This window comes from Oncorhynchus tshawytscha, linkage group LG03 (genome assembly GCF_018296145.1).
Source record: "Oncorhynchus tshawytscha isolate Ot180627B linkage group LG03, Otsh_v2.0, whole genome shotgun sequence".
Classification (NCBI taxonomy): domain Eukaryota; kingdom Metazoa; phylum Chordata; class Actinopteri; order Salmoniformes; family Salmonidae; genus Oncorhynchus; species Oncorhynchus tshawytscha.
Genome location: NC_056431.1, coordinates 62600775 through 62672863, shown reverse-complemented (window position 1 = coordinate 62672863; position 72089 = coordinate 62600775). Strand labels below are relative to the sequence as shown.

Genomic DNA, 72089 nt, shown 5'->3' with positions numbered 1-72089 from the left:
CTGTCAGGTTTGATGGGGAGCATCGCTGCACAGGTATTTTCAGGTCTTTCCAGAGCCACTCCTGCGTTGCCTTGGCTGTGTGCTTAGGGTTGTTGTCTTGTTGGAAGGTGAACCATCGCCCCAGTCTGCGGTCCTGAGTGCTTTGGAGCATGTTTTCATCAAGGATCTCTCTGTACTTTGCTTCATTCATATTCCCCTTGATGCTGGGGTCCCTGCCACTGAAAAACATCCCCACAGCATGACGCTGCTACCACCATGCTTCAACGTAGGGATGGTGCCAGATTTACTCCGAACGTGACACTTGGCATTCAGGTCAAAGTGTTCGATCCTGGTTTCATCAGACCAGAGAATCTTGTTTCTCATTGTCTGAGAGTCCTTTAGGTGCCTTTTGGCAAAGTCCAAGCGGGCTGACAGGTGCCTTTAGTGAGGAGTGGCTTCCGTCTGGCCACTCTACCATAAAGGCCTTATTGTTGGAGTGCCACATAAATGGATGTCCTTCTGGAAGGTTCTCCAATCTCCACAGAGAAACTCTGAAGCTCTGTCAGAGTGACCATCGGGTTCTTGGTCACCTCCCTGACCAAGGTCCTTCTCCCCCGATTGCTCAGTTTGGCCGGGCGGCCAGCTCTAGGACAAGTATTGGTGGTTCCAAACTTCTTCCATTTAATAATGATGGAGGCCACTGTGTTCTTGGGGACCTTCAATGCTGCAAAAATGTTTTGGTACCCTTCCCCAGATCTGTGCCTCGACACAATCCTGTCTCGGAGCTCTATGGACAATTCCTTCGACATCATGGCTTGGTTTTTGCTCTTGCAGGCACTGTCAACTGTGGGACCATATAGACAGGCGTGTGCCTTTCCAAATCATGTCCAATCAATTGAATTTACCACAGATGGAATCCAATCAAGTTGTAGAAACATCTCAAAAATGATCAAAGGGAACAGGATGCACCTGAGCTAAATTTTGAGTCTCATAGCAAAGGGTCTGAATACTCATGTAAATAAGGTATTTTATTTTATTTTTAAAACATTTGCAAAAATGTCTGAAAACCTGTTTTCACTTTGTCATTATGAGGTACTGTGTTGGATTGAGCATGCATAGATGGACACAGAGACTGGAAGGTTCTAGTGAGAAAACACGACTTTACAAGGCAACAAAATAAACATAACAACAAAATAACTTAGGGTTGGCTCTGTCCTTCTTATATTCTGCTCTGTTTATATTCTGCTCTGAGCCTCCGGGAGCTTCGTTCCCATCTCTAGGCTCACTCCTTGCCTCTCTCTTTGTCTCCCTCGCTGTGTGCCACGGTGCTCCCTTTATGTAGCCTGCAAGGCTGGTTGGCACTCTCCCCTAATTATTTCTACTTGGGGCAGTGTCGGGCTGCCCAGCCCGTGTACTCCTAGCAGAGGGAGCCAACATCGCAGCACGTCCCTCCCCTCTATCACCAACCCCCGGGGTAGAGCTCCCGGCATACCTGTCCCTCAAAGTGATGAAGACAAAGGAGATGATTGGGGACTACAGAAAAAAGAGGGCCAAGCATGCCCCCGTTCTCATCGACAGGGCTGTAGTGGAGCAGGTTGAGAGCTTCAAGTTCCTTGGTATCCACATCACCAACAAACTAACATGGTCCAAGCACACCAAGAAAGTCGTGAAGAGAGCACAACAAAACCTATTCGCCCTCAGGAGACTGAAAAGATTTGGCATGGGTCCTCAGATCCTCAAAAGGTTCTACAGTTGCATTCTGACTGGTTGCATCACTGCCTGGGGTGGCAACTGCTCGGCCTCCGACCGCAAGGCACTACAGAGGGTAGTGCGTACGTACGGCCCAGTACATCACTGGGGCCAAGTTTCCTGCCATCCAGGACCTCCATACCAGGTGGTGTCAGAGGAAGGCCCTAAAAATTGTCAAAGACTCCAACCACCATAGTCATAGACTGTTCTCTCTGCTACCGCACAGAAAGTGGTACCAGAGCACCAAGTCTAGGTCCAAGAAGCTTCTAAGCAGCTTCTACCCCCAAGCCATAAGACTCCTGAACATCAAATCAAATGGCTACCCAGACTGTTTGCATTGCCGCCCCCCTTTACACCGCTGCCACTCTCTGTTGTTACAATCTATGCACTGACAAAGAAATTATCAGTCTATAATTTTAATGCTAGGTTTTTTTAAACAGTGAGAGACAGAATAACAACAACAAAATCCAGAAAAATGCATGTCAAAAAATTTTATAAATTGATTTGCATTTTAATGAGGGAAATAAGTATTTGACCCCCTCTCAATCAGAAAGATTTCTGGCTCCCAGGTGTCTTTTATACAGGTAATGAGCTGAGATTAGGAGCACACTCTTAAAGGGAGTATAAAAGACACCTGTCCACAGAAGCAATCAATCAATCAGATTCCAAACTCTCCACCATGGCCAAGACCAAAGAGCTCTCCAAGGATGTCAGGGACAAGATTGTAGACCTACACAAGGCTGGAATGGGCTACAAGACCATCGCCAAGCAGCTTGGTGAGAAGGTGATAACAGTTGTTGCGATTATTCGCAAATGGAAGAAACACGAAAGGACTGTCAATCTCCCTCGACCTGTGGCTCCATGCAAGATCTCACCTCGTGGACATGCAATGATCATGAGAACGGTGAGGAATCAGCCCAGAACTACACGGGAGGATGTTGTCAAAAATTTCAAGGCAGCTGGGACCATAGTCACCAAGAAAACAAATGGTAACACACTATGCCGTGAAGGACTGAAATCCTGCAGCGCCCGCAAGGTCCCCCTGCTCAAGAAAGCAGATACACATTCCCGTCTGAAGTTTGCCAATGAACATCTGAATGATTCAGAGGACAACTGGGTGAAAGTGTTGTAGTTAGATGAGACCAAAATGGAGCTCTTTGGCATCAACTCAACTCGCAGTGTTTGGAGGAGGAGGAATGCTGCCTTTGACCCCAAGAACACCATCCCCACCGTCAAACATGGAGGTGGAAACATTATGCTTTGGGGGTGTTTTTCTGCTAAGGGGACAGGACAATTTCACCGCATCAAAGGGACGATGGACGGGGCCATGTACCGTCAAATCTTGTGTGAGAACCTCCTTCCCTCAACCAGGGCATTGAAAATGGGTCGTGGATGGGTATTCCAGCATGACAATGACCCAAAACACACAGCCAAGGCAACAAAGGAGTGGCTCAAGAAGAAGCACATTAAGGTCCTGGAGTGGCCTAGCCAGTCTCCAGACCTTAATCACATAGAAAATTTGTGGAGGGAGCTGAAGGTTTGAGTTGCCAAATGTCAGCCTCAAAACCTTAATGACTTGGAGAAGATCTGCAAAGAGGAGTGGGGACAAAATCCCTCCTGAGATGTGTGCAAACCTGGTGGCCAACTACAAGATATGTCTGACCTCCGCGATTGCCAACAAGGGTTTTTCCACCAAGTACTAAGTCATGTTTTGCAGAGGGGTCAAATACTTATTTCCCTCATTAAAATGTAAATCAATTTATAACATTTTTGACATGTGTTTTTCTGGATTTTTTTGTTGTTATTCTGTCTCTCACTGTTCAAATTAACCTACCATTAAAACTATAGACTGATCATTTCTTTGTCAGCAGGGGGAAAAAGTATTATTATTTTTTTCCTCACTGTACATATTACCTAAATTACCTTGACTAACCGGTGCCCCCGCACATTGACTCTGTACCGGTACCCCCTGTGTATAGTCTCGCTATTTAATTACTTGTTACTTCTATTTCTTATTCATTTTTTAAAACTGCATTGTTGGTTAGGGGCTTGTAAAGTAAGCATTTCACCTGTTGTATTCGGTGCATGTGACTAAAAAAATTGGATTTGATGTTGTCATGTTTTTATTTTAGCCTGCCTTTCCCTTATCTACACTGAAAGAATATCATTTCAGAGGTCCTTTTTTATGATTCTTTTTTTCTATCTCACATAGCTCATATATGTATCTATTGTAGGTCCTAGGATACAACAATGAATAATGTGGAACAAATAAATGCCATCAAAGGATACCTTACAACTTACAATAATGAACACCTTGTGAAACAGCTGTGAAAACCAACCTGCCAATTTTAAAGATTGGAATATATAAACGTTGATCGTTTTTGGTACAGTTGTGTCATTCATTTATTTTCACAGATGTTTTGTGCACTCACATGGCAATCATAGACAAAAATACTGAATTAAGGTGTGTGGAATTCTGCCTGTCACTTGTTCTCAACAGGCAGCCAGTCTCAGAAGGGGAACTTGAAGAAGAGGGAGACTGCAAAGTCTAGGCACTGCTGCTCTCTCTGTTCTGAATGTTTGCAGTGCTAGTGTTTTTAGTTAATCTGTGCATCTCACATATTATGTGCCCAATATGATAGAGCAAGAAACTTTTCTCAGCAGATAATGACAACATGACAACAACAGTAGCTGTAGATGATGTAATGAAAAGTTGGAGGGTGGTTGGTAATGGAGGACATCTGGTGAATCCACGTCTGGGTGTTGGGCAGAACCCCTAGCTCCTGGAGAACAGGAGCAGAGTTTAAAAAACGTCTTCTCGACAACATTCCGCTGAAAAGGCAGAGCTCGAAATTCAATTTTATTTTTTGAAATATGTAACTTTCATACATTCACAAGTGCAATACAACAAATGAAAGATACACGTATTTTTAATCTACCCATCATGTCCAATTTCAAAAAGGTTTCACAGCGAAAGCACACCATATGATTATGTTAGGTCAGAGCCTAGTCACAAAAACACACACAGCCATTTTCCAGACAAAGAGAGGAGTCACAAAAAGCAGAAATAGAGATAACATTAATCACTAACCTTTGATGATCTTCATCAGATGGCACTCATAGGACTTCATGTTACACAATAGATGTATGTTTTGTTCAATAAAGTTCATATTTCTATCCAAGAATCTCAGTATACATTGGCGCTATATGGTCAGTAATGTTGTGCCTCGAAAACATCCATCAAATTTTCAGAGAGCCACATCAATTTAGAGAAATACTCATAATAAACTTTGATTAAAGATACAACTATTATGCGCAGAATTATAGATATACTTCTCCTTAATGCAACCGCTGTGTCAGATTTCAAACAAGCTTTACGGAAAAAGCAAACCATGCAATAATCTGAGTACGGCACTCAGACACAAAAAGAAGCCTTGCAGATACCCACCATGTTGTGGAGTCAGTAAAAGTCAGAAATAGCATTATAAACATTCACTTACCTTTGATGATCTTCATCAGAATGCACTCCCAGGAATCCCAGTTCCACAATAAATGTTTGTTTTGTTCGATAAAATCCATAATTTATGTCCAAATACCTCCTTTTGTTAGCGCGTTTGGTAAACAAATCCAAACTCACGAGGCGCGGGCAAGTCCAGGCGAAAGTTAAGACGAAAAGTTCAAAAATATATTTTACAGTTAGTATAAACATGTCAAACGATGTATAGAATCAATCTTTAGGATGTTTTTAACATAAATCTTCAATAATGTTCCAACCGGAGAATTCCTTTGTCTTTAAAATTGCAATGGAATGCAGGTCGCTTTCACGTGTGCGCACGTGATCAGCTCATGGCACTCTGGCAGGTCTCTGATTGAATCAGCTCTCATTCGCCCCCACTTCACAGTAGAAGCCTCAAACAATGTTCTAAAGACTGTTGACATCTAGTGCAAGCCGTAGGAAGTGCAATTTGACCCCATAGACACTGTATATTCGATAGGCAATAAGTTGAAAAACTACAAACCTCAGATTTCCCACTACCTGGTTGGATTTTTCTCAGGTTTTCGCCTACCATAAGAGTTCTGTGATACTCACAGACATCATTCAAACAGTTTCAGAAACTTCAGAGTGTTTTCTATCCAATACACTAATAATATGCATATATTAGCTTCTGGGCCTGAGTAGCAGGAAGTTTACTCTGGGCACGCTTTTCATCCGAACGTGAAAATGCTGCCCACTATCCCAAACAGGGAAGGAGACAGAGACCTAAACAAGCAAACACACAGGTTACACTTAACTGTGAGAAAATTTGATGGATTAGTGCAGTGTTATAAAATAAATTAACAGCGGGCAATCATTTTTACCTGGTCAAAAACCTCCACATCCTTCTCAGTCTGTGCCTGAAGGTAGTACTCTAAGCCGTTCTGATCTGGATCGACAACTTCCACCACATCAGGTGGGTTTCAGTGATCTAAAACTTCTGGTAGGCTACACAGGGTTCAGACCTTTAATCAAAAAGTGACAAAATGTTATTCATTTCACTTGCCCAGCTGTCCACCTCCTTGACAATTCCCCCGTCAGAAAAATCATAGGTTGATTTTGGCGTTCATGCGCTTCACTCCGAAATGGCCAGCATGCATCTCGGTCAGTACAGCCTCCTTCTCCTTAATACAAATCACCCTCCTGTGTGGCTGGCCATCCTTCCCCGTAGGTAGATATGATTGCCTAACAAGTTGGAAGAGAAGAGTTGTTGAAATACTCAAGTCTAAGTATATTTGCACTGCTGTCTTTCTCTTTCTCTCTCTCTGTCTGTCTTCCACCCTCTTCCCACCTCTCTCACTTTCATCCTTTCTTTCTCACCCCCACACTCTCTCTGTGTCTGTCTACCGAAGACACTTAGTTTACACCTATCCATTTGATTGATCAGGTTTAACTTATAGCTAGGCACCTCAATATGACAGACATAACTATATCAGTGGAGGCTGCTGAGGGAAGGACGGCTCATAATAATATCTGGAATGGAGTCAATTGAATGGTATCAACCACATGGAAACCACGTGTTTGATACCATTATATTCACTCCATTCCAGACATTATTATGAGCCATCCTCCCCTCAGCATTCTCCACTGAATTATATGTATAGCTAGCAACTAGCTAACGTTAGATGGAAAATGGTGTTTGAAAAATGTTTGTACATAGCTAAATCCATCCAGTTATCTAATTGAAGTTAACTGCTTAACGTTACCCTGAATTGTGAATTTCTCTGAATGTTGCGCCTCTTGTCAAGATCAGGGGTGTCTTCATAGTACTTCGCCTGGAAAGAGAAAAGAAAATCTCCTCGAGGGATGCCATTGGAGTGCTAACTACATAAAAACTGAAAGCTGTAATAACAATTACAGTAGCTTGCTTGCTAGCTAACTAGGCAGGCTGAGGTAAAAAAAAAAACAGTAGCTAGCAACGTCAATCTATAAAAACAGCTTAAAGATGTATTCCTATTTAACAATATGTACGTACTTAAGACAAACACATGGTAAAGAAAGTGTTCTCTTTCCAGTCTTTTCGGTGCTCTGAAGCAGCAGGTTGTCACTGTCAAAAACACCGTCCTTGGAGAGCAATTCTGAGGTAATAATTTTGCGCCGACTGAGCAAGCGTTTATGTGGTGAAATAGAACCCGAACTGCCCGCATCCTCCTACGAGGTAAATTAGAGCCCAAGCAACCAGCTTAGCAACGGACGCTTTGGTTCATTACATGATCCGGTCAGAATGTTGCAACAGAAGCTAGAACTCACCGGAACCCATTGTGACGTAGAGGGGGACACTATTTGGCAGAAGGACACTATTTGGCATGACAAGCCCCCAACCTGTGACTGAAAGAGAAAAACAATCACAGGAACCAGACGGTGACGCAGTCATTTGTGTCCATACCTCTTGCCATGCACACAAGGGGGGCATGGTCAGTAATTAGGGTGAACTTACTCCCGAGGAGGTAATACTTGAGGGTGTCCAGCGCCCATTTCATGGCGAGGCACTCCTTCTTGACAATCAAGTACTTATTTTCCCTCAGGAGGAGCTTCCTGCTGACATACATGATGGGGTGCTCTTCACCTTCCTGCTCCTGGGACAAGAGGGCCCTTACCCCTGTGTCAGACGCGTCTGTCTAGACCAGGAAGTTTTTTGAATAGTCCGGGGTGACGAGTATCGGGTGCGAACATAAAGCTTCCTTCAGGGCTTGGAACGCTGCCTCTGTGTCCTCCGTCCATTGCGTCTGTGAGGGGAGAAGCTATTGCGGCCAGTACCCCTTCGTCAGGTCCAGGGTGCTGATGTATCTTGCCTTCCTCAAGCAGTCGATCAGTTCGTCCACCCTGGGCATGAGGTAGGTATCGAATTTACTGACCTCATTCAGGCCCCGGCAGTCGTTGCAGAAGCGGACGGTTCAGTCCGGTTTCGGTACCAGCACTATAGGGCTAGACCACTCACTGTGGAACTCCTCCAGTACCCCCATCTCTAGCATTGGCGTCACTTCCCGCTGGACCACCGCCCTCCGGGCTTCTGCATTTTGTTGATCCCTGCCTACAGACAGAAACTTAAAACATTCCCTCCAACCAGAAACCGTGGATTGATGGCAGCATTCGTGTGAAACTGAAGGCATGCTTTTAATCAGGGCAAGGTGTCTGGTAACATGACTGAATACAAACAGTGCAGCTCCCTCCGCAAGGCTATCAAACAAGCTAAGCCGGTATGGCCATTTACTGACTTTTTCTTCCGGGCGTTAGTGGGTATGATGTTCCATGATATCCGTAAGCTCTGGCACCTCTGAGAACACTGCTGTACTCCACTGGACCAACTCTAGGAGCGATTGTCATTGGCTCGGACTGAGGTCTTCCCCCATGGAAACGTTGACAGAGGGTAGATTCTGCTGTGGCCAGGTCCACGTTGCGCACAGTTGCTCTCGTGCGTGCCACTTCTTCAATAGATTCACATGGTAAAGCTGGAGGTTGTTTTCTTTGCCCCGGTTGGCAGACGATGTCGAGCGGTTGTGGGGATCATCCCCACTCTGTTGTGGGGATAAGAACAAAGACCTTCTCACCCAGTAGGAACTCTCATGGTAGGGCCCCCCAGTTGTATACATGCTCCTGGGTGTGTTGTGCCTGCACCTTGTGCTCCCTCACCACTGCCCAAATCGCCTTCATCCTCTCCCTCATCTCCTCCACATGTTCCACCACATTGCGAAGGGGTGTCGGTTGGTCCTCCCAGACCTCCTTAGCTAGATCCAGCAATCCGCAGGCTGACGGCCATACAGGAGCTCAAAGGGGGAGAACCCAGTAGACGCTTAGGGTACCTCATGCACCAAGAACATAAAGTGGAGCAGCAGCTGGTCCCAGTTCCTCCCATCTCTCTCGATTACCTTCTTCAACATCTGCTTTAGGGTCTAATTGAAGAGTTGGACTAGCCCGTCCGTTTGTGGATGGTACACACGGGTCCTGACCTGTTTGATTCATAAAAGATTGCAGACATCTTTGAATACACGAGACATGAAAGAGTTGTACTCTTAATTAACAAAAATCCAAAAAATAAAAACTTCAGAAGATTCCATGTGTGTGCATCTTTAAAATAAGCATCTCCAACCCGTGAAAAACCTACTAAAACTAAATGAAATAGAACACTCACAATAAATCAGACATAGCATTTTAAAAACACCAACAAATACTAATTACAAATGTGTTGTTTGTGGGTGCCTGCAAACCATGTGGCAAAGCAAACAAAAATGGCCGTATTTAATTTGGTAGTTGACGGCCTAATCCGGATACCTTTATGCAACTACACTGCAGAATTTCACTCACTGCTCTCCCAAGACTATAATACTTTTCTTGCCTCACACCCAAGCTAACTGGCTAAAGTTGGTTTAGCTTGCTAGCTAATGCTACTTCCAGACACAAACAAGAAACACCTCTTCACTCTCCATTCTACTCACCTAACAGAGCTGGTTAGGCTTTTTACATATTTATTCAAAACATTGGTGACTAACTGTGCTGCTGGCAATAAATCAAATGACGTTACCTCCCTAACATTTACTGACACCGGCCATTTTCAACCGCCATTGAGCATCATGAATTCATCAGCTATTCTACGCTCTGGAACATTCAAACCAGTGCTCTAAAATCCGAACAAAATAGCCTGAGCGAATTTATCAAGTACCCCATTTAACAATGTCCATACTCAAATTACTTCACAAATAGTACCATTAGTGCGATTATGCTGATAGAACGCTATCATCAATACTCTGGTGTATTGAGGTAATGATTCTTTATATCACTGGCCCGGGTATCCTGGACGGATATTGACCTCATCCTGTCAGCCGAGGATGCCTGGTCGTTCTTTAAATGTAACTTCCTCACCATCTTAGATAAGCATGCCCCTTTCAAAAATGTAGAACTAAGAACAGATATAGCCCTTGGTTCACTCCAGACCTGACTGTCCTCGACCAGCACAAAAACATCCTGTGGCAGACTGCACTAGCATCTAATAGTCCCCACGATATGCAACTTTTCAGGGAAATCAGGAACCAATACAGAACGTCAGTCAGGAAAGCAAAGGTTAGCTTTTTCAAACAGATATTTGCATCCTGTAGCTCGAACTCCAAAAAGTTTTGGGACACTGTAAAATCAATCAATAATAAGAGCACCTCCTCCCAGCTGCCCACTGCTAGGTAACACTGTCACCACCGACTTCGGCGATGTCATTTACAAAAAAGCTTCCAATACTCTACTCAGCAAACTGGATGCAGTCTATCACAGTGCCATCCATTTTGTCACCAAAGCCCCTTATACCACCACCACTGTGACCTATATGCTCTAGTCGGCAGGCCCTCACTACATTTTTGTTGCCAGACCCACTGGCTCCAGCTCTCTAGTCCATGCTAGGTAAAGCTCTGACTTATCTCAGCTCACTGGTCACGATAACAACACCCATCCGTAGCACACGCTCCAGCAGGTATATCTCACTGGTCATACACAAAGCCAACACCTCCTTTGGCCGCCTTTCCTTCCAGTTCTCTGCCGCTAATGACTGGAACGAATTGCAAAAATTGCTGAAGCTGGAGACTTATATTTCCCTCCCTAACTTTAAACATCAGCTATCTGTGCAGCTAACCGATCGCTGCAGCTGTACATAGCCCATCTGTAAATAGCCCACACAATCTACCTACCTCATCCCCATATTGTTTTTATTTACTTTTCTGCTCTTTTGCACACCAGTATTTCTAGTTGCACATCATCATCTGAACATCTATCACTCCAGTGTTAATTTGCTAAACTGTAATTACTTGCTACTACGGCCTATTTATTGCCTTACCACCTCACGCCATTTGCACACACTGTATATTGACTTTCCTTTTTTTCTATTGTGTTATTGACTGTACGTTTGTTTTTTCCATGTGTAACTCTGTTGTTGTTAGTGTCGCACTGCTTTGCTTTGCTTTATCTTGGGCCACGTCGCAGTTGTAATTGAGAACTTGTTCTCGACTAGCTTACCTGGTTAAATAAAGGTGAAATTTAAACATTTTAAAAATAAAAAATTGTGCAAAGTCACAATTACATCCCTGAATTCTTTTAGATTGGAATTTTCCTTTCAGCAGGTTTTTTTTTTTTTTTTTATCACCGAGACATCACTTAATCAGTTGCCAGCCCAAGCTCCATAAACACTCCTCTCAGTTATCAAATCAAATCAAACTTTACTTGCCACATGCGCCGAATACAACAAATGTAGACTTTACTGTGAAATGCTTACTTACAAGCCTTTAACCAACAGTGCAGTTCAAGAAGAAGAAAATATTTACCAAGTAGACTAAAATAAAAAGTAATAATAAAAAGTAACACAATAAAATAACGAGGCTGTATACAGGGGGCACCGGTACTGAGTCAGTGTGCAGGGGTACAGGCTATTTGAAGTAATATGTACATGTAGGTGGGAGCAAAGTGACTATGCATAAGTAACAAACAAACAGCGAGTAGCAGCAGTGTACGAGAGGGGAGAGGGGGATGTAAATTTACATTGATGTAAATCAATGGCGATCCGGTGGCGATTTTTATGAATTGTTCAGCAGTATAATGGCTTGGAGGTAGAAGCTGTTGAGGAGTCTTTTGGTCCAATACTTGGCGCTCTGGTACTGCTTGCCATGCTTTAGCAGAGAAAACAGTCTGACTGGAGTCTCTGACAATTTTATGGGCTTTCCTCTGACACCGCCTATTATATGGGTCCTGGATGGCAGGAAGCTTGGCCCGTTCGCACTACCCTCTGTAGCGTCCTCCAGTCAGATGCTGAGTAGTTGCCATACCAGGCGGTGATGCAACTGGTCAGGATGCTCTCGATGGTGCATCTGTAGAAACTTTTGAGGATCTGGGGACCCACGCCAAATCTTTTCAGTCTCCTGAGGGGGAAAATATTTTGTCGTGCCCTCTTGACGACTGTCTTGGTGTGTTTGGACCATGATAGTTCGTTGGTGATGCAGACACCAAGGAACTTGAAACTCTCGACCCGCTCCACTACAGCCCGTCAATGTTAATAGGGGCCTGTTCGGCCCGCCTTTTCCTGTAGTCCACGATCAGCTCCTTTGTCTTGCTCACATTGAGTAAGCTCACTCTGACCTCCATTGAGGAAGCTCACTCTGATGTGATCAGGCCTATCACTGTTGTGTCGTCAGCAAACTTAATGATGGTGGTGGAGTCGTGTTTGGCCACACAGTCGTGGGTGAACAGGGGATACAGGAGGGGACTAAGTACACACCCCTGAGGGGCCCCAGTGTTAAGGATCAGCGTGGCAGACGTATTGTTGCCTACTTTTACCACTTGGGGGAGTTCCATCAGGAAGTCCAGGATCCAGTTGCAGGGAGGTGTTTAGTCCCAGAGTTAACTCGGAAAGGAGAGAGAGAGTGTCCTAAGAACCTTAGTCTGTTAAATAAAACAACAATTTGGTGCATAAATATACAGTGCCTTGCGAAAGTATTCGGCCCCCTTGAACTTTGCGACCTTTTGCCATATTTCAGGCTTCAAACATAAAGATATAAAACTGTATTTTTTTGTGAAGAATCAACAACAAGTGGGACACAATCATGAAGTGGAACGACATTTATTGGATATTTCAAAAAAAATTAACAAATCAAAAACTGAAAAATTGGGCGTGCAAAATTATTCAGCCCCTTTACTTTCAGTGCAGCAAACTCTCTCCAGAAGTTCAGTGAGGATCTCTGAATGATCCAATGTTGACCTAAATGACTAATGATGATAAATACAATCCACCTGTGTGTAATCAAGTCTCCGTATAAATGCACCTGCACTGTGATAGTCTCAGAGGTCCGTTAAAAGCGCAGAGAGCATCATGAAGAACAAGGAACACACCAGGCAGGTCCGAGATACTGTTGTGAAGAAGTTTAAAGCCGGATTTGGATACAAAAAGATTTCCCAAGCTTTAAACATCCCAAGGAGCACTGTGCAAGCGATAATATTGAAATGGAAGGAGTATCAGACCACTGCAAATCTACCAAGACCTGGCCGTCCCTCTAAACTTTCAGCTCATACAAGGAGAAGATTGATCAGAGATGCAGCCAAGAGGCCCAGGATCACTCTGGATGAACTGCAGAGATCTACAGCTGAGGTGGGAGACTCTGTCCATAGGACAACAATCAGTCGTATATTGCACAAATCTGGCCTTTATGGAAGAGTGGCAAGAAGAAAGCCATTTCTTAAAGATATCCATAAAAAGTGTTGTTTAAAGTTTGCCACAAGCCACCTGGGAGACACACCAAACATGTGGATGAAGGTGCTCTGGTCAGATGAAACCAAAATTGAAATTTTGGCAACAATGCAAAACGTTAAGTTTGGCGTAAAAGCAACACAGCTCATCACCCTGAACACCCCATCCCCACTGTCAAACATGGTGGTGGCAGCATCATGGTTTGGGCCTGCTTTTCTTCAGCAGGGACAGGGAAGATGGTTAAAATTGATGGGAAGATGGATGGAGCCAAATACACGACCATTCTGGAAGAAAACCTGATGGAGTCTGCAAAAGACCTGAGACTGGGATGGAGATTTGTCTTCCAACAAGACAATGATCCAAAACATAAAGCAAAATCTACAATGGAATGGTTCAAAAATAAACATATCCAGGTGTTAGAATGGCCAAGTCAAAGTCCAGACCTGAATCCAATCGAGAAGCTGTGGAATGAACTGAAAACTGCTGTTCACAAATGCTCTCCATCCAACCTCACTGAGCTCGAGCTGTTTTGCAAGGAGGAATGGGAAAAATGTTCAGTCTCTCGATGTGCAAAACTGATAGAGACATACCCCAAGTGACTTACAGCTGTAATCGTAGCAAAAGGTGACGCTACAAAGTATTAACTTAAGTGGGCTGAATAATTTTGCACGCCCAATTTTTCAGTTTTTGATTTGTTAAAAAAGTATGAAATATCCAATAAATGTCGTTCCACTTCATGATTGTGTCCCACTTGTTGTTGATTCTTCACAAAAAAATACAGTTTTATATCTTTATGTTTGAAGCCTGAAATGTGGCAAAAGGTCGCAAAGTTCAAGGGGGCCGAATACTTTCGCAAGGCACTGTAACAATCTTGTAATCTTGCTTACCAAAAGGTTTACTAGATAGTTTCTTCCATCTTAGCCAAATTTCCTCATCTGTTTTGGTGCTTCCCTTTTGCACTACACTTTTCCGTGTGCTAACTTTTACTATACCACAGGTCAATATAGTCTTCCAGTCTAACTGTCTATCTATGACAATAGCGGTAGGTGGATTGTGTCCATGAAAGATTGCATGAAAGAACAGTGAAGACATGAGACACACAGCTCAAAAATCTCCCCTATTAATAACGTAGACTAGCCTACAACTCCACAATGCAATGAATATATGCGTTTATTGTTTTCAAGTGAGTACAAAATTCAACTCTAGGCTGCAGTGAAAATGTAATTTCAATAACGGTGCAAAATCCCTGTGATTTGAATGTTTCTTTACATTTGGATAAGTTGTGAGTCTACTCTGGACAGTATATAGCGTCTAGAAAGGCACAGTAGCAGGCCAGTCTGGCTGTATTTATGCTTCTGGTACTGAGATGTGCTGTCTATTGCAGATCATCAAGTCAGCCTGAAATAACGTGGCCACATATGCCCCCTGCAGGCAGAGTTATTCAGCAAAGCTTAAAGACGCAATATTTAACTTTTTGGGCGCCTTAACCAAATTCGCATAGAAATGTGAGTTATAGATCTGTCATTCTCATTGAAAGCGAGTCTATGAAGCAGTAGATCTGTTCTATGTGTTCTAAATTTTGTTTTTGCATCTTTTACTTCCGGATTTGTTCACCAGCTTGAACCAGCTGAAAACACAATATTTTTGGTTATGGAAAATATATTTCACAGCGGTTTAGATTGTACAATGATTATCTACACTATACTTGCTTGTTTTGTCACAAAAACTGAAATTTGAAATAGAATTTTTGCAACCAGGCAATGGCAGAGCGATTTCAACAGCTTTAACGGCCGCTCTGCCTCCTCTCCAATCCGAGCAGCTATTCATCGCGCACCTAGAACCTAGAACCTAAATATTTATCGTGTAACTTTTAAAATGTATTACATTTTATATGTGGCCAAACAGTCACAATGTTTTAATCTGATTAGGCTACTTCAAAAGTCTCCTGTAGGTATGTGCAAGTTTGTCCAAAATCTAATTCCAGCATCCTCAAAACACTTGACACTAACCAGGTTCCCATTCAACCTTTTTATGAACGTTTATGTCAGATGAAAAATGACAGGCCTGATGGAAACAGCATTTGTGTCTGTAAACTTTCCAAATGTTGACGAAACAAAATACTCAAGACAAAGTGAAATCTTTTTGTGATGGTAAAATTCATTATGCGAGAATTGGCAGTAGAAATGCCTTTATGCACACATTTTGTTATAATTACCATCATATCAAAGTAAAATTGTAGTCACGCGATGACATGTTGTGTAGTCCTGCCACTACGACCTGGGAAAGCATGTGGTTTATTAGGCTACAGATGAAATAAATTATGATGAACTTCGCAGGGTGGTGAAAATGCAGGGTGATGAGCTTGATGCTCTTTTTCAATAAATATTGAGGGTCTTGATGTTTTGATCGATGCTTGGCTGCAGTTTGACAAATACAAATAATATTGCTCTTTTGTCCATAATAATCTCATGTAGTCTATACTCGCACTCTATCTGTGAGCCGTTGGCTAGAGCACAAGTGCCATGACCAGAGTGGGTACATTCGCTATACAGTGCATTCAGAAAGTATTCAGACCCCTTGGCTTTTTCCACATTTTGTTACGCTAGAGCCTTAATCTAAAGCTGATTAAATAGTTGTTTTCCCTCATCAATCTACACACAATACCCATAATGACAAAACAAAAACAGGTTCTTAGAAATGTTTGCACATTTATGAAAAGGAAAAAAGGAAAATATCACATTTAAATAAGTATTCAGACCCTTTACTCAGTACTTTGTTGAGTCACCTTTGGCAGCAATTACAGACTCAAGTCTTCTTGGATATGAAGCTACAAGCTTGGCACACCTGTATTTGGGGAGTTTATCCCATTCTTCTCTGCAGATCCTCTCAAGCTCTGTCAGGTTGGATGGGGAGCATTGCTGCACAACTATTTTCAGGTCTCTCCAGAGATGTTAGATCGGGTTCAAGTCTGGGCCCTGGCTGGGCCACTCAAAGACATTTAAAGACTTGTTTCGAAGCCACTCCTGCGTTTTCTTGGCTATATGCTTAGGGTCGTTGTCCTCTTTGCCTCAATCCTGACTAGTCTCCCAGTCCATGCCGCCGAAAATCTTCCCCACAGCATGATGCTGCCACCACCATGTCCTTCAGACGTGACGCTTGGCATTCAGGCCAAAGTGCTCAATCTTGGTTTCATCAGAACAGAGAATCTTGTTTCTCATGGTCAGAGTACTTTAGGTTGCCTTTGGCAAACTCCAAGCGGGCTGTCATGTGCCTTTTACTGAGGAGTGGCTTCCGTCTGGCCACTCTACCATAAAGGCCTAATTAGTGGAGTGCTGCAGAGATGGTTGTCCTTCTGGAAGGTTCTCCCATCTCCTCAGAGGAACTCTGGAGCTCTGTCAGAGTGACCATCGGGTTCTTGATCACCTCCCTGACCAAGGCTCTCCTCCCCCGATTGCTCAGTTTGGCTTGGCGGCCAGCTCTAGGAAGAGTTTTGGTGGTTCCAAACTTCTTCCATTTAAGAATGATGGAGACCACTGTGTTCTTGGGGACCTTCAATGCTGCAGAAATGTTTTTGGGCACCCTTCTCCAGATCTGTGCCTCGACACAATCCCATTTCGGAGTTCTACAGACAATTCCTTCAACCTCATGGCTTGGTTTTTGCTCTGACATTCACTGTCAACTGTGGGACCTTACATAGACAGGTGTGTCGTGTGCCTTTTCAAATCATGTCCAATTAATTGAATTTACCCCAGACTCCATCAAGTTGTAGAAACCTCTCAAGGATGATGAATGGAAATAGGATGCACCTGAGCTCAATTTTGAGTCTCATAGCAAAGGGTCTGAATATTTATGTAAATATGGTATTTATTTTTTTATTTTTTTAAATACATGCAAACATATCAAACTAATGCTTCTACATCTGCATTGCTTGCTGTTTGGGGTTTTAGGCTGGGTTTCTGCATAGCACTTTGTGACATCAGCTGATGTAAAAAGGGCTTTATAAATACATTTGATTGATTGATTGATATCTAAAAACCTGTTTTTACTTCGTCATCATGGGGTATTGTAGAATGATGAGTACATTTCTTTATGTACTCCATTTTAGAAAACGTCTGTAGCGTAACAAAATGTGTTAAAAGTCAATGGGTCTGAATACTTTCCAAATGCACAGTATACTGTAACACCATTTTTAGGGGGGGACAAAACAATCAGTAGAGTTGAAAAGGCAATGGAAACCCATTTAAATCGGTGCATGGGAATGTAACAGGTGCATGGGAATGTAACAGGTACATGGGAATGTAACCAGTGCATGGGAATGTAACCGGTGCATCGGAATGTAACCGGTGCATGGGAATGTAACCGGTGCATGGGAATGTAACCGGTGCATGGGAATGTAACCGGTGCATGGGAATGTAACAGGTGCATGGGAATGTAACCGGTGCATGGGAATGTAACAGGTGCATGGGAATGTAACAGGTGCATGGGAATGTAACCGGTGCATGGGAATGTAACCGGTGCATGGGAATGTAACCGGTGCATGGGAATGTAACAGGTGCATGGGAATGTAACAGGTGCATGGGAATGTAACAGGACAAGTATTTTATGTGTAATACGTCATCACGCACAGCTTTTTATCCAAAACAAGTCAATTTGATGGAAATAGATCTCTGGAGGGAAAATACACATTGTTTTTATGCGGATATTAGAATATTTGCATGAAAATCTGTCTGGAAATTGGTGGAAGCCTAGCTAATAACGAGGTTTACATCCAACCTTATATGTAAGTAAAGTACATGTCATTACATTTTTTTATCTGACATCATTGGAAAACACACAGTTTACTAGGCTACAGATGAAATACAATGCATTCGGACTTTTTCCACATTGTATTTTGTTACAGCCTTATTCTAAAATGGATTAAATAAATGTTTTGTCATCATCAATCTACACACAGTAACCCATAATGACAAAGTGAAAACAGGTTTTTAGAACATAAGAATTCAGACCCATGCACTGTCAACAAAAAAGAAAAAAGAAATACCTTATTTACATAAGTATTCAGTCCCTTTGCTATGAGACTCGAAATACAGCTCAGGTGCATCCTGTTTCCATTGATCATCCTTGAGATGTTTCTACATGTTAATTGGAGTCCACATGTGGCAAATTCAATTCATTGGACATATTGGAAAGGCACACACCTGTCTATATAAGGTCCCACAGTTGACAGTGCATGTCAGAGAAAGAACCAAGCCATGAGGTTGAAGGAATTGTCCGTAGAGCTCCGATACAGGACTGTGTCGAGGCACAGATCTGGGGAAGGGTGCCCCAAAATTTCTGCTGCATTGAAGGTCCCTAAGAACACAGTAGCCAGAGACATGAAGACTCTGGCAGTGTGCTAGGCCAGTGTCACTTTGATTATGTCTGCTCGTCATGGTTCACCAGCAGCCACAAACATCTAAAGAATAAGCTACAGACCAGCGAAAACAAGCTTGGAACAATTGGACTCCCCTCTCATGCTCATCTGGAAGTTAAGCCTTTTTTTGTTTGTCTATATCTCTGGAATCTGTCTGTATGTATCTATGTAATTGTATATCTATTTATGTCAGAAAATAGGGACCACAATGGAAGTCCCCAACTTCATTGTGCAATCCAGGACATTTAAAAAAAAAATGTTCTGATGGATTTTATTTTCTTCTGACAAATAAAACCAATAAATCAATCCAAACTGTACATCTGTCTTTTGATGAATGGAAAGCGACATATGTTACAAAACACCAAAAAGTTTAATTTAATTCTGAGATTGTCAAGCCAAGCCCTCGATACTGGGTAGGGCTACAAGGTAGAGAGGAATGCATTTTCTGTCCCCTACCTTTCTCTTTTCTCTCTCTCCCTCTTGTACACACAAACACACACACACACTCACTCACGCTCTCTCTGTTTCTACATTTCTCAAGGGCATAAAAACAAACAGGCATGTTTGTTTAACATTTCTGGGTGCCCTTTTATTTTTATTGTCTGGATAGTCCATCTGTACATGGTCATACTATCAACAAACTATCTGTTGATAAGCAACTGCTTGCTAAGGTTACTGTTAGGCTTAGGGTTCAGTTTAGGGCTAGGATAAGGGTTAAGGTTAGGGCTAAGGTCAGGGCTAGGAGATACAGCAGTTAGTTGAAATGTTACTGATGTAGATAGTCTGTTGCAGTCTGTAGATAGTCTGTAGCACATACACAGACGGACCACCCAAATAAAGTTTTACCAATTTCTGTCCATGGCTGATAAGTGTTTGGTTCAGGTACTGTGTAAACAATGATGAAGGGGAATGAGATGACTTCTGCCCATTTGTCCTGCTCCTCTACCTCTGGTCCCTCACCCCTTACGGGGTAGGGAGAGGACCACCTTCCCTATGGTGAATATGAATGTAGGATCCTTTTTGTGTGTGTAAGGGACTGTGCATGCATGCGTGTGTGTGTGTGTGTGTGTGCATCATTACTGCTCTTTCCCCCGCTGTAGCTCGAGCGGGGGCTTCACATTTTGTCAGGCTCAATGGAGTGGAGCAACGATTAATTGCTGAATTGCATTCTGGATCTGTTCTGTTTGCCACCATTTTACAGTTGTTCCTTTTCACACTGTTCATTAAGATGATATCTCACCCTCAGCCCCTGATGAATAAAAGGCTTACAGAAAGGCAAGGTCAGTGTTTATTACTAGAAGCCAGTCACTTAGACCTATCCAACAAAACAAGCCTTGTTGTAGGCAAGCTAGCAGTGTACATTGTGGCTTCATTTTAGTTACATTTTCCAATGCTTTGTCACTGTTTGTCTATCCCCGTTGGATACCAAGACCTAAGCCATTATGTGCTGTAGGTCTACAACGGTTTCTGATCTCACATCCATTTGGAGTGAAAAGCCCTCCCTTGTTTTGGTTTCATATCCCTGCATGCCAGTGAAAGGTCACTCTCTGAATACAGGAGATGGGAGGAAAATGAAAAACAAATACAGACATCCCTTTGGGGGAGAGATTTCCATTAGTAATGGAAACACATGGAAATGTGATTTTGTCTGATCATATGAAGGTGCTTGTTGTCATGAGGATGTGCACAAGGGGCTTCTTTGCACTTCAACTAGAGCCATGCAACTCAAAGCACATGTGTAGATCCAAGGGGACCTATTTAAACAGGTATATACACCGAGTATACCAAATATTAGGAACAACTTCCTAATGGACTCTACAAGGTGTCTAAAGCATTCCACAGGGACCCATTGTGGGAAGCTTGTGGAAGGCTACCCGAAACATTTCACCCAAGTTAAACAATTTAAAGGCAACGCTACCAAATACTAATTGAGTGTTTGTAAACTTCTGACCCACTGGGAATGTGATGAAAGAAACAAAATCTGAAATTAATAATTCTCTGCTATTATTCTGACATTTCACATTCTTGAAATAAAGTGGTGATCCTAACTGACCTAAAACAGGGAATTTTTCCTTGGATTAAATGCCAGGAATTGTGTAAAATGGAGTTTACATTTATTGGCTACGGTGTATGTAAACTTCCGACTTCAACTGTGATATATATATATATATCTATATACACACAAATGAATGTGATAGGAGGCTCTGACTTACCAATTTATAGTACAATGTATACACATTTTAGTTTGTAAGTGTCATTTGGTGGTTAGAAGCATGGCCAGGAAGAACTCTGGTTGGCGTCTGGCTTTCTTGATACATATTGAATCGAGCCAGTGTATCGCCGAAGATCAGCACTATAGAGTGCTTGAAATTTGAAAGCAATTTCCTATTGAGCCGACATATACCAGAAAAGAGTAGAGCCCTAGCTCACCTGTTATGTCTGGTCCCACTCAGTTAATCTTCTATCAGATTAATGCTGTGGGAATGAAATCCCAGAGTCAACAGAAGACCCAACAGCAACAGGAATCAGAAATGGCACAAACTGTCTGGTAAAAGAGTTGAAATGGGAGAAAGAAGACACTACAGTTTGTCAATGTTTGTGCTTTTTTAATAATACCATTATCTCTATGAGGTCATAGTTTGGTTTGTTATACAATGGATTTAAACGAAATTAAAAGACAAAAATGAAAATATCCCACCAATGGTAAACAGTACTGTTCTTTAGAGTGGCATCCCTCCCCCAATGAAAAGGTGGGTAAGAGAGCTTAGAGGTCACTGATAGAATTCCTATACATACTTACAACACAAAACACACACCGTCACAGGCTCGTACCCACACACACACACACACACACACACACACACACACACACACACACACACACAGGACAGAAATAGTCAAAACGATGGAGCTAGAGAAGATATAATTCCATTAATCTTCACAAAATACGATTTTATTTCACAAAGTCTTTTTATTCCATGTGTAAGTTCCTTATCCTTTGCTGGGAAAATCCGTTGTTGATTCTGTTTACTGATTTGAAAAAGTTGATTTACAGCTAGCTAGCGGTACAGTCCTCCAAGGTGGGTTATCTCATTCCTCTTCAACACTCAAACCTTATAGTCAGAGATTTAACACACAAAAAACACTTGAGGAACAGTTTAATTGTGACATTGAAGCACAACAATCCCATACATTCAGACATTTCTGAAGAGACCAAATTAAATGCTTGTGGCAAAAGACAAGTACTGGGCTACGTAGACCCCACAAGCCATTAACGGCATCACTCCTCTCCGATACTCTGCCAGAGTACCAATCTCTGTCTGTCATTCCTTACTTTCTATGTTTTAATCCATCTCTCTCTTTTCTGCAGTGACACATTCCATCCAATTCTGTATATGAGCTCACAACATTCGAGGTCCATGGTTCTATGAGTTGTGTGTTAGAACATTCCAGGCCCTGGGCTGAACCCCATGTCCATGTCCATGCCACGTGGCCTCATCTGCCCCCCCATCATCATCATCGTCGTCTGCTGGGGGGGGACGCCCATGCCTTGCAGAGACATCATCATGTTGGGCGACCCCCCAGGCCCAGGGTGGTTGTAGAGTACCCCCCTCTCCTTTCCCTGCATCATGCCCGCTGGACCCCCCTGTGACATCATCCGGTGCTGAGGTCCCATCATACCCTGACCCATGAACCCTGGGGGCCCATGTGCCCTCATAGGATTATGGGAAGGGTTTCCCATGGGCATATCCTGGGGGCCCATAGTGCCTCCCGGCCCCCCGGGCATCCCCCCCAGCCCCTGCATGGGCATGCCCATCCTTGGGGGGCCCTCCCCCATCATCCCCTGCATCATTCCCTGCATGTGTGGAGGTTTCCCCCCTGGGCCGGGGCCATCTCCTCCTCCCCTAGGGAAGTAGGACAGCGTCTGGCTGGGCTTTTCTGATGGGATGATCCTGGACAGGTCAAACTCTGGCATACCGGACGCTCCAGTTCGCATCACCTCATGCAGGTCTACATCACTGAACTCTCCGTGCATGTTGAACTGTGGTCCTCCAGGGTTGTTGGGCCTACCTCCATCGCCTCCACCTCCAGGAGGCATGTTCCCCATCCGACCCCCCATAGGACCCCCTTCTCCCTGGAAGCCCATGGGGTGTCCTGGGAAGCCCTGGGGCACAGGGCCATTGTGGGGGGAGTAGGCGCCCTGCTGGGAGGGGGACTGGGGGAGGGGGTAGCCCTGCCCTCGGTGGGGGTAGCCCATGCGCCCCTGGGGCATCATCTGGGGGTTACCCATGCCTTGGTCCTGGGGGTTGGGATGCATCATCATGCCATGAGGCATCATGCCCGGGCCAGGGCCCATGTTGGGGGGGTTTGGGGAGGGCATCTGCTGGGGCATGCCGTGGGAGAGAGGCTGTGAACCCACAGGGGTCATACCCAGGGGACTGAGGACAGGCATGGGGCCAGAGGAGCCGGGGCCCATCATACGAGGAGGACCTTGGTGGTGGTTCATTCCCATACCTACAGAGGACCACAGAGAGAGAGAGGGACATTAGTGCACAGACAGCATGTTATAATTTAATTCCTCTTCAATCATGTCAGGTAAACCATAAAGTCAAAGCTCTAAGAAAAAGTGTTACAGAAAATATACATAAAATCTCAAAATACTTATTTATTTGAATGCGGTATAACATGACATCTAAGCATGTCTCCGTCCACTCACCGTTGTTGTTCATGGAGGGCAGGTTCGGGGAGCGCGCAGGGGGCGAGTCGTCATCTGAGCTCGCCACGGTCTTGATGGCGTCATGATAGAGGGGGGTGGAGCTGGGCATGGCGAATTTGGACATGCGTGACATCATGATGGAGAGGGGGTTCTGGGATAGCGTAGGTTCGGGGGGTAGGGAGTAAGGGCTGCCGGTCGGGGCGCTGCCTGGACCCCCCTGGAGGGGCATGGAGCCAGACTGGGCTCCTGACGAGGGGGGGGCCGAGAGGGGGCCATTACCACCTGTGGAGAGGTGAGAGATATGAAAGTAAACTCTTTAAGTAGCAAAAAATACCCTGGTTGTCCCTTCTTTTAAGTAACCAGGGTACATGTGTCAAACACATTTCAGATTGACATACAATACATGTCAATTGTAAATAATGACTTTAATGAATTTAGATAGTGAAGTTACATTGCCACAAGGGGGAGCAATTTACCTGAAATGGGAAAATGTTTTCTGATTAGGGAAAATGTGTTTACATGGATGAGAATGATGCTTTCAATTGACTTATTGACTTATAAATGATTTGATTTGAAGCTGATGGAGACAAATTCTAGCCTGTACTCCCAGATATACAACAGAGGTCTGTTTAGACTGCCTGGACAACAGACAGAGTTCTGCAGGAGGAGGGATGTTACAAAACAGCCCTCTATTCAAGACATGATGTCATCTTCACCCAATCATGCATCTCCATCAGGTAGTAAGTCTTTTTTTTAACTCTCAAAATGAATATTATCTCTGTCTTGAACTCAACATTAGTAATGTTGTTTATCAAAGCAGGAAAGAGAAAGTTGTGAGAGCGAGAATAGAGCAGTGGAGGGAGAAAGGAGAGCGAGAAGAGAGCAGTGGAGGGAGAAAGAAGAGAAAGGAGAGCGAGAAGAGAGCAGTGGAGGGAGAAAGAAGAGAAAGGAGAGCGAGAAGAGGGCAGTGGAGGGAGAAAGAAGAGAAAGGAGAGCGAGAAAGAGGGAGAAGAAAGGAGAGCGAGAAGAGAGCAGTGGAGGGAGAAAGAAGAGAAAGGAGAGCGAGAAGAGAGCAGTGGAGGGAGAAAGAAGAGAAAGGAGAGCGAGAAGAGAGCAGTGGAGGGAGAAAGAGGAGAAAGGAGAGCGAGAAGAGAGCAGTGGAGGGAGAAAGAGGAGAAAGGAGAGCGAGAAGAGAGCAGTGGAGGGAGAAAGAAGAGAAAGGAGAGCGAGAAGAGGGCAGTGGAGGGAGAAAGAAGAGAAAGGAGAGCGAGAAGAGAGCAGTGGAGGGAGAAAGAGGAGAAAGGAGAGCGAGAAGAGAGCAGTGGAGGGAGAAAGAGGAGAAAGGAGAGCGAGAAGAGAGCAGTGGAGGGAGAAAGAAGAGAAAGGAGAGCGAGAAGAGGGCGGTGGAGGGAGAAAGAAGAGAAAGGAGAGCGAGAAGAGAGCAGTGGAGGGAGAAAGAAGAGAAAGGAGAGCGAGAAGAGAGCAGTGGAGGGAGAAAGAGGAGAAAGGAGAGCGAGAAGAGAGCAGTGGAGGGAGAAAGAAGAGAAAGGAGAGCGAGAAGAGAGCAGTGGAGGGAGAAAGAAGAGAAAGGAGAGCGAGAAGAGGGCAGTGGAGGGAGAAAGAAGAGAAAGGAGAGCGAAAGAGAGCAGTGAAGGGAGAAAGAAGAGAAAGGAGAGCGAGAAGAGGGCAGTGGAGGGAGAAAGAAGAAAAGGAGAGCGAGAAGAGAGCAGTGGAGGGAGAAAGAAGAGAAAGAAGAGAGCAGTGGAGGGAGAAAGAAGAGAAAGGAGAGCGAGAAGAGAGCAGTGGAGGGAGAAAGAAGAGAAAGGAGAGCGAGAAGAGGGCAGTGGAGGGAGAAAGAAGAGAAAGGAGAGCGAGAAGAGGGCAGTGGAGGGAGAAAGAAGAGAAAGGAGAGCGAGAAGAGGGCAGTGGAGGGAGAAAGAAGAGAAAGGAGAGCGAGAAGAGGGCAGTGGAGGGAGAAAGAAGAGAAAGGAGAGCGAGGAGAGCGGTGGAGGGAGAAAGAAGAGAAAGGAGAGCGAAGAGGGCGGTGGAGGGAGAAAGAAGAGAAAGGAGAGCGAGAAGAGAGCAGTGGAGGGAGAAAGAAGAGCGAGAAGAAGAGGGCAGTGGAGGGAGAAAGAAGAGAAAGGAGAGCGAGAAGAGAGCAGTGGAGGGAGAAAGAAGAGAAAGGAGAGCGAGAAGAGGGCAGTGGAGGGAGAAAGAAGAGAAAGGAGAGCGAGAAGAGGGCGGTGGGGGAGAAAGAAGAGAAAGGAGAGCGAGAAGAGAGCAGTGGAGGGAGAAAGAAGAGAAAGGAGAGCGAGAAGAGGGCAGTGGAGGGAGAAAGAAGAGAAAGGAGAGCGAGAAGAGAGCAGTGGAGGGAGAAAGAAGAGAAAGGAGAGCGAGAAGAGAGCAGTGGAGGGAGAAAGAAGAGAAAGGAGAGCGAGAAGAGGGCGGTGGAGGGAGAAAGAAGAGAAAGGAGAGCGAGAAGAGGGCAGTGGAGGGAGAAAGAAGAGAAAGGAGAGCGAGAAGAGGGCAGTGGAGGGAGAAAGAAGAGAAAGGAGAGCGAGAAGAGGGCAGTGGAGGGAGAAAGAAGAGAAAGGAGAGCGAGAAGAGAGCAGTGGAGGGAGAAAGAAGAGAAAGGAGAGCGAGAAGAGAGCAGTGGAGGGAGAAAGAAGAGAAAGGAGAGCGAGAAGAGAGCAGTGGAGGGAGAAAGAAGAGCGAGAAGAGAGCAGTGGAGGGAGAAAGAAGAGAAAGGAGAGCGAGAAGAGAGCAGTGGAGGGAGAAAGAAGAGAAAGGAGAGCGAGAAGAGAGCAGTAGAGGGAGAAAGAAGAGAAAGGAGAGCGAGAAGAGAGCAGTGGAGGGAGAAAGAAGAGAAAGGAGAGCGAGAAGAGAGCAGTAGAGGGAGAAAGAAGAGAAAGGAGAGCGAGAAGAGAGCAGTGGAGGGAGAAAGAAGAGAAATCCAGAAAAGTACTGTACCTTGCTCCATATTTCCCATCATGTTAGGTGAGGTCATACTGAGGGGGGTTTTACCCCCTTGCTGCTGAGGGATTCCTGGGCTGGGCATGGGGGGTTTTGGGGAAGAGGCCCACCCTGGAGAAGGGTTGGGGAGGGACGGGGACCTCATATTTACAGGGGAGGCACCAGCAGACCCCATCATAGAGTGAGGTGACTTCATGGGAGCAGAGTTGGCAGTGTTAGGGGGGCCATTGGGTCCCGGAGGGCCGGAGAGCATACCAGCCAGCTGGGAGGGGGTCTGGGGGGACTTGAGGTTCCCAGAGGGAGAGCCCATCATGGGGGACTGCACCTGCCTCAAAGGAGGGGACTTGAGGGGGTTAATACTGGGTGAGCTGCCCCCTCCTGGCTGGATGATCAGCTCTGCAGGCTTACGTCCCCTCTGGCCCTGGGGTGGTCCGGCGGAGGGCGGGTGGTGGTTGAGGCGGCCATTGCCCCCCGTAGGGGTGGTCCTGTGCTCCGGGCCAGCATAGACCTGCTCTCCATGAGGGCCCCTCATACTGCCAGGACCACCAGGGAAGGGCCGTGCGGGTCCCATGGGGAAGTCCCCTGGCTGGGGCTGGTCTGTGAAGTGCATCTGCCTTCCCTGGGGCCCCATGTTGTCCATTGGATGCCCTCTCATTCTCATCATCTCGTCTGGGCTCATGTTCATAGGCCCCTCTCGTAGCTGGGGGTTCCCATGGGGGCCCATGCCAAACTCAGGGCCCATGTCACGGCTCCCCATCACAACCAGTCTGGAAGAGGGGCTCATGGGACCCTCGCCGGGCATCCTGGGAAACATCATCCCGCCCCCATTGCCCGGCTCCATGCCACCCCTTTGGTGTCCCATCATCCTCTGCATCTCCATCATCATCTGTGGAGGAAGGCCCGGTCCCTTGTCGCCCCCCATGCCCTGGTGAAACATGGCCTCCTGGACTGACTGGGGGTTGGGGAAGCGCTCTCCCCGCACCCCTGGACCTCCGAACATACCCCCTGGCCCTCCTGGGAACCCCCGGCCGTCCCCCATCCTCGGAGGCATGTCTTCAGGCCAGCCCATCCCGGGCCTGGGGGGTCCCTCCATGTCAGGGTTCATCATGCCCTGGGGGAACCCAGGCATCCTCTGCATGTGAGGAGGCATCCCTCTCGGGCCCATGGCCATGCGATCGTGATAGTGCTCTGGTGGCCCTCCTGGCCCCCACACCTCTCCGGGTCCCATCTGGTAGGGTGGTGGGGGCCCTCGCATCATGCCACGCGGCCCGTGGGGGTGCATCATCATGTCGGGAGGAAGTGGGCGGTGATGCATTTCCTGTTTCCTCTTCTTCTCCTCGTAGAACTCCTGCTGCAGCTTCAGCCAGGCCACCTGCTCCGGGGTCATGTGATCTCCATCCCCACACCCTCCAGGACCCATCATGTGGCCCAGCTCATCTGGGAAAGGGGGCATGTCTCTGGGGTGACCATGTGGGGGGCCAAATGGGGTTCCCTGGGGTCGGGACCCTCCCGAACCCCCTGGTGGACCTAGGCTCTGGGATTGGGCCATCATGGCCTGGAGAGGGCCCTGCTCCGGCCTCCTGGGCCCCCCATCGGGCATGCCGTCGTGGGACTGGGGGAGTCCCCCAATAGGACCGGGTGGCGGTGGGGCATCGCGGTCATCTGGGAAGAGCATGCGCTGGATGTCTCGCAGGGTCTGGAGGGAGCGCTGGCGGTGCTCTAGCTGTTCCTGGGACAGGCCCTCTGTGTTAGCCTCCATGTTGAGAAGTTCCTGGGCCAGTTGCTGCTGTTGCTGCTGGGGGGTCAGACCAGGCTGACCCATCCCTATGGGCCCCAGCCCTCCTCCTTCACCAGGCTGAGGGGGGTTCAGAGGAGGCATGCCCTGCTCAGGCTGGGGCTGGCACCCAGGGGTCTGGTCACCTGGACCCATGGTATTACCAGGGCTGCTGCCATGGAGGTTCTTGGGGTCCATGTCTGCTGAGGAGGCCCCATCCTGGGTGAGTGAACCAGGCTTTACCCCCTGGGGAGGGGGCTGGGGTGGCGCTTGATCAGTCGGGCCAGGTTTAGACCCTGTCTGGTGGTTCTTGTCTGAGGAATGAGATGAGGACTGCTGGGAGGGCTTGGAGTCTCCTCGGAGGGGTCTTGCCTGATCGTTCTAAAACAGAGGAAGGAAAAAGCGATAAAGGCAGCAGGATAAGAAATGAGGTTTGAGTAAATAAGGGTTTGTAAATAAAGTATTTATCAAAGCTGACTGTATGCCAAGTTACATGTCTAGTCATCACATCATGGCAGTGTGTGCGTGTGTTATTACCAGGGGTGGGAGGGGGATCTTGTCCTTGCTGTTGGAGATGTTTCTCATGTGGAAGTTGATGATGTTTTCTGAGTGGCCTGTTAGAACAGCATCAGCAGCCCTGAGGAACAGAGACCAGACAGTCACATTTGTGTCTGTGTCTGTGGCAGCAGAATGAGGGCAGTGTTAGCAGAGGGCATGAAGGAAATGCCGAGGTCGACAGACTAAACAAACAGTTTCACACACATCTTCCACTTTCATCTCCCTCTCCGTTCATAGGACTGTGTAAATCGGAGACAACTGAAACAAGAACACACTTTCAGGCAAGCACACTGAAAACAAGGCATAACTGCAGGCTTTCACATGTTAGGAGGAGAGCCAGATTTCTGGACTTGATAACTCCACTCCTTTCTCAGGTGTGTGTGGTCTATCCAAACCAAGCTCAGAATAACACGTCACACACTGCAACTACAATTACTACAGCTCAATCACTAACACATCATGGGCAATTAGGACCAATAACATGGTTTCCCTGCGATCTCCCTTACTTGTTGGCCATCTCTGTAGTGAAGACGTAAACCACTTTAGACCCAGCCTTCTGACCACCCGACTCCGACGCTGCGCCCTGGCCTCCTAGTGCATTGTGGGAGGGTGTGGAGGAGCGGCTGAGTCCGGCGTTGGGGGGAGGATGGGAGTTGGAGTCCTGGGGCTTCACATCACTGGAGTTACAGTCTGGGGAGGGACAGAGGATCGTATTACTATAGTTTACAGTAACAGGTCGAAATGGGGATGACGGAAGGACAGACACTCACTGAAGAATCCTTTGTCGTCCTCATCACTCTCTCCTCCAGAACACCAGTCAGCTCCACTGTAGGGCTGCCTCCTCTCAGCCACACACATCCTCTTCACCCTGTTACTGTCTGTACACACACACACACACACACAGTCAGTGTGTAACCGTGTGCCGCACTTATACAGTTACAGCTGAGCTCTCTATCAATAATACACAAACACACTCCCTCCCCCTCCTTTATCAGAGCGCAGTCCTGTCCACCAGACTCCCAGGAGGAGAGGAGAGAGAGCAGCATATCAAGTCAGTGTGTGACCATAATGACACGCTTTCAGGGGCCTGCTGATGTTTCTACAGCCACAACACCACATGTTCACACAGACAACATGGACACGTAACATGCCCACGAACTTCAGCAGCTATTGTGTCAGAGGCAAGATGTAAGCACTTTAGTTTCATGGAAATGGAAGTTTAGAAAGTGTAAGGTAGGTTAGGATTTGTAAAAAAAAAAGTACACTACTTAATACCTCTTGACATATTTGACCACTATTTAGAGTGCAGTGTACTACTCACCCTTGTCGTCACTGGTGGGCGTGGCTATGCCTGTCTGCTGCTCGTTGTAGGACTCCACTGAGGTGCTCCTCTCCCTCTTCACCTTGACCTTTGTCCCCTGTCCCCCAGAGTTCAGGCCCTGGCCATTCTTCAGACCCCCCATACCTCCTGGACCCACCCCTGACATGCCGCCCTGCTGGGAGCCCTTACCACCCACTGTCTTGGGGTCGCATGGCGAGGCCTGCGATTGGCTGCCGGCGCTTCCTGGTTTGCTCTGATTGGGAAGTTTGGAGTCCATCTGGGCGGCGCCACCGGAGGGGGACATGACTGGAGGGGAGCGCACCATTCCCTCTGGCTTGGGTTTAGGACTGAGAGAGGGAAGAAGTGCTTATCAATGGTGTGTGTGTGTGTGTGTGTACATATTTAACTATACTTGTGGTGACCAGAAGTCCCCAGAAGAATAGTAAACAAAAAATTTACCGCCTGGGGACATTTTGTTAGTAACGACAAGGTCAAATGCTATTTCTAGGGGGGGTTAAGGTTAGAATTAGGTTTAGGAGCTAGGGTTGGTTTTCAGGTTAAAGTTAGGGTAAGGGGTTAGGGAAAATAGGATTTTGAATGGGACTGAATTGTGTTCCCACAAGGTTAGTTGTACAAGACTGTGTGTGTGTCACAACAGGTGTGGCTCCCCCAGTAGTACACACAGTCTACTGCCCCACCATGACACAAATGCTACCAGGGACACAGAGGGAACAGGCTCAAGTCTGGGGCTGGAGTTAACGTGTGCCCAGTAAACAGACCCCTGACTAGGGGAGGCTCAGCTGTAAGAGGCCAGAGAGTCAGACAGCTGGCTTGGAGTGAACCAGACTGACCTCTTGTCCCATCAACCCCTCCCAATCTCCCCTCACTCCCCTCTTTCCACTGCCGGGAGGGGAGACTGACAAAATAGTTAAAATCACACACACACACAAATGTGCATGCAGACACACACTCACTCAGCAGCTCTGTTTGTATGGAGGTGCCCGAATATGAACCGACTAAAACAGTGGGCCTACTGTGTCCAGGATTTACGTTGTGGGAAATCCCCCAGCCTACCATGATCCATCGTTATAGCTACTAACCACTGTGCTGTACAGTTAGGGTATAGGAGCAGACAGAGGGAAACACACTTTTCTCACTGGCCAATACTGCAGTAGGAATAATCCCAGCCAGAGTCTTATATTTGGCTCTGATCCCAAGAGGAGAGGCAGAGCAGGGCGTCTGCTTCTGAATGGCCATGAGTAAAGTACAGTTCAGGAGAACAGGAACCATCCAACTGGCAGAGATCACTATACCACACCCTAAATGACAGACACATTCAGCCAGAGAGGAGAGAGCGAGACAGGAGAGAGAGAGACAGGGGAGAGAGAGAGAAGACTGGCAGGGGTTTGGCAGGGCAGGAGCTGGTTTCCATTGGCTCCAGAAACATGAGTCAGCAGAAAGCGCATTCAAACACAGTGTACTCCCTAACTCAAGGACACACATTACTACTACCACCACCACTATACACACACACACACACACACACACACACACACACACACACACACACACACACACACACACACACACACACACACACACACACACACACGCTCTCCCTCACCTCTGTGTGTTGGTGGATGGGGAGTTCTTCAGTCTGTTGTGATGAATGGAGGGGGCTCCCAGCACCACAGAGCAGGGTGGGGTGATGAGCTGGTGGGGGCTGCCTGTGTGTGTGTGAGGGGCTTTCCCTCTGCCGTTCCCTCGGCCACCCGAACCCAGAGCACTGTTCCCGATATTCCCAAGATTCCCCCGGCCGTCCTTGGCCTCCTCTCGTTCTTTCTTTCCTCGCTCTTTCTTGCTGAAATGTGTCGCTGCCGTCCCTCCTGCAGCGGCAGGCCTCTCCTCCTGGACCTCCAACATGCTCTGTGTGTGTGTTTGTTTTAATAAGTGTGTGTGTGTGTGTGTGTGTGTGAGAGAGAGAGTGCTTCTGTATGAGGAAGAGTGTGTGTTTGTGCCTGAAGTTTCCCCAAGGGGCTCTCACAGCCCTTGGGCACTCTGTGGAGAGAAAACAGAAGATAATCATTAGACAGAAATGTTAGAGAAATGTGAGAACACCTTTACAACAACTTATTGATGTCTCCTGGTCATTGGTTCTAACATGTTTGTAAAGAATTCCGTTGTGTATCATCCTCTCTGGTAGAAGTGGTAGGAGTCCCTGAATGTGGTTGACTGGAGAAACCAACAGAATACTAAACTGAGCACTCAATTATGACTGGATTCCTACTGACGAGTCCATACAAGTTCTTATACTGTGTGTGTGTGTTCTCTATGTTGCAGCAGTGTGTGTTTTCTGCCCCTCTGGTAGTGACATGAGAATGGGCAGTGAGCAGCACAGTCAGATCATACTGTCATCCTGAAAATATTTAGGAACTCCTCCAAAAACACTCAAATACTGTAACCGGCTCCAGAGGTCTCCTGAAGGGAGGGAGAAAGAGATTGAGAGAGCGAGTGAGCGATGCTGGGACTGGAACAGACCAACACACTGCTAGCTGCTCCTACACGGGTTAACTAGAAACACTACTGTACAGGCTTGCACACACACACACACACACACAAGTCAGTGTGTTACCAGGGTCAAACCAGTCTCTACTAGGTTGAGCCCCACCGCCCCAGTTTTAGTTGCATGTCCCTATATAAATAAAAAGCAAAAAAGTTAGAACTATTGAGTGACAAGTTGGCTTTTGAGTGACAGAGTGACTGTCAGCACAATGGGGAGGGTGCACAGCGGTGTAGGGGGGCTATGGAAAGCCCCTGGGCGGTTAGGTATGACTCCTTCGGGTTTCCATAAAAGCAGGGAAAAAAATCATTCTCATCCCTGTGGTAGGCTAAGTGAAAAACGTCATACACCGTCTGTCATATTTTATTTGGATTTATAAGGGTGGGGTCAAGTCTACCGTTGAAGCTGCTTGCTCAACTCTGCCTCGCGCGCCACAACTACAGAGTTTAGTTAGAGTCTTAGCTAGCTGTAAAAAGTGTTATTGTTATTAGCCTTAGCTAGCTGTAAAAAGTGTTATTGTTATTAGCCTTAGCTAGCTGTAAAAAGTGTTATTGTTATTAGCCTTCACTAGCTGTAAAAAGTGTTAGTGTTATTAGCCTTAGCTAGCTGTAAAAAGTGTTATTGTTATTAGCCTTCACTAGCTGTAAAAAGTGTTATTGTTATTAGCCTTAGCTGGCTCGAACCAGTTAATCTGCCACGATGAATATCAGAAATTGGAGAAAGAGAGCATAGAGCAGAAACATCAAACCACAAAGGTTCGCTGCCCAGCAGCGATAATCAGTGGTGTAACGTACTTAAGTAAAAACACTTTAAAGTACTAGTTAAGTCTTTTTTTGTGTTATCGGTACTTTATATATAGTTCACTACATTCCTAAAGAAACAAATGTACTGTTGGGTGAAACATTATTAATGCTTAGCAGGACAGGTCCAATTCACGCACTTATCAAGATCCCTGGTTATCCTCACGGAATCTGGCGAGACTCACTAAACACACATGCTTTGTTTGTAAATTATGTCCGAATGTTGGTGTGCCCCTGGCTATTTGTACATCGAAAAAAAAAAAAAATGGTGAGCGATCTTATTTGCTTAATATAAGGAATTTGAAATGATTTCCACTAACTTGATACTTAAGAATATTTTTGCAATTACATTTACTTTTGATATTTAAGTATATTTAAAACTTTTAGCCTTTTACTCAAGTATTATTTTACTGGTATCTTTACTTTTACTCAAGTATGACGTTTGGGTACTTTTCCCCTACGTGCAATGATGCTCCCGTGCTCAGCTAGCTCCGTGTGCAGAGCCTACCCACCCTTCCACAATTGCCGCCAGGATAATGGCTCAACCTCCAACTGTTCCTGTTGATCTTGGAATAGAGGAGCCGAGCCAGCCCAGGTTAGCCTAAAATCCTACCCTAGCCGCAGGTTCTGTCCAAAAACGTATGTTGTTTGGATTAGTTGGATCTCCATTGGCCTTATTTACTGTGTTTGTTTACTGTTAATGGAATTAGCCTAAATATAGATTGTGTCATGCCTTTAAATCGATCTCATATTTTGTTTACTAGGCCTACTACTGTGTATTCTAAGCCAAACTGCTATTCAGTATTTTTGTTTGCATGCATGAATAAATAACTAGGCTACTACTTTCAGCATTTAGTTTGCATTTTGTTGGTCAGACAACCGTGTGTACGCCTGAAATCAAAGGGCAATTCACCTATTACAAACAGCCCATCTTGTGGCCTATCTATATACGTTGAAGTCGGAGGTTTACATACACCTTAGCCAAGTACATTTAAACTCAGTTTTTCACAATTCCTGACATTTAATCCGAGTAAAAATTCCCTGTCTTAGATCAGTTAGGATCACCAATAAATTTCAAGAATGTGAAATGTCAGAATAATAGTAGAGAGAATGATTTATTTCAGCTTTTGTCTTTCATCACATTCCCAGTAGGTCAGAAGTTTACATGCACTCAATAAGTTGGGGGAATGTTGGCCCATTCCTCCTGACAGAGCTGGTGTAACTGAGTCAGGTTTGTAGGCCTCCTTGCTCGCACAAGATTTTTCAGTTCTGCCCACAAATTTTCTATAGGATTGAGGTCAGGGCTTTGTGATGGCCACTCCAATACCTTGACCCTGTTGTCCTTAAGCCATTTGGAAGACCCATTTGCGACCAAGCTTTAACTTCCCGATTGATGTCTTGAGATTTTGCTTCAATATATCCACATAATTGTCCTTCTTCATGATGCCATCTATTTTGTGAAGTGCACCAGTCCCTCCTGCAGCAAAGCACCCTCACAACATGATGCTGCCACCCGCATGCTTCATGGTTGGGATGGTGTTCTTCGGCTTGCAAGCCCCCCCTTTTCCTCCAAACATAACGATGGTCATTACGGCCAAACAGTTCTATTTTTGTTTCTATTTCTCCAAAAAGTACGATCTTTGTCCCCATGTGCAGTTGCAAACCGTAGTCTGGCTTTATTATGGCGGTTTTGGAGCAGTGGCTTCTTCCTTGCTGAGTGGCCATTCAGATTATGTCGATATAGGACTCATTTTACTGTGGATATAGATACTTTTGTACCCGTTTCCTCCAGCATCTTCACAAGGTCCTTTGCTGTTGTTCTGGGATTGATTTTCACTTTTTGCACCAAAGTACGTTCATCTCTAGGAGACAAAACGTCTCCTTCCTGAGCGGTATGATGGCTGCGTGGTCCCATGGTGTTTATACTTGCGTACTATTGTTTGTACAGATGAAGGTGGTACCTTCAGACATTTGGAAATTGCTCCCAAAAATGAACGAGAATTGTGGAGGTCTAACAAAAATAAATCTGAGGTCTTGGCTGATTTCTTTTGATTTTCCCATGATGTCAAGCAAATAGGCACTGACATTGAAGGTAGGCCTTGAAATACATCCACAGGTACACCTCCAATTGACTCAAATGATGTCAATTAGCCTATTAGAAGCTTCTAAAGCCATGACATCGTTTTCTGGAATTTTCCAAGCTGTTTAAAGGCACAGTCAACTTAATGTAAACTTCTGACCCACTGGAACTGTGATACAGTCTGTCGGTCAACAATTATTGGAAAATGACTTGTGTCATGGCGTTGGCCTGGGGGTAGGTTTATGACAGTCATAAATACCTCTTCCCCCCTTTTTCCTCCCTCTACTCTACTGATGTGAAATTTGAAAACCCCTTGGTTAACAGAGATTCTGGGAACATCAGAAGGTGGGGGGAAATTAACTGTATTCTGGTAATCCCACCAATTGAACATATGCGGTGGTACTTAATGAATATGATGTCAGTTCGGTTGTCATCTGGGAAATTCTCATCAATGATAGGATGACAAACTCTACAGTGGAAAGTCTACACATCAGAGTTATCGGATTCACTTGGAATTCTTGTTCAATTTAAAATGTTTGAATATAAAATTATTGGTGAAGAGATTAAATGTAATTTTAGCTTCCAAATGAGAGATTTGGGTTTTCATAAGGTTAGGGCTCTGCTCAATCAGTGGCCCGTCCCTGTAAACAGACATGGGTTATAAAACTTTTCAGACACACCCTTCTCGCTCCACTATATAAAGCCTTGACGAAAATGTAACTTCCTGTTCCGAGGATGTGAGGACGACGGTCCGATGTCAGAATGGTTCAGATGTCAACTACAGAACTAAGCCAACCTCAGAGTGAGCTTTGGTTGCGAATGGTTTGAACTTTGAACTCTTATTCACTACAGAAGTGATACCTCCTAGCTATTGAGTTAGCAACAGCAGCTGCAAACGTGGGCTAGGAAAGAACAGACAGAGTATCCCGTCTACCACACAACGACGTTACTACAATGTAGCCAATTTACCACCAGAGACATTCTTCAAAGGACTCGGTTGGGAAACACGGCCTTCCATCTACCACCAGCCTACCGAAGCGCAGCTCCGAGTAAATATTTATTGCATTTTCCTTTTCCAAATGGGCGGTAATTTAGAATGCATAAGATACTGTATTTACGATAGCACAGCTTCTCCCTTTGTCCCTCAGTCTTCCCGCTCTTTCACTCAAACTCAGCCCTTTTCTTTTGTGTAACAAGCTGTCATATCTGTTCCGCCCGCTAGGGACATTTTCCTTTATGACGTAATTTGTAATCAAGGTATGATTCATTATGTGTATATGTAATTCTGTGTGATTAGTTAGGTATTTAGTAAATAAATAATTAAACCCAATTTTGTATTGCTGATTCAACTTGTTAGCCAGGGTTCGTGAAGATAACCAAGAATTTACAACTTTCAGATGAGACTGAATTAAGGTGACGATTAATATTGACTGCTATTGATGTAAAATATTACTAGGTCTTTAAGGGTTTATTCGGAAAATAACAGCTCTAGAAATATTATTTTGTGGTGCCCCGACTCTCTAGTTAATTACATTTACATGATTAGCTCAATCAGGTAATATTAATTACGGTTATTTTATAGTATTGCATGTGATATCACTTAATCCGACATAGCCAAAGACACGACACATGCACAAAGTAGATGTCCTAACCGACTTGCCAAAACTATAGTTTGTTAACAAGAAATTTGTGGAGTGGTTGAAAAATTAGTTTCAATGACTCCCACCTAAGTGTATGTAAACTTCCGACTTCAACTGTACATTACCAACGACCAATCACATTCACCTGAAGAAAACTGAAAACACACCAAACAAGCCAATGGATGCCGAGCCCACTCTTAGAAAACTCACCTTCCTAGCTTTAATACTGGGGCACGCATTCATTTCCTCACTTCAATACCGTGCATCAGCGAGCCCAAACCCTCTGACGAAGCGGGGCTAAAATATGTTATACCTCATACCCTCCTTCAGGGAACAGTAGTTATATTCATAACTGTACGTCCTCCTTCAGTAGGTCACTCAGTATAATATACTATGGGGAAATACAATCACGCCCCAAGCCGGCTCAAATGATTCCAAACTAGGAAGCCCACGGCAACCCAAGCAGACATATGTTCCACCAGCTCCAAAAAGGGCTTACAGAAGCCACCTTTTCCCCTAATACTTACCTGAGAAGCCTGAACTGTCAGAGCCCCATACAGGGAACCAGAACCTGCTGCAAATTGGCTATGCGCATTGACACGATGCCACTGCAGCCCAAGTCCATAGACCCTACGGTTCCAAGAACAATACTTACCTTGCGAGCTTGAAATTTCAGAACTCGTACAAGGAACCGCAAGTCCAAAACAACAGAACACCTGTCGCGGCTTGGTAAAGCACACACGCGTTCTGAATGGCATCGAACAGTCGATGAACCATGGCAGACCGTTAGGGAACCCTTGTCCTTTACTGTCATAGCATGATCACAGCATCAAGTCTTGGGTATAACGCTACAAGCTTGGCACACCTGTATTTGCAGAATTTCTCCCATTCTTCGCTGGAGATCCTCTAAAGCTCTGTCAGGTTGGTTGGGGAGAGTTGCTGCAGAGCTATTTTCAGGACTCTCCAGAGATGTTAGATCGGGTTCAAGTCTGGGCTCTCGTTGGGTCACTCAAGGACATTATTGTCCTGTTGGTAGGTGAACCTTCTCCCCAGTATGAGGTCCTGAGTGCACTGGAGCAGGTTTTCATCAAGGATCGCTCTGTACTTTGTTCCATTCATCTTTCCCTCGATCCTGACTAGTCTCCCAGTCCCTGTCGCTGAAAAACATCCCCACAGCATGATGCTGCCACCAACATGCTTCACAGTTGGGATGGTGCCAGGTTTCCTCCAGACGTGACACGTGGCATTCAGGCCAACAAGTTCAATCTTGGTTTCATCAGACCAGAGAATCTTGTTTCTCATGGTCAGAGTACTTTAGCTGCCTTTTGGCAAACTCCAAGCAGGCTGCCATGTGCCTTTTACTGAGGAGTGGCTTCCGTCTGGCCACTCTACCATAAAGGCCTGATTGGTGGAGTGCTGCAGAGATGGGAGAACCTTCCAGAAGGACAACTATCTCCACACAGGAACTCTTGAGCTCCGTCAGAGTCACCATCGGGCTCTTGGTCACCTCCCTGACCAAAGCCCTTCTCCTCCGATTGCTCAATTTGGCCGGGCGGCTGGCTCTAGGAAGAGTCTTGGTGGTTCCAAACGTTTTCTATTTAAGAATGATAGAGGCCACTGTGTTCTTGAGGACCTTCAATGCTGCAAACATTTTTTTGTATCCTTCCCCAGATCTGTGCATCGACACAATCCTGTCTCAGAGCTCTACTGACAATTCCTTTGACCTCATGGCTTGCTTTTTGCTCTGACATGCACTGTCAACTGTGGGATCTTATATAGACAGGTGTGTGCCTTTCCAAATCATGTCCAATCAATTGAATTTACCACAGGTGGACTCCAATTAAGTTGTAGAAACATCAAGGATGATCAATGGAAACAGGATGCACCAGAGCTCAACTTCCAGTCTCACAGCAAAGGGTCTGAATACTTATCTAAATAAGGTATTTATGTTTAATACCTTTGCAAAAATGTCTAACAAACCGTTTTTGATTTGTCATTATGGCGTAGTGTGGAGATTGATGAGGATTTGTTTGTTATTTAATCCATTTTAGATTAAGGCTGTAACGTAACAAAACTCGGAAAATGTCAAGGGGTCTGAATACTTATCGAACCTGCACAATCCAATAAGACACTACGCCGAGCTGGACTAGCGAAACAGACAAAAAGCTGGTCACAAACACAGATATCCTTGTCCTATCCATATATATGCATAAAGTGCACACACGACACAGACCATGCAACCTCCTAGGTTGAAGAGGCACTGTTGCGCCTTCTCCAGCACACTGTCCATGTGGGTGGACCATTTCAGTTTGTCCGTGATGTGTATGCCGAGGAACTTTCCACCTTCTCCACAGCTGTCCCGTCGATGAGGATAGGGAGCTGCTCCCTCTGCTGTTTCTGGAAGTCCACAATCATCTACTTTGTTTTGTTGACGTTGAGTGAGAAGTTGTTTTCCTGACTGTCTCATTGTTGTTGGTAATCAAGCCTACTCGTCGTCGATGGTAATCAAGCCCACTGCTGTTGTGTCGTCTGCAAACTTGATGATTGAGTTGGAGGCGTGCATGGCCACGCAGTCATGGGTGAACAGGGAGTACAGGAGGGGGCTGAGCACGCACACTTGTGGGGCCCCGGTGTTGAGGATCAGCAAAGTGGAGGTGTTGTTTCCTACGCTGAGCCACCACCGTCGACCCCATACTTTCCCCCACAGTCAGGATCGTACAGTGAGATAGAGCTGTAGCACAGATTCCGCCAAGAAGCTCTGAAACCGGCTTCAGCAACTCCACGGTCCTATTCAGCTTCTGCAGCAAATCGATATACCTCTGCAGCATTGTGACCACATTCAACAACCAGGCCGCCACATTTGTCCAGCTGATCCTTGGAGAACCGGCACTGTTTATTCAGAAGCACCATGCTAGGATTGTGCTTGTTAGCCTCTGGAGGCTAACTCACACAGCAATGACAGGAGGTAAACACCTTTCCCCAAAGCTGGAGGAACTCCACTGCTTTTGGAGAAGGCAAATCCACCCCCAGGTGATCTGCCGCCCTACAACACAGCTCCGTCAAATGGAGCATTAGCCACCAATGGTTCACTCTACCCCGACAAATCCAAGGGTGGGGCTTTAGGCTCCTCCATATGGATGCCATCTTATTCACACTTAGAAAACCCTCCAGACCCAACCAGGGGTAGTATATCATCCCCAGAAACTGGACATTGAACACTGCCAGAGAAACCGTAATGAGCCTCACTCGGCTTGGTTGACAGCCCAATACAACTCCGACCACCACTACTGCTGTCTCCTGCCTTAGACAATCCCATTCCAAAACAGATACCAAGACGCAAAACTCACAACATCTAGGGGGGGCGAGTACTCTCCTCTCACTAAGACACTTAAGTCTATCTAATAGTGGTTGTGTGCTTGAAAAGTTTGTAAATTGCGTGACACGTTCTTCCTTCAGGCGAGCTGAAGAGCGAAGACTTTAGGAAATAAAATGCGAGCCCTGGTATTATTGCCAGGAATGAAGGGCTTCTGAAGGCGGGCTCGGCATTCATTGGGCGTGATACCAGTTTTCAGGTAAATACGATTGGTCGCTGACTCCCCGTAGTACGTTATACCGAGTGACTGATTGAAAGGGAAACTAGTGTATCGAGTCCTTTCCAATCGTGCAGTGTTGGCTGAGAACTAAAATAGCTAAACTCACTCTTCACTTTCCCTGGTGTAGCTAGTTATAATGACATCAGTCTTTCACTAGAGCTGCACAGTGCGCACACACACGCCAACACACACACAGCAGGTCCTGTCAATCACAGTCTGCCTACAATCACACACTAACGAGACACTAATTGGGCCTCTTGCTGACACTGCTGTCGTCACAGAACGCACATGCAGCAGCCACCACACACACACCAGAATCCACACACACACACACACACACACACACCAGAATCCACACACACACCAGAATCCACACACACACACACACACAGAATCCACACACACACAGAGAATCCACACACACACAGAGAATCCACACACACACACAGAATCCACACACACACAGAATCCACACACACACACACACACAGAATCCACACACACACACACACACACACACAGAATCCACACACACACAGAATCACACACACACACACACACACACAGAATCCACACACACACACACACAGAATCCACACACACACACACACACACACACACACAGAATCCACACACACACACAGAATCCACACACACACACAGAATCCACACACACACACAGAATCCACACACACACAGAATCCACACACACACACACAGAATCCACACGCACACACACACACAGAATCCACACACACACACACACAGATTCCACACACACACACAGAATCACACACACACACAGAATCCACACACACACACACAGAATCCACACACACACACACACACACAGAATCCACACACACACACACACACAGAATCCACACACACACAGAATCCACACACACACAGAATCCACACACACACAGAATCCACACACACACAGAATCCTCCCACACACACACCAGAATCCTCACCCACACACACAGAATCCTCACCCACACACACCAGAATCCTCACACACACACACACCAGAATCCACACACACACACACACACACACCAGAATCCACACACACACACAGAATCCACACACACACACAGAATCCACACACACACAGAATCCACACACACACAGAATCCACACACACACAGAATCCACACACACACACACACACACAGGAGAAACCACACACACACACACAGGAGAAACCACACACAGGAGAAACCACACACACACACACACACACACACAGGAGAAACCACACACACAGGAGAAACCACACACACACACACACACACAGGAGAAACCACACACACACACACACACACACAGGAGAAACCACACGCACAGGAGAAACCACACACACACACACAGGAGAAACCACACACAGGAGAAACCACACACAGGAGAAACCACACACAGGAGAAACCACACACACACACACACAGGAGAAACCACACACACACAGGAGAAACCACACACACACACAGGAGAAAGCACACGCGCACAGGAGAAAGCACACACACACAGGAGAAACCACACGTACACAGGAGAAACCACACGCGCGCACACACACAGCAGAAACCACACACAAAAACACTACAAAACACACACACACACACACACACAGCAGAAACCACACACAAAAACACTACAAAACAACACACACAGCAGAAACCACACAAACACACTACTGAACAAACACACACACACACAGCAGAAACCAAACGCGCAGCGGAAACCACACACACACACACACAAACACACGACAAAACAAACAGAAAAACACACACACACAACATAATCCACACACACAGCAGAAACAAACACAAAACCACACAGCCACAACAGAATCCACACACACACACACACACACACACACACACACACAGCAGAAACCACACACACACACAGCAGAAACCACACACACACACAGCAGAAACCACACACACACACAGCAGAAACCACACACACACACAGCAGAAACCACACACACACACACAGCAGAAACCACACACACACACACAGCAGAAACCACACACACACACACACACACACACACACACACACAGCCGAAACCACACACACACACACAGCCGAAACCAAACACACACACACAGCCGAAACCAAACACACACACACAGCCGAAACCAAACACACACACAGCCGAAACCAAACACACACAGACTGACTGCCTGTTGTGCCAATGCAGTAAGTCAGGGTAAGTTGCTAGCTAGCATTAAACTCATCTTATAAAAAACAATCAATCATAATCAATAGTTAACTACACATGATTGATGATATTACTAGATATTACCTAGCGTGTCCTGTGTTGCATATAATCTGACTGAGCATACAAGTATCTAAGGATCTGACTGAGCAGTGGGAGGCAGAAGCAGGCGCGTAAACATTCATTCAAACAGCATCTTCGTGCATTTTGCCAGCAGCTCTTCGTTGTGCGTCAAGCATTGCGCTGTTTATGACTTCAAGCCTATCAACTCCCGAGATGAGACTGGGGTGACCGAAGTGAAATGGCTGGCTAGTTAGCGCGCGCTAATAGCATTTCAAACGTCACTCGCTCTGAGCCTTGGGGTGGTTGTTCCCCTTGCTCTGCATGGATAATGCTGCTTCGATGGTGGCTGTTGTCGTTGTGTTCCTGGTTCGAGCGAGGAGAGGAACGGAAGCTATACTGTTACACTGGCAATACTAAAGTGCCTATAAGAACATCCAATAGTCAAAGGTTAATGAAATACAAATGGTATAGAGAGAAATAGTCCTATAATTCCTATAATAACTACAACCTAAAACTTCTTACCTGGGAATATTGAAGACTCATGTTAAAAGGAACCACCAGCTTTCATATGTTCTCATGTTCTGAGCAAGGAACTAAAACGTTAGCTTTTTTACATAGCACATACTGCACTTTTACTTTCTTCTCCAACACTTTGTTTTTGCATTATTTAAACCAAATTGAACATGTTTCATTATTTATTTGAGGCTAAATTGATTTTATTGATGTATTACATTAAGTTAAAATAAGTGTTCATTGTTCATTCAGTATTGTTGTAATTGTCATCATTACAAGTATATATATTTTAAAAAATTCAAGGGCCGATTAATCGGTATCTGCTTTTTTTGGTCCTCTAATAAAATCGGTATCTGCGCTGAAAAAGCATAATCGGTCGACCTCTAACACACACACACACACACACCAGCAATCACACACACATACATACAGAAAGGGATAATCAGAGGTTCCTCTCCCTCTATTAAATAAACTAGCTGATCAGTCAATCACCCACACCTCTTAGCCCTGCTGGATGTAAAAGGCCTGCTGACGTTTTAGCCTCATTTATGCAAATCCCATTTCGCAGCTCAGCCACAACAGAGCAGTGAGTAGCTCGCCCCCCTTATTTCTCTCTCTCTCCCCTCTGTCCTTCTCCTTCCCACTCTAAAATCATTTTTTCCACTATTTGTTTACACTTAAACTCTCCCTCGCTTCTCTCCTCTCTCTGCAAGACAATGACTCACAGACAGAAACACACACCCAGCTAAGCCTGTATAACCACTGGCACAGTAGCATAGACACACCAATCTTGCACAATCACAGTGAAAATATACATGCAAACAAACAGGTAGCATGTATCAAACCAGCCTGGATTCCACACAATGTAACACCACCACCCCACACTGCAATGTCAACCATCAGTACCACTAGTCTACACCTATGGTTACTTCAGGTCTAAGGGACGGCTATGTTAGCTTAGCTTCACACACACACACACCTTCTAATCGACAGTCTAAGACAAAGACAGTAAATCCCTTTGACTGTACACCCCCCCAGACAGACAGACCACAGGACTTAGCAGAGAGAGCAGAGGGAACATTCATCTCTATGAAGCTCCCTGTTAAATTCACTGAGTTGTGATTCCCACCAACATGTCTGACGTGGGGATACCCTGCTCTTCCTGCTCTGCTCGGCTGACAGCCGACACCTGGGAGTTCACCTGTTCAGGTGGCTTCCTGTACACGGTGCCAGATACATACACACACCACACCTTGTATATAACACACAACGCTCAGAGCGCAGGGTAATGGCTAAATATACAGCTGTGATGCCACGGGAGGGGTGTGACATACATTCACCATGCTAAGACAAAACACACACACACACACACACACACACACACACACACACACACACACACACACTTATAAGCGAGCTCTTGTTCCTTGTGAATGTCAAATATGTCAAATATTTACCATGAACTTTGACTGTTCCAAATACTTAACTCACTCACTATACATACCTGTAGCACACACCTCGGTCGCTCTCCATCTTCCTTCTCTCTCCCTGTCAATCTTCCTTCTCTCTCCCTGTCCATCTTCCTTATCTCTCCCTGTCCATCTTCCTTCTCTCTCCCTGTCCATCTTCCTTCTCTCTCCCTGTCCATCTTCCTTCTCTCTCCCTGTCCATCTTCCTTCTCTCTCCCTGTCCATCTTCCTTCTCTCTCCCTGTCCATCTTCCTTCTCTTCTCTCTAAGTGTATTCAACTGAGCTAGTAGTAGCGTCTTGTAGCCTAAACAAAGTAGTCTCACTCCCCACTGCTATGCTGCATCATATGTTATGTAATGTTGTAATGTCATGTGAAGGCACTCACCATGTCCATCAGGGTCATGATGTGGCCATCACTGCACCGGGAAGAGAAGTGTGTGTGACCCCAAAACCTGCAGGCAGGAGAGACAGGGAAAAGTTTACAGGAGACACACACAGAGCTGACTCACATCTGCTGTCTGTGCCTGGGCATGCATGGTGCCATGCGTGTCGGCCAGGCGGGTCAGAGCTGGCAGCAGGACTGGCACTCTGCAGCTCTACTGCTGCGCTGATCGTCTCACACACACACACCTCACCACAGATTATCCTTCTCTCTCTTGCTCCAACTTTCTGGCTCTCACACAGAGAAGTGCATACACCGTAAGATACACACTTTTATATTGCTCAAATACCAGGACAAATAACAGGACAAATATTAGGACACAAACAGCACAGAAGTTGCTAACAGATTGAACCTAGATTGTTTATTCACAGAGTACGTAATATAGGTTGATACAACCTGATACCTCCAACTCCAGTGCTTTCAACACACTTGCTCCTCTCACCTCCTGCCCTCCCTGTCCTCTCACCTCCTGCCCTCCCCGCCCTCTCACCTCCTGCCCTCCCTGCCCCCTCACCTCCCTGTCCTCCCTGCCCCCTCACCTCCCTGTCCTCCCTGCCCTCTCACCTCCTGCCCTGTCCTCTCACCTCCTGCCCTGTCCTCTCACCTCCTGCCCTGTCCTCTCACCTCCTGCCCTGTCCTCTCACCTCCTGCCCTGTCCTCGCTGTCCTCTCACCTCATCCCCCTGTCCTCCCTGTCCTCTCACCTCCTGCCCTCCCTGTCCTCCCCTTTCCTGCCCTGTCCTCACCTCCTGCCCTCCATGCCCTCTCACCTCCTGCCCTGTCCTCCCCTCACCTCTCCTGACCTGTCCTCTCACCTCCTGCCCTCCCACCTCCTGCCCTCCCGGTCCTCTCACCTCCTGCCCTCTCACCTCCTGCCCTGTCCTCCCCTCCCCTCTCCTACCCTGTCCCCTCACCTCCTGCCCTCCCGGTCCTCTCACCTCCTGCCCTGTCCTCCCCTGCCCTCCCACCTCCTGCCCCGTCCTCTCACCTCACCTCCTGTCCTCCCTGTCCTCTCACCTCCAGCCCTGTCCTCCCTGTCCTCTCACCTCCTGCCCCCTGTCCTCTCACCTCCTGCCCTCCCTGTCCTCTCACCTCCATGTCCTCTCACCATCCCTTTCCTGCCCTGTCCTCACCTCCTGCCCTCCATGCCCTCTCACCTCCTGCCCTGTCCTCCCCTCCCCTCTCCTGACCTGTCCTCCCCTCACCTCTCCTGACCTGTCCTCTCACCTCACCTCCTGCCCTCTCACCTCCTGCCCTGTCCTCTCCTCTCCTGCCCTGTCCTCTCACCTCCCTGCCCTCCCTGTCCTCTCACCTCCCTGTCCTCCATGCCCTCTCACCTCCTGCCCTGTCCTCTCACCTCCTGCCCTGTCCTCTCACCTCCTGCCCTGTCCTCTCACCTCCTGCCCTGTCCTCTCACCTCCTGCCCTGTCCTCTCACCTCCCTGCTCTCCCTGTCCTCTCACCTCGCTGTCCTCTCACCTCCTGCCCTCCCTGCCCTCTCCTCTCCTGCCCTGTCCTCTCACCTCCTGCCCTCCCTGCCCTCTCACCTCCCTGCCCTCTCACCTCCCTGCCCTCTCACCTCCCTGCCCTCCCTGCCCTCTCTCCTCCCTGCCCTCCCTGTCTTCTCACCTCCCTGCCCTCCCTGTCCTCTCACCTCCTGCCCTCTCACCTCCCGCCCTCCCTGCCCTCTCACCTCTCACCTCCCTGCCCTCTCACCTCCCTGCCCTCTCACCTCCCTGCCCTCTCACCTCCCTGCCCTCCCTGTCCTCTCACCTCCCTGCCCTCCCTGCCCTCTCACCTCCCTGCCCTCTCACCTCCCTGCCCTCTCACCTCCCTGCCCTCTCACCTCCCTGCCCTCCCTGTCTTCTCACCTCCCTGCCCTCCCTGTCCTCTCACCTCGCTGTCCTCTCACCTCCTGCCTTCCCTGTCCTCTCACCTCCTGTCCTCTCACCTCCTGCCCTCTCACCTCCCTGCCCTCTCACCTCCCCCTGCCCTCCCTGTCCTCTCACCTCCTTGCCCTCCCTGTCCTCTCACCTCCTTGCCCTCCCTGCCCTCTCACCTCCCTGCCCTCCCGGTCCTCTCACCTCCCTGCCCTCCCGGTCCTCTCACCTCCCTGCCCTCTCACCTCCTGCCCTCCCACCTCCCTGCCCTCCCTGTCTTCTCACCTCCCTGCCCTCCCTGTCTTCTCACCTCCCTGCCCTCCCTGTCCTCTCACCTCCCTGTCCCTCTCACCTCCCTGCCCTCTCACCTCCCTGCCCTCTCACCTCCCTGCCCTCCCTGTCCTCTCACCTCCTGCCCTCCCTGTCCTCTCACCTCCCTGCCCTCCCTGTCCTCTCACCTCCCTGTCCTCTCACCTCCTGCACTCCCTGCCCTCTCACCTCACCTCCTGTCCTCTCTCCTCCTGCCTTCCCTGTCCTCTCACCTCCTGCCCTCCCTGTCCTCTCACCTCCTGCCCTCCCTGTCCTCACCCTCCCTGCCCTCTCACCTCCTGTCCTCTCACGTCCTCTCACCTCACCTCCTGTCCTTTCACCTCCTGCCCTGTCCTCTCGCCTACTGCCCTGTCCTCTCACCTCCTGCCCTCCCTGTCCTCTCACCTCCCTGCCCTCCCTGCCCTCCCACCTCCCTGTCTTCTCACCTCCCTGACCTCCCTGTCCTCTCACCCCGCTGTCCTCTCACCTCCTGCCCTCCCTGTCCTCTCACCTCCCTGCCCTCCTCACCTCCCTGCCCTCTCACCTCCCTGCCCTCCCTGTCCTCTCACCTCCTGCCCTCCCTGTCCTCTCACCTCCTGCCCTCCCTGCCCTCTCTCCTCCTGCCCTCCCTGTCCTCTCACCTCCTGCCCTCCCTGTCCTCTCACCCTCCTGCCCTCCCTGTCCTCTCACCCTCCCTGCCCTCTCACCTCCTGTCCTCTCACGTCCTCTCACCTCCTGCCCTGTCTTCCCACCTCCTGCCTCGTCCTCCCACCTCCTGCCCTGTCCTCCCACCTCCTGCCCTGTCCTGTCCTCCCACCTCCTGCCCTCCCACCTCCTGCCCTCCCTGTCCTCCCACCTCCTGCCCTGTCCTGTCCTCCCACCTCCTGCCCTCCCACCTCCTGCCCTCCCTCCCTCACCTCCTGCCCTCTCACCTCCCCCTCTCACCTCCTGCCCTCCGTCCTCTCACCTCCTGCCCTCCCTCCTCCTGCCCTCCCTCCTCCCCACCCTCTGCAGTGTTCTCTCGTTTGTGACTACCTCCCTCCATCCCTCTGGTCGCTCCCACACTCTGTCCACATTCCTCCTTAGCTCATGCTGTGAGGACATTTCCCTGCGGCTCAAAACATTGTGAGAAATCCCAGCGGTCAGAGCCTTGTGAGGCCCTGTGCCACACAGAGGGAACACAACACACACTTCCCTTTCCCCCGAAGGAGCTGGATATGCCCGGCTAAAATGTAGGCACCACTGAAAAGGCACAATGCAAATATTTCAATTTGATGTGCAACAACAAAATTGAAACATTCCAGTCTATCATGCAAACATTTGATGGTCTGTCATACAACTGGATATTGTGATGTTAAATCTATGTGGTCCATTTCTATACTGTACACTTCCCCTCCCCCCAATCAGAGCAGCAGGAGCGTGTGATGATTTATTTTATTTATTTTTTAAATATACCCCCTTTTCTCCCCAATTTCATAGCTACTATCTTGTCTCATCGCTACAACTCCCGTACGGGCTCGGGAGAGACAAAGGTTGAAAGTCATGCGTCCTCCGAAACACAACCCAACCAAGCCACACTGCTTCTTAACACAGCGCGCATCCAACCCGGAAGCCAGCCTAACCAATGTGTCGGAGGAAACACTGTGCACCTGGCAACCTTGGTTAGCGCGCACTGTTCCCGGCCCGCCACAGGAGTCGCTGGTGCGCAATGAGACAAGGATATCCCTACCGGCCAAGCACTCCCTAACTCGGACGACGCTAGACCAATTGTGCGTCGCCCCACGGACCTCCCGGTCGCGGCCGGTTGCGACAGAGCCTGGGCGCGAACCCAGAGTCTCTGGTGGCACAGCTGGCGCTGCAGTACAGCGCCCTTAACCACTGCGCCACCCGGGAGGCCCTCATGTGGTAATTTTTGATGGCGTGAGACCAAGTCATTGATTAGTGATCCTGAGGAATGGGAGGAGCATGGGGACAGAGAGAGCAGATTTAGCTGAGGTCAAAGTCTGTCTGTTTTGTGTCTAACATACTGTACACACACCTCGAATAAGGTCCTACTGACCCAAGGCTTACACAATAAAAGCTGCAGAGGGCATATTTGTGGCAGTAATTCTTATCTTTGATGATTACATCACACACACCCACCTCCTCTCCTGTCTTGTAGGCCAACATTAGCCCTGTGGAGAGAACATGAACCATGGTCTGTCCCTGAATTACCACATTTTACCCTGGTGTGTCATTCCCGTGGAAGTTTAAACACACTGGCAAAGACCTGCCTAATTAAAGCGCACAGGCAGACACAGAAACACACGTATTATAGACATGCAGGCACATTCACAGACACACAAGTTACACACAGGCTGGCAGACACAGAAACACACGTATTATAGACATGCAGGCACATTCACAGACACACAAGTTACACACAGGCTGGTAGACACAGAGTTTCACTGAGACTGGGTAGAAGGATCATATGGAACCTTAGTTGGGAACAAAGTAATGAGACGTTCTGGAACGATAAAGGAGCCCAGGGTTCTGGTACCTTGGAACAGCACCAGACCAGAAGACAAACCTACCAGCTGGAACTGTACAATCACATTCTGGCCATGCAAAAAGAGAGACGGCACGCCATCTACCTAACCTCATCCATTACCCCTTAATTAAGAACAATTACCTCATGATTTTGCTCATTCTGGTTGCATTCATTAGGGCAAACCTCAACAAAACATTTGGGTCAGTTTTCTTCCGATTTGGTGCCGGATGCTCACAACCCTGCTGACAATATTGAGCGGTGTCATCTGCAGACCAACTGCCAGGCTAGTGGCTACCATGGTTCTGGGTACAAGCAGAGACTGTGGTTCTGTCTCCAACTCCCCACCTAGGGCCAGGGGGAACAGCCTGTACACAGGCCAAACTGTCTGTCAACACACAGCAACACGGAGGACGAGTGACAGATGGGCAATCCACAGTAACAGTGACACTGAGACTCAGATGATTTCTCACTTTAAAATGAATGTCAAGCTAAAAACAATGATTGCAGAGTTAAACAAAACATACAACTCTGAACAAGGACTACTTTTAACAATTTCCACTGAATTGTACAAAAATAAATGTACTTTAAGAACAGTGCAGATGCCAGGTTTGGTAACAGAATGACGGTTTGTGCTGTTGGTGCCGTTATTCTGTGAACAAACTTGGCATCTGCACCGTTCTTCAAGTAACTGTTTGTCAAATTTTAGAGGAAATTGTTAAAAGTAGTCTTTTGTGCATAGAGCTGCATTTTAAAGTGAGAAATCGGATTCTCAGCATCACTCTGTGGAATAGCCCAACTACGGCCTGACCCAGATGTGAGGATAGCCCAACTACGGCCTGACCCAGATGTGAGGATAGCCCAACTACGGCCTGACCCAGATGTGAGGATAGCCCAACTACGGCCTGACCCAGATGTGAGGATAGCCCAACTACGGCCTGACCCAGATGTGAGGATAGCCCAACTACGGCCTGACCCAGATGTGAGGATAGCCCAACTACGGCCTGACCCAGATGTGAGGATAGCCCAACTACGGCCTGACCCAGATGTGAGGATAGCCCAACTACGGCCTGACCCAGATGTGAGGATAGCCCAACGCACAAAACACACCAGCAGCCTGTATTCTGTGGGCTTGTAGGACATGCCAGGTTCAATACTGACTGTTTCTAGACCTCAGCTGTTAAAGCAGCTATACAGAGTGTAGCTACAGAGAGGAGAGGCACATGACAAAAGGGATTGGAGAGTCTAAGAAGTCAGCTGGAGTTTAAAGACAGATTTGGTGGGATGGTTAAACGGAGAGGAATATTATCTGGGACAGACAGTGGCTTTCGCCATGCTGGGGAATGGGTTTCTATAGTGAGTCATAGCCTATGTCTGAAAGACTGGTTCCTCATGTCGTGTCACTGTTCTGTTTCCCCTACTTACCTACCTACAGTGTGTGGGTGTATGTTGGTGTGCCTTGTGTACTGCTAAAGTACCGTGGAAGATCAGCATTCATTTAATGATCGTTTCCGATTGAGCTGGCATATGCAGTAGGGCCGGGACGATACAAGTATCGCGATACTCATTAGTATCGTGGCAAGGAAACAGAACACAAAGCCGATTTCACTTCTTTAGGAAAACTGTTGGAAACAAACATCACTATGTTGTCATCTAGTCACATTTATTTATTTTCCAAGCTATAGCACACTTTATTTTACAGATAGCAGGTTTTTAAAGGTCCAAAAAGTTTGGTCTGCTTCATGTTTTCATTTGCCACAGAAACAATATTGCAATAATGGTATTGTCACAGCCCTAATATGCAGCGTTTACAGTGAATGCATTCTCCGCGACCACGGGAACAATGCTTTTAACGGTCAATCGCGCTATAAAGCAGATCTTCAGCACCACAGATTGAATAGATCCCTAACACACATTTCTCTCCTACTAATCATCCCATATTGATGTGAGGACAGTTTTACCCCGGGATTTTAATTTTAAAAGCCATGAAGTGAACTATACAGGAAACATGAGCCAAATTCACTAAGGAGAAAAATGAATTGGCCTTAATACACCCATATCCATTTCCCTGTCCTCTTCCTTGCAGTGGTTTTTGGTTAACAGTCTATGGATTAGATAACAGATAAATAAACCGTGTGGATGGTTCTCTCAGGCAGAACACCCTGAGCCTCCTGTGTCTTCACCATGTGTAGATCACAGATAGCACTGCTAGGCCAAAACAATCCAGGGTCATCTCTTCTCCCCTCACAGCCTTGAATGTTCAACAGGCATTGAAACAGGCAAAGGTAGTGTGTGTGTGTGTGTGTGTGTGTGTGTGTGTGTGTGTGTGTGTCAGACAGACTATAGTGATTGATTGATTACCTTAGTAGGTCCCCAGCCCTCTCAGTAGGGCCTCATATGGAGATCCATCCCTTGGGTCCCCAGAGCCACAACCTTTGAACCCTGACTCCTCCCACTCAGACAAAGCCACCTGAACACAGGAGCTGATCCTTGCTCAGTCACTGGCAACACCCTCACAGACACAGGTCACCGCAGCCAAACACACACCTAAGAGAGACAGAGTTTTTATACTCATCCAATAACTGTCTGTTGCATAAAGACATGTTACACTGCCATGAACGATACAACAGCGCCAATTCTTCAAATGTGAACTAGTTCAGCCCCTCTTTAGTAGAATATATTCTATCTACAACTAGCCTAGCTCAATGGTTAAATGGTCTCCAACCCTGGTCCTGGAGACCTAAGGGGTGTTCAAGCTTTTCTTCTTGCCCAGAGCTCTTACAACTCAACTTCATAGACTGTTCTCTATGCTACTGCACAGCAAGCGAAACTGGAGCGCCAAGTCTGGGACCAAAAGGCTCCTTAACAGCTTCTACCCCCAAGCCATAAGACTGCTGAACAATTAATCAAATGGCCACCCAGACTATTTACATATACACACACACACACACACACCAGTCCCATTTGTTTTTACAGTGCTGCTACTAGCTGTTTATTATCTATGCAGTCACTTTACAAATTACCTCGAATAACCAGTACCCCCATACATTGACTCGGTACCGGTACCCCCTGTATATAGCCTTGTTATTGATATGTAATTATCTCTAAATATTTTCTTAACTCTATTTCATTGTTTGTTAAGGGCTTGTAAAGTAAGCATTTCACTCTAAGGTCTACACCTGTATTCAGCGCATGTGACAAATAAAATGATTTGATGAGCCGATTCAGGTGTATTAGTGCTGGGCTGGAACAAAAAAAGCACTCAGGGTTGGTGGTGAACACTGGACTAGAAGAGAGAAGACCAGAGAAGAGAAGACCAGTCCAGAAGGGGCAGCGTAAGTCTACTGGTTCGTATTGTTGCCGTCAGACATATTAAGGTTCAGGGTAACCAGGTGTTTGGACTCTGGCCAATCAATAACAATAATTGATCAATTACGTGACTGGGAGAAACGAAAACCAGCAGGACTGTGGCCGTTGACACACACATTCAATACCACTTAATCGTGTAGGCCTATCTGGCCTTGGTTAGTTTACATATCGGGCATTATCAGTGATATCACTTGATTTCAAGTGATCCAATTGCAGAATGGCCAATACAAGAGGTTACAGCCAGATAGGGTACTGTAGCCCTATAACTGTATAGCTAGTCTACTACCGCATTACATTGCCAGCCATAAATACACCGTCAAATAACATAACCGTAGACTAGGTTTGCAAACGACCCCCCCCGAAATCTCAGCGTCTCACTGGCCAGTATTTGGCGGCCTCAGTACTCCAGGGCGCTCCGAACTCCAGCAACTTTTTTATCCTAAAAAAAAGTTGTTCCTGTTCCACCAGAGTTGGGGGGAAGGGACTATACTGCGCTCTCCACTCACACACACACACACACACACACACACACACACACAGCCCCGGCCAGCGCAAACAAAGTCGGCCCCGAAAGGTGGGGGGGTCTCACGGCTTTTGCCACGGCATAACCCTGCTTGTCCAAATCAGCGCCCACAAAACAGACAATTAAACAATTAAAGGGAAACATTTGAAGCTTTATCTAAGAGAAATATAAAGCCACTCCCACGGCAGTCAGTGTTACATTTTGAAGTTCAGTACTGTAACAATGTAACAATGTTGTCGTGAACGAAATTCGCTTGAGCTTAATACCACGTAGGATATAGGTTCTCTGTGTGGATAGCCAAATAGGGTAGGTAGGAGCTACACATGTTAGGCCATTTACTGAACCTAAAATAGCCTACGCCTTTTTAAAGCAAATATTAATTGTATTGTATAATGCCTGCGCGGATTGTGTTGAAGAATGTGGCACATGCATGTTGCACCGTATTTTCAGTTTCGCGAAACACGATCGGTCCTCCTCTTGTATAGTGTTAAAAAAAATATTCCTCCGCGCGTAATAACACATCCTGTCAACGTTGTGTGAAATAATCCGCTGTTTTCACAAAATATTTGTTTAAATCACCGTTGATGTGAAAAAACGATCACTCCTTGTGTCAAACCAGGTACCGCGGGTTTTATGGCCATCCTTCGGGAACAGGGGTACAGCGGATACCGGACTGAGATGTCCCTGGGAGGAGGACCCGCGTGTAGCCTTGCCAAGAGGCAAGCGGCCACAGCGACACTTTCCCCGAAAACTCACCTGGAATGATTCCTCGGGCCTGCTTCGTGTAGTAGGCTACGTTCTATAGCCTGATTGTAGTAATCAAATAGCAACATTATTCGTCCAACGATATTAAAGAGCAATGTGTCGCCCCCTTCGCCTGAGCTTCCAGCGGTCCGTCCTACTACATTATAGCCAAGATTTCCTACTGTTTCCCCCGCCCGTCCCAGCCTGTTGGTTTAGTCCGAATTCTAAGTAGCAATTCTAGGTCAGGGCAATGTTCAGCTGCCAAACGTTGTCGAACGTTGCAGATAGAAATGTCACGAATGGCGCCAATGTGATTCCTTATTCTACGTGTTAGATGCATGTTTGTTCTACGTAGACTATTTCTATCTGAACGTTCTAAAACGTTATGTTCTGCTGAACACACCCCTGGATATATTCATTACGATGATTCTGTTGCAAAACGCTTCGGCTGCAGAAACAGTTTACGCCAAACAGAAAACGTTTTGCAACGAAAACGAGAGTTTCTATTGGACAAATTCAAGTAGCTAATTTCCCATTTTGATTGCTTCCGCTTGGTTCTTAAATGGTAAAAGGTTTCCGTTGCAAGACGTAATGAATACACCCCTGGTCTGTGTGCCAATGAGAATGTAACTGTCGGACAGAAAACACGGACAAGTAGGCTTTTGAAAATTAGAATATTATATTCCACTGGTTTGACATGAAAACGACTATTAAAACCCAGTAAACTGTGTGTGCATAGGCTACCTAGGGCTTATAACACTACCTGCACAATATCGAACACACACAGCATAGCATTCACTGCATACTGATTAGGAATCTACTTTAACCAACTCCCTTGTCTCCCCTCTTCCTCCTCCTCTCCTGCAATGCATTTTCATTTTGATGCTACACACAGTGAGGTAGACACATTGATTACATTTTTAAACGTGTCAGGAAGTCTGACACACAGAGAAGGAAGGTGATATTATAAGATAGGCAAAAAGAGGGAAGAAGGAGATAAGGGTTGTTTCTCTGTAATAAATGTAATAGCTTACACACACGCACGCACACAGACACACACACACACACACACACACACACACACACACACACACACACACACACTCAACCATGTACAAACACACCAACTGATTCAGTCCCCAGTAGTCATAATTACACATTTGGATTACATTTGATATGTATCTTGATTAAATATTAAATAAGAGGACCACTCTGACTTCTTGTGCTTAATGTTTCTATTCTCCTCTGAGGCCCCTGCTAGCTCCCAGCCCCCTTTCTTTCTCTGTGTGTGTGTGTGTGTGTGTGTGTGTGTGTGTGTGTGTGTGTGTGTGTGTGTGTGTGTGTGTGTGTGTGTGTGTGTGTGTGTGCGTGCGTGTGTGTATTCAAGACCTCAACCATTCGCCAACCTTCCAAGAGGTGTTATCAGCTATCCATTCACTCAAGAACAACAAGGTTCCTGGTGCTGACAGCATCCTGGCAGAGCTACTTAAGAAGGGAGGTTACTTCTGCACCAGCACGCTCCACCAGTACATCACTGAGGTTTGGGACCGGTAGATCATTCCCCAACAGTGGTAGGATGCAAACATTGTCACTATCTATAAGAAAAACAGTGGCAAATCCATCTGCGGCAACAGCCAAGGGATATCTCTTCTGGCTGTTTCCGGCAAGGACCTGGCTAAGGTGATGCTACACAGGCTGGTGAATAACATCACAGAGGAACTACTGCCAGAGTCACAATGCGGATTCCGAAAGAACAGCAGTACGGTCGACATGATATTCATGGCACGGCAACTCCAGGAGAAGTGCAGTGAACGACATCAGGACCTCTCCAAGGCCTTCGACACTGTGACCAGGGAACTACTATGGGTATTCTAATCAAAATTGGCTATCCAGAGAAATTTGTCAACATCCTTTGCCGGTTCCATGATGGGATGACGGCTCGGGTGGCCATAGGAGGGCAAGAGTCAGTGTTCTTTGTAGTAAGCATCAGTATGATGCAGGGGTGGTGCTGTCACCTGTCCTCTGTAACATCTTCCTCCTATGTGTCACCCAACTTCTTCACAAGGAGCTTGAGGACAGCAGCAGTGTTGTGGTGGACTTCAGGCTGGATTGAAACCTATTCAACATCAGGAGGTTCCAAGCAGCCACCAAGGTTTTGACAGAGTGTGTTCTTGAGCTGCAGTATACTGATGACTGTGCTCCTGTGGCCCACAGTCCAGAAGACCTTCAGTCCATCCTTGTAGCAGCTGTGAAGGGTCTATAGCAAGATGGGACTGTCTATCAACACCACTAAGACAGAGGTGGTCTGCCAATGGAGATCCAGCCCTCCACCCACCATGTCTGTCTTCACCATTGAACACAAATCCCTGCCAATAGTCCCATCCTTCAAATACCTGGGCAGCATCGTCTTGGAGGACTGCAGTATCAACTTCTAAAATTCAAAGTAGGATCAAGCAAGCATCAGCTACCTTCGGGAAACTCAGACACATGGTCTTCCAAAACAGAGATCTCCACCTCCACACCAAATTCACTGTCTATCAAGCCATCTGCATCACCACACTTCTTTACAGCTGTGAAGCCTGGGTCACTTACAGTCACCACAACAAGCAGCTTGAGCGATTCCACATAAGATGGCTGCAGGGCATCCTGGGAATCACCTGGTGCGACCGTGTGCCTCATACAGAAATACTTGCTAAGACCAACTGCAGGAGTATGGAGGCTATGGTCACCCAACACCAATTGTGCTGGCTTGGGCATGTTATTAGAATGTCTCAGGAGCGTTTGCCGTGGAAACTCCTGTATGGCCAGCTACATCTTGGCCGGCTGTCTGCAGGGGGAGATGAAGTGCTACAAGGACCAGCTGAAAACATCACTGAAGAAGTGCAACATCAAACCCACAGACCTAGAGGATCCTGCTGCCGACCGTTCCACCTGGCGGCAGCTCTGCGAGAGCGGTGTACAGAGGTGGGAGGAGACAGCTCAGGAGACATACAACCATGCCTGCCCCCGCCAACACAGACTGCATATGCCACACCTGCAATAAAGTTTGTTTATCTCGGATTGGACTCTACAGTCACCAAAGAATTCATCGTTAACTCAGAAAAGGAAGTCGTCATCGGATACGATACTCTACTGTCACGTAACGTGTGTGTGTGTGCGTGTGCGTGTGTGTGTGCCTGTTCGTGTGCTTTCTTGTGCGTGCAAGAGTTCACGTGTTTGTGCATGACATAGTGCTTGCCACTTGCAAAACAAACAAATATCACATAATAACATTGAAATAACATTGCATCCACCTAACCTCATCCACCATGTCACCCAACAGTTGTAGTACTGTGAGAGTGACAGTAGGAGAGTTGTCTTAATACCCATCATACTCTACCAGCAATCAGACAGACAGACAGACAGACAGACAGACAGACAGACAGACAGACAGACAGACAGACAGACAGACAGACAGACAGACAGACAGACAGACAGACAGACAGACAGACAGACAGACAGACAGACAGACAGACAGACAGACAGACAGACAGACAGACAGACAGACAGACAGACACAGACAGACAGACAGACAGACAGACAGACAGACAGACAGACAGACAGACAGACAGACAGACAGAAGACAATCCCATGCTTTGAGGAAAAGTAAACAAGATCTGAGAGAAAGACCATGGGCCTTCAGAACAACTCCGCAACAGCCCACAGGACACAGGAGATTCAATTATTTAAACAGCCTGTTGTAATTGCTTATTGGAGAATCTACTAAAAATAACAGAGAGAGAGCGTCTCTAGGTACTCTACTTTACTGGAGTGTTCTGTAGGGACGAAAACTGAGAGAATGAGGGAAGAGGGTATTTGTGCAGGACAACACAGATTGCAGGACAGGAGTCATGTCTCGTGTCAGGGTTGGGAGTCTTTGTTGTGAAGACAGAGATAATGTCATACGAGAGGGAGGAGCCGAGGAAGGACAAACGGAATTCTGAAAATAATCTAGAGATATTCTGTGTTTAACTGACATTCTCAGATCTACTCTCTGTCCTTTTACACACAGATATGAACAACATAACATAAGCTCTCCTAAGCTTCTCAGTGCAGCCCTGCATATTTGTGACTTTTGACTAAGAGGTCATGGTTACATTAGACATGTTGGTGTATGTTAGTGCCGATCAGTGACAGAGCATAAAACTGTGTACAGATCTCTGTCCCTCTCTCTCTCTGGATTTCAGTGTAGACTGTGCATGTTTGTGTGTGTGTGTGCGTGTCTGTGTGTGCATGTGTGTACGTGCGTACATACACTACAGTTCAAAGGTTTGGGGTCACTTAGAATTTTCCTTGTTTTTTAAAGAAAAGCACATTTTTTTATCCATTAAAATAACATAACATTGATCAGAAATACAGTGTAGACATTGTTAATGTTGTGAATGACTATTGTAGCTGGAAACGACTGGTTGTTTATGGAATATCTACATAAGTGTAGAGAGGCCCATTATCAGCAACCATCACTCCTTTTGTTCAAACGACACTTTGTGTTAGCTAATCCAAGTTGATCATTTTAAAAGGCTAATTGATCATTAGAAAACCCTTTTGCAATTATGTTAGCACAGCTGAAAACTGTTGTTCTGATTAAAGAAGCAATAAAACTGTCCTTCTTTAGACTAGTTGAGTATCTAGAGCATCAGCATTTGTGGGTTCGATTACAGGCTCAAAATGGCCAGAAACAAAGAACTTTCTTCTGAAACTTGTCAGCCTATTCTTGTTCTGAGAAATGAAGGCTATTCCATGTGAGAAATTGCCAAGAAACTGAAGATCTCGTACAACTCTGTGTAGTACTCACAGAACAGAACAGAAAAGTCCACTATGTAGTTACAGTCGACTGACAGTATTCCCAGACTGGGGTGCATTAGACATGAACACTAGCAGAGCTACCAGGCTGCCATTCTGACTCTCATGTGTTCCCACTCTCTGGCTGCTTCATTGGCTGGGAAGTTAGAACACAGTGAGGAAACAGAACAACAGGCTCCGCCCTCCTCTACTCTACTCAAATCAAACAAAATATTCCTCATATATTTTGATGTGGCCTATTATATATGAAACATACCTACATGAGACTTGGTTAAATATTTAGGTGATTACTTGACTCTGGTTCCGTGTGAGTGTGCGTGTGTGTTAAAGCAGGACACCAACATTGACTGCTCTCTCACATTACCTTCTGCATTATTTAACGCTTTAGTAAACGCTGCCATGCAGGGAGACATGCTGTAGATACACTGACAGGGGGAAAGGGGGGGGCAGAGGGAGAGAGAAAGTGAGAGACGAAGAGAGAGAGATCTTCCTTCAGCATACGGTACTCAGTCTGCTGCTGACCAGGACGAGACGAGGCCGTACTAATCGATTACCTATTCATGCCCCAGCCTGCCCAGTGAGAGGTCTTAGAGGGGATGCCATGCATGATGGGAAGACGGGGTACCCTGTCCTCGCAACACTGCTGTTCCTAAAAGAGGCTTGGTTGGCTACTCCACACACATACTCAGATAGAATGGGGCTTTATGGTCAAAGTAAAGTGATTTTTTACATATCACCCAGCACAACGACTCATTTCAATTCCCCTTCAATACAGAAAGACACAATAGACCCAACAGAGAAGCACCTCATCTTTGCTAAGAGAAACACTTTTATTGCCATGTGTGTATCCTCAGCCTAGTTCCTGCTGTTGATGTTTTGGTTTTGTAGGGATGGGTTTGTTAAGTGAGTTCATTAGAAGATTCTGCAGTGGTGAAAGCAGCCTCACTCGGTAGGGTTATCAAAATACTGAGCCGGTGAGCTCACTCACACACCGATGAGGTCACACACTGGAGCTCTGCTGTCCAACCAATCATCAGGCAGCCTATTATCATGGTATGCAGTGTTGCTATGAGTAACAGTCAAGCACCACTACAGAAATTCTCACTGATGGTTGCTACAGAATCTTCTATTCTATTCGATTATGTCCTATAATATTCTATCCTGGATTCTACAAGCACTAGGCTTATAAGATCCAGCCTGTAGAATGTTCTGTTTTATCTCTCTTTTCGGGCATATCTGATCATTTAAAAAAAAATCTCACTCTTTTTTTCTCCCACAAGCTATGTTTTCATCCAATTGGATGAATGTTGCTACTCTAGTTTTGGCACCTGCGCTCTAGCCAACAGCTTGCAGATACAGTACCATATCATACTAAATGGACTGTCTCGAGTTTACATACAGAATAATACGAAATGCTCTGAAACCAGGTTGACAGAGTGGGTAGGCTAGTCTATATGATGAGATTATTATGGATAAGAGCCAGAATATTCTTATTTGTCAAATGGCAGTCATGCATCGATCATCATGTCACCAGAATCAGACCCTCAATATTTATTGGAAAGGAGCATCAAGATCACCACCCTGTGAATTTCATCATGAGATATTTCATCTGTAGCCTAATAAACTGCATGGTTTCCCGAGTCGTAGTGTGAGGACCAGACTCCCTATCATTGAGTGACTTCAAGTTTCATTCCATATGATGGTTATTATATCAATATTTGTGCATAAAGGCATTTCCACCTCCATTTCTCACATATTTACTTTTACTAAAACAAAAAGATCCCACCATGTTGAATGAACATATTATCTGTCGGCATTTATAAAAATGGACTTTAATACGGTATGACTTTACTCACTTTAAAAACTGTGGATGGAAACGTGGTCAGAGTTGTAATGGACTCATCTTCCTCTCCTCTCTCCATCCTGCTTGCCTCCCCCATCCCTCTCTCTCTCTCTTTGTGGACTCCCCCCTAGCAGTGTTTCCTAACAGTTCTGTTCCTCTAGGCAGGTTACTGACCATTAACGAGCCACATTGCAGACGATGCCCCCGGAGATGTGAGCAGTCGCCCACCTGTGTTATTGACTAATCAGGGAGTGATTAGAACAGACCTTATGAGCTGGATTTATGATTGAACAGGACTATAATACTGATACCGTATGAGGCCTAGGTATAACACTGGGAGACTGCTGGTAGACAACTGATAGAATTAGAGAGAACTGATAGTTACAGTGTTACAGTAGACATATAGTTCTCTCTCTCTCTCTCTCTCTCTCTCTCTCTCACACTCTCTCCAAATGTTTAGAGAGGAAGCGATGGATGCAGACATTCCATAGCCCATACCTACCCCCCACCATCCACCATCCACCATGTTGTTGCCATGGGAACCAAAGCAGATGGGAGACAGGTTCCCTCTCTCTCTCTCTCTCTCTCTCTCTCTCTCTCTCTCTCTCAGTCTCTCTTTTCTTCTCTCCCTCTCTTCCTCTCTCCCTCCCTGTGTGGGCCACTGATACTCACTGATTAAAGGAAGTTATAATTTGATTTTCTCAACAGGCGCCATTTAATAGAGCAGTTTAACTAAAGCTGTGCCATCCCCAGGGCTTAGAGAATGAGAGTGAGAGAGAGAGAGAGAAAAGAGAGAGAGCTTTAGAGTCATACTAATCCCAAACATTGAACAGTAACCTCCACCTAACTCCTCCCTCCCTCCCTCCCTCCCTCCCCCCTCCCTCCCTCCCTCCCTCACTCCCTCCCTCCCTCCCTCCCTCCCTCCCTCCCTCCCTCCCTCACTCACTCACTCACTCACTCACTCACTCACTCACTCACTCAATCACTCACTCTCTATTTCTAATTCTGTTTGCCTCTTTCACTGCCTCTCTTTCTCACTCTCCCACCACCCTCAGATTAAATCTATCCCTTGCTCTCTCTCCTCTGTCCCTCCTTCGTTGAGGCACACAGAGAAAGGGAGGGTTAGAGAGAGTGAGAGAAGGTCTATAACAGTATAAAGCAGCCTGTATTACTGGCTCATTGTGATAATAACATTTAATTATCCTCTCTCTGCTAACATCAGCTCTATCGCTTTGCTTCTCTTCCCCTGCTCACTCACTCATTCACACACTCACTCACTCCATCTGTACTGCCTGGGCCTAATGCCTCTCCCTCCCTCTTTCCCTCCTTCTATCCCTCCCACAGTCTCTCCCTCCTCCTTCACCCACCCTCTCCCCTCCTTCTCTCCTTCCTTCTCTCCTCCCGTCTGTTCTCGGGCCATTTCAGACCCATTTAGTGGGATAAGCATCTTGAGACAGACAGAGGGTTTCTGCTCTCTTTCAGAGGGAAGCAGGGAGAAGCAGGGAGAGGATATGGAGACTGGCATCGCTGCCTGCCCGCTCTGGAATACCAAACAGGGCCCGGTCATCTTAATATGCAATGTGGGGCAGAGCTAGAGATCAAAGGGAGAGACAGAGAGAGAGGCGTGTGTGTGTATATGAGTGTTTGTGTGTGTGCACATGGTGTGTGTGCATGTGTGTATAGGAGTGTGTGCATGTCATCTCTCACCTCATCTAAATCTCCTTTCCTCCTCTCTCTCCACCTTTCTCTCCTTCTTTCTCTCCTTCCTATCTCCTCCTCCCTCTCTCCTCCTCTCTCCACCTCTCTCCTCCCTATTCCTCTTCTCTCTCCTCCTCTCTCTCCTCCCTATTTCCTCCTCTTTCTCCTCCTCTCTCTCCTCCCTATCTCTCCTCTCTCTCTCCACCCTATCTCATCTCTCTCTCCTCCTCTCTCTCCTCCCTATCTCCTCTCTCTCTCCACCCTATCTCCTCTCTCTCTACCTCTCTCTCCACCCTATCTCCTCTCTCTCTACCTCTCTCTCCTCCTCTCTCTCCTCCCTATCTCCTCTCTCTCTCCACCCTATCTCTCTACCTCTCTCTCCTCCCTCTCTCCTGTAAACTGAGTGTGTATTTGTATACACCCAGACATGCGTGTACCTGTCCCTCTAAGCCACTATTCTCTCAGCCAATTAAGGTCATCAGCTGTGGTGGCTGAAGCAGTTTAGACAGGCTAAATGAAAAGGTATTAGATTTGAAATATGAATCATTAGACTAGAGCCAGGACAGGGTTGGAGAGGGGGATGGAGGGATAGGGTTGGACAGGGGAGGGAAGGATAAGGTTGGACGGGGGGGGGGAGGGATAGGGTTGGACAGGGGAGGGAAGGATAAGGTTGGACGGGGGAGGGAGGGATAGGGTTGGACAGGGGGAGGGAAGGATAAGGTTGGACGGGGAGGGAGGGATAGGGTTGGACGGGGGAGGGAGGGATAGGGTTGGAGATGGGGAGGGAGGGATAGGGTTGGAGATGGGGAGATAGGGTTGGAGGGAGAGAGGGATAGGGTTGGACAGGGAGGGAAGGATAGGGTTGGAGAGAGGGAGGCAGGGATAGGGTTGGAGAGAGGGAGGCAGGGATAGGGTTGGAGAGGGGGAGGGAGGGATTGGGTTGGAAAGGGGAGGGAGGGATAGGGTTGGAGAGGGAGGGAGGGATAGGGTTGGAGAGAGGGAGGCAGGGATAGGGTTGGAGAGAGGGAGGCAGGGATAGGGTTGGAGAGAGGGAGGCAGGGATAGGGTTGGAGAGGGGGAGGGAGGGATTGGGTTGGAGAGGGGAGGCAGGGATAGGGTTGGAGAGGGGGAGGGATAGGGTTGGAGGGGGGAGGGAGGGATTGGGTTGGAGAGGGGGAGGGAGGGATTGGGTTGGAGAGGGGGGGGAGGGATTGGGTTGGAGAGGGGAGGGAGGGAGGGATAGGGTTGGAGGGGGGAGGGAGGGATTGGGTTGGAGAGGGGAGGGAAGGATAGGGTTGGAGAGGGGGAGGCAGGGATAGGGTTGGAGAGAGGGAGGGAGGGATTGGGTTGGAGAGGGGAGGGAGGGATAGGGTTGGAGAGGGGGAGTGAGGGATAGGGTTGGAGAGGGGAGGCAGGGATAGGGTTGGAGGGGAGGGAGGGATAGGGTTGGAGAGGGGAGGGAGGGATAGGGTTGGAGGGGGAGGGAGGGATAGGGTTGGAGAGGGGAGGGAGGGAATAGGGTTGGAGAGGGGAGGGAGGGATAGGGTTGGAGAAGGGGAGGGAGGGATAGGGTTGGAGAGGGGAGGGAGGGATAGGGTTGGAGAGGGGAGGGAGGGATAGGGTTGGAGAGGGGAGGGAGGGATAGGGTTGGAGAGGGGAGGGAGGGATAGGGTTGGAGAGGGGAGGGAGGGAGGGATAGGGTTGGAGAGGGGGAGGGGATAGGGTTGGAGGGGAGGGAGGGATAGGGTTGGAGAGGGGGAGGGAGGGATAGGGTTGGAGAGGGGAGGGAGGGATAGGGTTGGAGAGGGGAGGCAGGGATAGGGTTGGAGAGGGGAGGGAGGGATAGGGTTGGAGAGGGGAGGGGAGGGATAGGGTTGGAGGGGGGAGGGAGGGATTGGGTTGGAGAGGGGAGGGAGGGATAGGGTTGGAGAGGGGGGGGAGGGATAGGGTTGGAGAGGGGAGGGAGGGATTGGGTTGGAGGGGGGAGGGAGGGATTGGAGGGGGGAGGGAGGGATTGGGTTGGAGAGGGGAGGGAGGGAGGGATAGGGTTGGAGGGGGAGGGAGGGATTGGGTTGGAGAGGAGGGGAGGGATAGGGTTGGAGAGGGGGAGGCAGGGATAGGGTTGGAGGGGGAGGGAGGGATTGGGTTGGAGAGGGGAGGGAGGGATAGGGTTGGAGAGGGGGAGTGAGGGATAGGGTTGGAGGGGGAGGCAGGGATAGGGTGGAGAGGGGAGGGAGGGATAGGGTTGGAGAGGGGAGGGAGGGATAGGGTTGGAGAGGGGAGGGGAGGGAGGAATAGGGTTGGAGAGGGGAGGGAGGGATAGGGTTGGAGAGGGGAGGGAGGGATAGGGTTGGATAGGGTTGGAGAGGGGAGGGAGGGATAGGGTTGGAGAGGGGAGGGAGGGATAGGGTTGGAGAGGGGAGGGAGGGATAGGGTTGGAGAGGGGGAGGGAGGGATAGGGTTGGAGAGGGGAGGGAGGGATAGGGTTGGAGAGGGGAGGGAGGGATAGGGTTGGAGGGGGGGGAGGGATAGGGTTGGAGAGGGGAGGGAGGGATAGGGTTGGAGAGGGGAGGGAGGGATAGGGTTGGAGAGGGGAGGGAGGGATAGGGTTGGAGAGGGGGGAGGGATAGGGTTGGAGAGGGGAGGGATAGGGTTGGAGAGGGGAGGGATAGGGTTGGAGAGGGGGGGGGATAGGGTTGGAGAGGGGGAGGGATAGGGTTGGAGAGGGGGAGGCAGGGATAGGGTTGGAGAGGGGGAGGCAGGGATTGGGTTGGAGAGGGGGAGGCAGGGATAGGGTTGGAGAGGGGGAGGGAGGGATAGGGTTGGAGAGGGGGAGGGAGGGATAGGGTTGGAGAGGGGGAGGCAGGGATAGGGTTGGAGAGGGGGAGGGAGGGATTGGAGAGGGGGAGGGAGGGATAGGGTTGGAGAGTTGGAGGGAGGGATAGGGTTGGAGAGGGGGAGGGAAGGTGGGATAAGCAGAAAGAAATGGAAGAGAAAGAAAAGGGCAGAATGAGAGGGCAGATAATAAAAGATTAACGTCACGCTTCTCAGAGTGGTGGAATTTGAAAACCCTCTAGATCAAATTATTTATCCCTGTCAGTGGAGAGACAGAGAAAGGGAGAGAATAAAAGAAAGGAAATGGAAAAATAGGAAAGACTGAAATGAGGCCCTCTCGCACACTTTGATGGCAGTGTTGACAGACTAATATTACTGTGCGTGTGCGTTTGTATGAATATGTGTGTACCCGCTTGTTTGTTTGTGTGTGTGTGTGTGTGTGTGTGTGTGTGTGTGTGTGTGTGTGTGTGTGTGTGTGTGTGTGTGTGTGTGTGTGTGTGTGTGCGTGCGTGTGTGTGCGTGCGTGTGTGTGTGTGTGTGTGCGCGCACAGGTGTCTGAACCTCAAGGCTGTTTCTGCTGAGAAGAAAGACAGGGAGAAGAAAAGAGGAAGAGAGAGTGATTAAACGAGTCCTGCACCTCTTTGATTCTTCTCTAATTTTCTGAGCAGAGAGAACAGTCCACCTACGCAGCCCTGTACACTCTACCTGTCTCAGTCTCAATGGAGACAACACACACAGCACCTACACTCTCTCATACACTCCTCTGTCTCAAGTAAATACACACACATATAAATGTGCACACATATGTGCACTTGCACAAAAACTCACAACTCCTTTGATTTCAGTTTCAATGGACATTCCTTTACATGTATACCGTTGCCTACGCGCCCCTCTCTCTCTCTTGCTCTCTCTTGCTCTCTCTTGCTCTCTCTCTCTCTCTCTCGACCCTAGGACACATTACACACACACACATTCTCAATACACACTCACCTGAATAGACTGCTAAGATCACGACACACACACACACTCCCTTCTCATTAGCCCTGATTCCCCCTGAGTGACATCTTTAACAAAAGGATGCAGGGCTGCCGCCATGGCAACCATGCCTCCTTCATCTCTATGCAGCACCTCAGACTGTTTAGAGGACACAGTAAGTGATCTCTCCCCCCTCTCTCTCTCTCTCTCTCCCTCCCTCTAGCTATCTCTCCCTCTCTCTCCTTCACTCCCGCTAGCTATCTCTCTCCCTCTCCCTCTACCTCTGTCTCTCTCTCCCTCCACCTCGGTATTCCTCTACCCTTCTCTCTTTCCCTCTCTATCTTGTTATCATTCTATCCATCTCCCCTTCCATTTTAACCGTCTTCTTCTCCATTTTCTCCCCCCTCTCTCTTTATGTCTATTTGATTATGTCTCCATCCCTTTCTTTCAAATGCTATTGCTCTCCCTCATCTCATTCTCTTTCCCTCATCTCCTTCTCTTTCCCTCATCTCCTTCTCTCTCCCTCATCTCCTTCTCTTTCCCTCATCTCCTCTTTCCCTCATCTCATTCTCTCTCCCTCATCTCCTTCTCTCTTCCCTCATCTCCTTCTCTCTCCCTCATCTCCTTCTCTAACCCTCATCTCCTTCTCTCTCCCTCATCTCCTTCTCTTTCCCTCATCTCTTTCTCTTTCCCTCATCTCCTTCTCTCTTCCTCATCTCCTTCTCTCTCCCTCATCTCCTTCTCTCTTCCCTCATCTCCTTCTCTCTTCCCTCATCTCCTTCATCTCCTTCTCTCTTCCTCATCTCCTTCTCTCTTCCCTCATCTCCTTCATCTCCTTCTCTCTTCCCTCATCTCATTCTCTTTCCCTCATCTCCGTCTCTCTTCCCTCATCACCTTTTCTTTCCCTCATCTCCTTCTCTCTCCCTTATTTCCTTCTCTCATCTCCTTCTCTTTCCATCATCTCCTTCTCTCTCCCTCATCTCCTTCTCTCTTCCTCATCTCCTTCTCTTTCCCTCATCTCCTTCTCTCTTCCTCATCTCCTTCTCTTTCCCTCATCTCCTTCTCTCTCCCTCATCTCCTTCTCTCTCCCTCATCTCCTTCTCTCTCCCTCATCTCCTTCTCTTTCCCTCATCTCCTTCTCTCTCCCTCATCTTCCTCTCTTTCCCCCATCTCCTTCTCTCATCTCCTTCTCTCTTCCTCATCTCCTTCTCTCTCCCTCATATCCTTCTCTCTTCCCTCATCTCCTTCTCTCATCTCCTTCATCTCCTTCTCTCTTCCTCATCTCCTTCTCTCTCCCTCATCTCCTTCTCTCTTCCCTCATCTCCTTCTCTCTCCCTCATCTCCTTCTCTCTTCCTCATCTCCTTCTCTCTTCCTCATCTTCCTCATCTCCTTCTCTCTCTCTCATCTCCTTCTCTCTTCCCTCATCTCCTTCTCTCTCCCTCATCTCCTTCTCTCTCACTCATCTCTTTCTCTCTTCCCTCATCTCCTTCTCTCTCCCTCATCTCCTTCTCTCTTTCCCTCATCTCCTTCTCTCTCCCAAATCTCCTTCTCACTCCCTCATCTCATTCTCTCTTCCCTCATCTCCTTCTCCTTCTCTCTTCCCTCATCTCCTTCTCCTTCTCTCTTCCCTCATCTCATTCTCCTTATCTCTTCCCTCATCTCCTTCTCTCTTCCCTCATCTCCTTTTCCTTCTCGCTTCCCTCATCTCCTTCTCCTTATCTCTTCCCTCATCTCCTTCTCTCTGTCTACTGTTTACAGGTCATCTCTTATATTCCTGTGTCTGTAGCAGAGATTCTACTTTCCAGTCAGTGGTTACTGTAAGACAGTGTATGTACTGTATATGTGTGTGTGTGCGCTTATGCGTGTGAGGATGTGAGGGTTACAAGAGTCTCTCATATCTAGGCCACAGGAGTCCACAGCAACCAGTGTGTCTTGTGTCGTAGCAAATCAGCTGCACACTGCCCCCTCCCACCCCCCTAGTCTGAGGAGAGAGTAGAGGCTAAGAATAGACCACCATGGAAGTGGTGTCTTTTCGCCCTCTGCCTCCTCTCCTATTCCTCCTCCACTCCTGCCATCATAGTTTGTGGTGTATTGTAAGTCACCCAATTAGGGTCAGATTCTGTCTTTACTTCCGCCATCTCTTTCGCTGAGCTAAGCCCAGCAAGAACTCTCGCTCCTGCATGGGCAAGATGTCCCTAATGTGCCCCGAATACAACAGGTGTAAGTAGACCTTACAGTGAATTACTTACTTACAGGCTCTAACCAATAGCGCAAAAAAGGTATTAGGTGAACAATAGGTAGGTAAAGAAATAAAACAACAGTAAAAAGACAGGCTATGTACAGTAGCGAGGCTATAAAAGTAGCGAGGCTACATACAGACACGGGTTAGTCAGGATGATTGAGGTAGTATGTACATGTAGATATGGTTAAAGTGACTGTGCATATATGATGAACAGAGAGTAGCAGTAGTGTAAAAGAGGGATTGGCGGGTGGTGGGTGGCGGGACACAATGCAGATAGCCGGTTAGCCAATGTGCGGAGCACTGGTTGGTCGGCCCAATTGAGGGAGTATTGAGGTAGTATGTACAGTGCCTTGCAAAAGTATTCGGCCCCCTTGAACTTTGCGACCTTTTGCCACATTTCAGGCTTCAAACATAAAGATATAAAACTGTATTTTTTTGTGAAGGATCAACAACAAGTGGGACACAATCATGAAGTCGAACGACATTTATTGGATATTTCAAACTTTTTTAACAAATCAAAAACTGAAAAATTGGGAGTGCAAAATTATTCAGCCCCTTTACTTTCAGTGCAGCAAACTCTCTCCAAAAGTTCAGTGAGGATCTCTGAATGATCCAATGTTGACCTAAATGACTAATGATGATAAATACAATCCACCTGTGTGTAATCAAGTCTTCGTATAAATGCACCTGCACTGTGATAGTCTCAGAGGTCCGTTAAAAGCGCAGAGAGCATCATGAAGAACAAGGAACACACCAGGCAGGTCCGAGATACTGTTGTGAAGAAGTTTAAAGCTGGATTTGGATACAAAAAGATTTCCCAAGCTTTAAACATCCCAAGGAGCACTGTGCAAGCGATAATATTGAAATGGAAGGAGTATCAGACCACTGCAAATCTACCAAGACCTGGCCGTCCCTCTAAACTTTCAGCTCATACAAGGAGAAGACTGATCAGAGCCAAGAGGCCCATGATCACTCTAGATGAACTGCAGAGATCTACAGCTGAGGTGGGAGACTCTGTCCATAGGACAACAATCAGTCGTATATTGCACAAATCTGGCCTTTATGGAAGAGTGGCAAGAAGAAAGCCATTTCTTAAAGATATCCATAAAAAGTGTCGTTTAAAGTTTGCCAAAAGCCACCTGGGAGACACACCAAACATGTGGAAGAAGGTGCTCTGGTCAGATGAAACCAAAATTGAACTTTTTGGCAACAATGCAAAACGCTATGTTTGGCGTAAAAGCAACACAGCTCATCACCCTGAACACACTATCCCCACTGTCAAACATGGTGGTGGCAGCATCATGGTTTGGGCCTGCTTTTCTTCAGCAGGGACAGGGAAGGTGGTTAAAATTGATGGGAAGATGGATGGAGCCAAATACAGGACCATTCTGGAAGAAAACCTGATGGAGTCTGCAAAAGACCTGAGACTGGGATGGAGATTTGTCTTCCAACAAGACAATGATCCAAAACATAAAGCAAAATCTACAATGGAATGGTTCAAAAACAAACATATCCAGGTGTTAGAATGGCCAAGTCAAAGTCCAGACCTGAATCCAATCGAGAAACTGTTGAAAGAACTGAAAACTGCTGTTCACAAATGCTCTCCATCCAACCTCACTGAGCTCGAGCTGTTTTGCAAGGAGGAATGGGAAAAAATGTCAGTCTCTCGATGTGCAAAACTGATAGAGACATACCCCAAGTGACTTACAGCTGTAATCGCAGCAAAAGGTGGTGCTACAAAGTATTAACTTAAGGGGGCTGAATAATTTTGCACGCCCAATTTTTCAGTTTTTGATTTGTTAAAAAAGTTTGAAATATCCAATAAATGTCGTTCCACTTTATGATTGTGTCCCACTTGTTGTTGATTCTTCACAAAAAAATACAGTTTTATATCTTTATGTTTGAAGCCTGAAATGTGGCAAAAGGTCGCAAAGTTCAAGGGGGCCGAATACTTTCGCATGGCACTGTACATGCAGCCCTGGTCCTGGATGTGTATATTGGTTGGGGAAAAGAGGGACTGGAGAGCGGTTATTGTTCTCTACTGTCTGTATGTACAGATGAAGTCGGAAGTTTACATGCACCTCAGCCAGATACATTTAAACTCAGTTTTTCACAATTCCTGACATTGAATCCTAGTAAAAATTCCCTGTCTTAGGTCAGTTAGGATCACCACTTTATTTCAAGAATGTGAAATGTCTGAAATATAGTTGAGAGAAACAAAAAGAGAACTGTTTGGCCATAATGACCATATTTATGTTTGGAGGAAAAAGGGGGAGGCTTGCAAGCCTAACAACACCATCCCAACCGTGAAGCAGGGGGGTGGCAGCATCGTGTTGTGGGGGTGCTTTGTTGCAGGAGGGACTGGTGCACTTCACAAAATAGATGGCAATTTGATGAAGGACATCAGTCAGTAAGTTAAAGCTTGTTCTCAAATGGGTCTTCCAAATGGACAAATGACCCCAAGCATACTTCCAAAGTTATGGCTTAAGGACAACAAAGTCAAGGTATTTGAGTGGCCATCACAAGCCCTGACCTCAATCCTATAGAACATTTGTGGGCAGAACTGAAAAAGTGCGTGCAAGCAAAGAGTCCTACAAACCTGACTTAGTTACACCAGCTCTGTCAGGAGTAATGGGCCAAAATTCACCCAACGTATTGTGGGAAGCTTGTAGAAGGCTACAC

At 47.1% G+C, this 72089-nt stretch overlaps 1 protein-coding gene across 4 annotated transcripts; it reads right to left on the bottom strand.

The window, feature by feature from the left end:
- Nucleotides 1–21476: 21476 nt before the first annotated feature.
- On the bottom strand, nt 21477–55178 carry LOC112241070 (B-cell CLL/lymphoma 9 protein). Of its 4 annotated transcripts, none has more exons than XM_024409246.2 (11): nt 54984–55178; nt 52697–52882; nt 45565–45631; nt 31853–32286; nt 30229–30575; nt 29678–29785; nt 29414–29597; nt 28887–28986; nt 26573–28730; nt 23603–23884; nt 21477–23400 (listed from the first exon to the last, which is right to left on the bottom strand). In XM_024409246.2, the coding sequence occupies exons 4-11, from the start codon at nt 32149–32151 to the stop codon at nt 22325–22327; spliced, it is 4554 nt and encodes a 1517-aa protein (XP_024265014.1). In that variant the 5' UTR covers nt 32152–32286; nt 45565–45631; nt 52697–52882; nt 54984–55178; the 3' UTR covers nt 21477–22324. The 4 variants fall into 4 exon arrangements, with proteins under 4 accessions (XP_024265014.1, XP_024265027.1, XP_024265019.1 ...); XM_024409259.2 differs by lacking the exon at nt 54984–55178 and adding an exon at nt 54807–54949; XM_024409251.2 differs by lacking the exon at nt 52697–52882.
- Between the last annotated feature and the right edge of the window lie 16911 nt (nt 55179–72089).

Coding starts and splice junctions, on each gene's coding strand:
- LOC112241070 (XM_024409246.2), bottom strand. CDS start 32,151: ATGTTGGAGGTCCAGGAGGAGAGGCCTGCCGCTGCAGGAGGGACGGCA. Junction 29,598..29,677: donor GGACGACAAAGGATTCTTCA/GTGAGTGTCTGT, acceptor GTCCCTCCCCAG/ACTGTAACTCCAGTGATGTG. Junction 23,885..26,572: donor GATGGGAAATATGGAGCAAG/GTACAGTACTTT, acceptor ACCTCTCCACAG/GTGGTAATGGCCCCCTCTCG.